At 32.5% G+C, this 72,089-nt stretch overlaps 3 protein-coding genes across 9 annotated transcripts in view; all 3 read left to right on the forward strand.

Moving 5' to 3' along the window:
• Nucleotides 1-29,318: 29,318 nt before the first annotated feature.
• On the forward strand, nt 29,319-33,588 carry LOC115719746 (pentatricopeptide repeat-containing protein At2g16880). Of its 7 annotated transcripts, none has more exons than XR_009686381.1 (4): nt 29,320-29,565; nt 29,702-29,887; nt 30,069-32,545; nt 32,980-33,588. XR_009686381.1 is itself a non-coding variant. In XM_061110813.1 (2 exons), exon 2 carries the CDS (start codon nt 30,107-30,109, stop codon nt 32,423-32,425), a length of 2,319 nt encoding a protein of 772 aa, XP_060966796.1. In that variant the 5' UTR covers nt 29,320-29,565; nt 30,069-30,106; the 3' UTR covers nt 32,426-33,588. The 7 variants fall into 7 exon arrangements, 1 of the variants encoding a protein (XP_060966796.1); XR_009686383.1 differs by lacking the exon at nt 29,702-29,887 and having other exon boundaries at nt 32,980-33,043; nt 33,161-33,588; XR_009686384.1 differs by lacking the exon at nt 29,702-29,887 and having other exon boundaries at nt 29,319-29,565; nt 33,161-33,588.
• Nucleotides 33,589-59,720: 26,132 nt separating this feature from the next.
• Nucleotides 59,721-60,218, forward strand: LOC133034470 (uncharacterized). Its single transcript, XM_061109561.1, has one exon. It carries the CDS (start codon nt 59,721-59,723, stop codon nt 60,216-60,218), a length of 498 nt encoding a protein of 165 aa, XP_060965544.1.
• A 2,122-nt stretch (nt 60,219-62,340) lies between these two features.
• The window catches only part of LOC133034471 (uncharacterized), a 12,873-nt gene continuing 3,124 nt past the window's right edge, over nt 62,341-72,089 (forward strand). Inside the window, exon 1 of the mRNA XM_061109562.1 lies at nt 62,341-62,636. Coding sequence (XP_060965545.1) covers nt 62,341-62,636 — 296 coding nt within the window. The remainder of the gene's footprint in view (nt 62,637-72,089) is intronic.

The raw sequence follows: 72,089 nt of genomic DNA on the forward strand, positions 1-72,089 counted from the left end.
AAGCCTACTTTTAGGTCAGGGTGATACATACTTTTTGGGAACACGGTAGTGCAATTGAGTGGGAGCGCTAGCATAAACATGGAATCTATAGCTTCTATCTGGCAAATAGTAAGCAAAGGATGATTTCCTTCGAGCTTGACCAAACGAAAATAAATGGTGGAGATCTCATTTCACATAAGCTGAAATATCATTTATACGGGGTCAAGTGTTTTAAGGATAAAATACATAGTAGGGTGTTACGGTAATTTAATCCCTTTACTGTGTAGATCATTCATATAGAGGATCATTGATCACTTTAGGATTATAACAATGGATAACTAATGATGTGTCTATATGGTGGAACATATAGAGCATTCTATATACTGAGAGTGCAATTCTAAGATCTATGCGTGGATTCAACGAAGAATTAATAAGTTAGTGAATTTTAGTGCTAAATTCTTGATCTACTTATTGGAAGCTCAGTTATATAGACCCATGGTCCCCCCACTAGTTGAGATAATATTGCTTGTAAGACTCATGTAATTGGTTTTGATTAATCAATTATAATTCACGAATTAGACTATGTCTATTTGTGAAATTTTCACTAAGTAAGGGCGAAATTGTAAAGAAAGAGTTAATAGGGGCATATTTGTTAATTATGATACTTTGTATGGTTCAATTAATAAATATGATAAATGACAATATTATTTAATAATTATTTATACTTATTAAATAGTTGGAATTGGCATTTAAATGATTGAATTAGGAAATTGGAATTTTTGAGAAAATCAGATACAAAAGGTGTTAAAATTGCAAAATTGCAAAAATCAAGGCCCAGTCCACCTAGCCAGGGCCGGCCACCTATTTTATCTTTTTTAATTGATTTTTTCATTATTTTAATGCCATATAATTCAAATCTAACCCTAGTGGAATGCTATAAATAGATAGTGAAGGCTTCAGGAAAATTACACTTTCTGAATCAGAAAAACTAGCCTCCACTCTCTTCTCTAGCCGCCACTCTCTGTCTCTATTCTTCCTCTATATTTCGAACCTCTCTTAGTGATTAGAGTAGTGCCCACACACATCAAGCAATACCTCAATCATAGTGAGGAAGATCGTGAAGAAAGATCATCAGCAAAGGAGATTCAGCATCAAGGATTCAGAGAAGAAGATCCAGGTTCAGATCTTGATAATACTCTGCTACAGAAAGGAATCAAGGGTTAGAGATCTGAACGGAATGAGTCATTTAATTCCGCTGCACCCAATGTAAGGTTTCTTAAACTTTATATGTGTTTAATTTATCGTTTTAGAAAGTTCATATTTAGGATGTTAATAAACATACTTGTGAGTAGATCTAAGATCCTGGTAAAATAATTTCCAACAATATAAAGTTTAGGAAACCTTACATTGGGTGCAGTGAAATTAAATGACTCTTTCCGTTCAGATCTCTAACCCTTGTATCCTTTCTGTAACAGAGTATTATCAAGATCTGAACCTGGATCTCTTTCTCTGAATCTTTGATGCTGAAACTCCTTTTGCTCATGATCTTTCTTCACGATCTTCCTCACTATGATATAGGTATTGCTTGCTGTGTGTGGGCACTACTCTAATCACTAAGGTGTTTCGAAATTATCAAGGAAGAAGAGAGAGAGAGAGGGTGGCGGCCAAGGTAGAGAGAGAGGTTCAGTTTTTCTGAATCAGAAGTGTAATTTTCCTGAAGCCTTCACTACCTATTTATAGCATTCCAGTAGGGTTAGGTTTGAATTATTTGGCATTAAAATAATGAAAATATCAGTTTAAATTGCCTACAAAAGTGGCCGGCCATGGCTTATTGGGTTTGGGCCTTGCTTTTTGTAATTTTGCAGTTTTAACACTTTTGTATCTGATTTTCTCAAAAACGCCAATTTTCTAATTCAACCATTTAAATGTCAATTCTAACTATTTAATAACTATAAATAATTATTAAATAATATTGTCATTTATCATATTTATTAATTGAACCATACAAAGTATCATAATTAACAAATATGTCCCTAACAACTCTTTCTTTACAATTTCGCCCTTACTTAATGAAAATTTCACAAATAGACATAGTATAATTTGAGAATTACAATTGATTAATCAAAACCAATTACATGAGTCTTACAAACAATATTAGCTCAACTAGTACCGGGACCATGGGTCTATATAACCGAGCTTCCAATAAGTAGATCAAGAATTTAGCACTAAAATTCACTAACTTATTAATTCTTCGTTGAATCTACGCATAGAACTTAGAATTGCACTCTCAGTATATAGAATGCTCAATATGTTCCACCATATAGACACATCATTAGTTATCCATTGTTATAATCCTAATTTGATCAATGATCCTCTATATGAATGATCTACACTGTAAAGGGATTAGATTACCGTAACACCCTACTATGTATTTTATCCTTAAAACACTTGACCCCGTATAAATGATATTTCAACTTATGTGAAATGAGTACTCCACCATTTATGTTCGTTTGGTTAAGCTCGAAGGAGATCATCCTTTGCTTACTATTCGCCAGATAGAAGCTATAGATTCCATGTTTATGTTAGCGCTCCCACTCAATTGCACTACCGTGTTCCCAAAATGTACGTATCACCCTGACCTAAAAGTAGGCTTAACTAACAAATCAAAGAACACGAATAGCCTTTCAAGATTGAGCCTAATCATAACAGGATTAAGAACATTTGATCTAGAATAAACTTGGCGATATTGACTTGAACAGATTTTATGGTAAGTTTAATTAAATCTAAGTCAAAGTTCAATATCGGTCCCTTCCGATGCATACTCCATGCATCCAACCTGAGCTTTACTTTAACCAATGTTCTGGATAGAACATAGTATTTCTCCAAATGCAAGTAAACTCTTGTTGTAGATTATCATATCAGCAAAACTCCGTGTCTGATAAATCTAGGAAACTTTATTCACATAGTCATGTTTACTTTCCAATGTGATGACAACACAATAAAGAGGATCAAGTATGTGAAAAGGGTTTCAGAATAATTTATAAATCAAATAGACAAGCAATTGATAAAGTGAACCAAAACATACACAAACAAATGAAAAATACTTCTGTTTCTTTATTGATGTTGAATAAAATAGATTACATTGAAATGGAGTTTTATTTAGGGCATAAAACCCAACAATTTATTATAAATATAAGTTATTTTTTAGAAAATAAATAAACATGTCTTAAAATAAAATCAAATAAATAATAAGCAATTTAACATAATAGAACATACTATTTTTTTATTATAGTATAAATGTTTATTATCACTTTAGTATGATTTATTATAAATATATGTTTATTTTAATAAATATTTAATTAAAATGATAAACAATAATGTATTTTTTTGAGTGTAATAAACAATAATGTATTAGTAATCTATATATATAAATGTGCTTAATTAAAATTAAGAATAAAAATAAATCTACAAATAATTTTACTAGTTATAAATATATTTTATATCTATAATTAATCTATATTTTTCTTTTACCAACATGTATCTTTATTATCTATATATATGGGGCACTCTTAATGGGTATTACTCATGAATGGGTAAAATTAAAAAAAGAAATTGAGTTTTTATGCTTAATTTTTCTATCTAATGAGAAAAATCTCTCATTTTTATATCATATGAGCTGAAATTGTTCCATCGGTTGAAAAAAAAAATTAAAAAAAAATGTTTTTAGCAAAAAAGAATGATAAGTAAAAGTTGAGTTTCACTTAAATATTTTTATATGAACATATTTTTGATGTAGTATAAAAAGAGATATTTTTTTATTTTTTTTTATTAAGTAGTTAAACTAAGTATGAAAATTAAAATTTCTCTTTTATTATTCGTTATTAGATCAAAATTTGATGATTTAATATTTTTAAAATTAATGTTTTATAGTTAAATTTGTTTAGTAACCATTCATAGGTAATACCCATTAAGAAATGATCCATATATATATATAAAAGAGAAGTATGAGCATTGAGTTTGTTGTAGGCAAACTTCATAATTTGATATTGTAATCTGGTCTATTGGAACGAATTAAAGTTACTCAATTAATTGATTCGGAATAAGTGAAGATTCGAGAAGAGGTTTTAGCTGGTCAAGCTAAAGATTTTACGGTGTCAAATAACGGGATGCTGTTGTATAAGACCAGGGTTTGTGTTCCAAGCAGTGTGGAACTTAGAAGTGAGATTCTTGAGGAAGCTCATACCACTCCATATTCACTACATCCTGGCACTACCAAGATGTTGCTAATAAATTAACTAAGTGTTTTTCTAAAATTAACTTTAAAATATTCAATGAAAAATAAATTTCATATATTTTAAAGTTTCTTATGTTGCTAATTCAATTTTAATTAGGTTAGACTAATATAATTAACCTAATACAATTATTCAAATAAGACAAATGGGCCTTCACAATTGGGGTGGTTCATGTGAGGGAGGGCCGGGTTCAGTATGTCGTACCCACTTCTATGGCCCCCTAACTCTCACACAAAGCCCAAAGAAAAGGAATTATTTAACAACTTACTAGCTATATCATTTATGAGTAACTATTTACTAATGAATAACTAATTAGTAATAAAAATATATAAATATGAATGAAAATAAGTAACTAGTTACTATTTAGTAAATTATACATATAAACTTTTAAAAATATTATATACACATACATATATAATAAATAATATCTAACACTAACAAAATTTTAAAAACATCATTTCTAAACTAATTAAAACTTTCAATACAAAATGTATATACACACAATATATATATTATCTAAATAATACACAATATATATATACAATACAAAATATATTCACACAATACACAATGTATACACACAATACAAAATATACATACACACAAATTCCATAAAACATAAAATACATACATATATACTATATATTAAGGTTTAAATATTTACCTTATAAGCGCAATCTGATGAACAATTTTGATAAAAATTTGGCCACCATGAACATACACAACAACATAGTGCTAATAAAATAGAAAAATCCAAAAAATTTACAAAAAAATAAAGCAATGTACATTACAAAAATGAATAGAAATCATATTTATACTTTAATAGGCATTGAGATTCAACATTTTCTCTACTAAAATCAGTGGTCAGAGTTATACCATCAATTTTTTTTAATAGGTTCAGTTTACAATGAAATAGAGGAAAAAATAAAACTTTTTTAGTGTATAGATTTAGGGATCGAAAATAGAAGATTTAAAAACAAAATAAGGTAAAATGGTGTGAAAATGGGGGAGATATGGGTGTTTAGAGTGGTGGCTGGCGAGGGTTTTTTGGTGGTGGGTTTCTGGTTTTGGTGACTAATTTGTTCGTGATGAAGAAGATGAAGTGAGGGATCGTCTGCTGAAAGGGTTTGATAAATACCCTCTATGGAATCGATTTTAATCAAATAACCGACGCCATATGCTGAAAACGTAACACATGTCAGCGTGTCATATGGCATCGATTATTTGATAAAAACTGACGCCATAAAGGGTATTTCTGGGAATATATATTCTAATCCTAAAGCTGACTCTAAATGGTTTGTAAGAAATAATATAGCTATGTTTTTTATTTAAAAATTACCTCTAAATGTCAATTTTGAACCAAGCAGGTATTTTTACACCCCTTAACTTCTTTTTTTTTTTATAAAAAATATTAAAAAAAATAGTATTTAAAGCCCAAATTGTTGTAGTGTATCTCTTTAATCTTTTATTTTATATAAAATGTGGATATAAAAATTTTTAATACTTATTTTTTAACTCAATCAACATATCTAAAAAGATATTTTTTTAGTATTTTTTTTTTTAAACAATAAAATTGAAAAAAAAAATGTTTATGTTTCTCAAAGAATTACCATTGTGGTGTCGTTATCTATTGCGATTATTAAAATATATCTTTTTTATCATTATTTTAAAAAAATAAAAAAAAATGTATGATATTTTTAAAAAATTAAAAGTATTACTATTAAATTAAAATTATAATTTACAATAAATTTTGAATATTATTATATTTTTTTTTATAAATCTAATTTAATTAAATATTTTTTAATAAAAATAATACTGTTTATTGAATAATATAAGAAAAAAAATCATTAATTATACAATTAAAAATATGCATAACCAAATTAAAAAGTAGAAATTGAAAATATAACTAATTAAACAAATACCCATCTACAATCACTATTATTAATTTAGTATGGGTGACTATTTAATGGCTACATTTTTATTGTAACCATCATGGTTATATTTATTTATTTTTTTTGCTTGTAATAGCAGGTTACTAATAGGTCAACATTCTTTTTTTTAGAATTAATTAATTATAATTAACTATTTTCTTAAAATAATTAATTAAATATTTAACAAGATCTCTTTTAGCAATTAATATTTATAAATAATTTTTTTATTTATATTTAAATCCTTACTCTAATTATTTTAATAATTAAGCCATTTAATTATAATATTTACAATAAAATTTATTTTTTTACAAAAATTAAACTTCTTTTTACACAAATTAAAATTCTCTTCTTATAATAAATTGTTAAATAATTAATTATTTTTAAATGATATTTAATTATTTTGTTACAATTAGATGAACTAAGTATGAGACCTCAAGCTAGTTAATCGATAATAAGTGTAGCCATTTTTTTGTTCTAAAAAATTCTTCAACTTATTTTACTTTTTACTTTTTAAATATTTAAATAAAAAAAATTAAATAATAAAGTGTAATAATTTAAAATTAAGATTACAAGTATAATAAAATTTAAATTATGAAATTATATGTGTATAATTTTAAATTATAAAAAGTTTTGCTATAAAATTGTAAATAATTTAAGTGCAAAAAAACAAATTGCTAAAAGATCCTTATATAGTAATAAATTGCAAAAAATTAATTAATAATTATAATTAATTTAATTTTAAAATATAATTAATCTTAATTAAAATTTTATAAAGAAATAAATTATTAGGTTACTTTCATATTACAGGTTATTTTTTATTTATTTTTATTTAATTTTCAAATTAATCACAATCATTTAATAGTAATTCAATGGCTTAAAAAATGTAACTATGATGGTTACAATAAAAAGATAACCATTGAAACCTCTTCCAATTCAGTATATATATATACTAGATAGATGTTACGTGTCAAGTCACGTATGTTAATTTTATTTTAGTTTTTAGTTGTTTTTAATATCATAATTTTAAAATTAATAATATTCAATGATATAGTGATAATCATTGAAATTTGAAAGCATAATAGTGATTTAAATAAAAATAAAAATTACTATTATACTTTGTAATTAAAAAAAAATTATTATTCGTCCTAAATTTATCTTCGGAATTAATGAAAATGCTCATCTAGTTAAACTATCAAAACATTCAAATTTAATTTAAAATAATATTTAAAATTTAACTAATTCTAAATATCAAAATTTGAAAATAATTTTTAATAAAAGAATAAACAATATGAACAAATTTATTATTAATTGTAAAACTTTAGGTGGATTAATTATATTTAGATTTAATTAACTAAATTGATGCTGACTCTTTACGTGGCAACATCTAATAATTTGTTATTTTTTTTATTTAAAAAAAATCACCCAATAATTTCTCACATAAACCAAAAATTATGTTGTATAGCTACATTTTATATAAAATAGATATATATGCTCTCCTTCGAGAGTGATGCTAACCCAAGTTTTGACTTGAATTATATTAAAAGATGGGGTCATGAAAAAATTTATATTATAACTAACTTATAAAATTGAAGTAGTATAGTTGGATTTGGCTTTTAAAATTACAACTTTTTAGAAGTTATTCACATGGTTTATGGTCAACCTATTAGTAAGAGAATTAATTAGCAGCCTATTGAATTATGGAATATTGCTATTGAGTATTATTGGTACTTAGCATAATTTATAGCTGCAATCTTACTATTGATTAGCGATATTTCTTAAAAATTATTTTTTTAAGTTATATGGAATACGTACTTAATTACACTAATAACATTATAATAGTGAGAAAAAATAATATCTTTTAATAGTTTTCTTAATTAAAAGATTAATTATATATAAAACCCACAAATTTACCAAAAGTCAAATTTGAAGGCAATTAATGTTCTTTTCCACCATCCTGAATCTCTGTATCTCTACCCTATGATAATTATTGTTTGGTTTATGAATTATTAAAAAATGATCAAATGTGATTTTTATGGATTTAGAAGATTAGTTTCTAATTATTTTGAAACACTTGCTTGCAAGTATATATAAATATACATAGCTAATGTGAGTAATTAAATTGGTCCCCAATAGCTACTCACTTTTTATGAAAGGGAGAAGAGTCACACAAACATTTACTTGAACACCGTACCCAGGCTGCTGTCCAATGACCTGAGTTAGTTGGTGTGATTGGAATTATTTTTTAGCAATAATATTTCTTTTGACTGCTTGCATATTCTTAGGGGTGTCGCAAATATTTTAAAGAAAGTGTTATAATCTACGGTTTAACTCATAAATTTCATTCGATAATATTATTCTCCTTTTATTTTTAATAGAAGTATTGACAACAATTACTTTTTTTAAAAAAAATCGAAATCATGTTGAAGATGATATCTGTGATGAAAGTGAGTGGTGTGACTATATAATAATAAAAAAAGATATAATTTATTATAGTGAGTTGTGTCATGTGTATAATCTAAAATCAGCTAATGGTTTTTTGTAACATTTGTGGAAATTAGTACTATGGAAAAAGGTCAAATTAAATTAACATGTAGCAATACGCGTTAGTCAAACAAAATAGCTTATGTGTGTTTCAAACTTTTTTCACTACTTTGAAGGTCAAAGTTTGTTGCCTTTTCTTTCCTTACTTGCTCTTGTGCCAAACTTGACAAAATATCATAATTCTATAACTGAAGACATGAATGGTGATATTGTTCAAGTTGATGATTAAAGTACTAATTGTTTTTGTTAATGGAAATAGGAATGAGTTCAATAAGAAAGAACAAAAAAACGTCGACAATAATATACGTTTACAAGATTATTCATAGAAAAGATAAAATTAAAAAAAGTTTGTATCCCTCCAAAAAAATAAATCTATATATTTATAAAACACTTTTCAATACCTCTTATCCATCAATGATTACTATACAAAAAATAACTAATCCACTAAAAATAACTATTTATTTATCTTTATATTTATATAAAGAAAAGTCATGAAAGGGTGACATGAGAGCAATATTTCATATTTTTTTTTATATATTTATGTTATATTAAATATGACTGAGAAAGTATTCTTTTTCTTTTTAGCTAATTAATAATTTTTCTTTGAACTTTGACATGTATTAAATTGTGCCCCTTGAACTTTTTTGGCCGTTAAAAATTTCCTCCAAACTATTGAGATTGTTAAATTTAAGGATTTTTGTCTAATTTCATTCAATTGTACTATTTCAGTGATTGTTTATGTACTAAACCATGCTCAACTTTGACATGTTTGAAAATATTCCATTTAAAGTTAATATTTGAAAAAATATCAACTTAAAAAATATCTAAAGAATCTTAATAACCAATTCCTAAAATTGCTCAACTTAATTTTGAAATTTGAAATTCAAAAGGTATTCAGATTTAAGTTGATCAGTTAGAAATAACTAATTTCAACTTAAATAGGAATATTTAATGAAATAATTTAAATTAAACTTCAGAAAAAATCTAGTTGGTTATAATTCTATATTTAATTAAAACAAGAAAATACATATAGTTTAGCTTTGAATATAATTCATTAAACTATGTTTTTCTTAAATTAATTTCAAAATAAATGAAATTAATTATGTTGCTAATCAATTTTATTAAGTTAAACTAATTTAATTAACCTAGTACAATTATCCAAATTAGGCAAATGGGCATTCACAATTGGGGTAGTTCATGTGAGGGGGAGCTGGGTTCAGTATGTCGTACCCACTTCTATTGGCCCCCAACTCTCATACAAGGCCCAAAAGAGAGGAATTTAACCTTAAAATGAACAACTGTTATTAATTGAATAGGCCCAAAAACTAAATGGGCCTAAATAAAATCTATCAAAAGCTATGACATTTTATTTAGCAACAACAACATATATGCATCTATAACAAAATTAAACATATAGGCTCACACAGGCACACATTTTGATGGATCCTATCATGTTACTAGGTCATACACAGATGAAAGAAGATTGTAAAATTTACCTGTTACAAATTATTTACTTGACCTATTGACAATTGAACCATGGGTTAAAATCAGATCATTGGATCTGTCAACAAGTTAACCATGGCAATTTAGATCAAGCAATAATAGGTTTTATAAAACTTACACACAAGCTAAAACACATACTCATTGCAACAAGATGAATTGGATAGTTGAATGTAGGAATTATTTAATTTTAAATAAAAAATTCGAAAATAATTAAATAATTAAAAAAAAATATTTTCAGTATTTAAATATAAAATAAAATAATAATAAAAAAAATTAAAATTAAACCTACAATTTTTTGAAAAAAATAGGTTTCAACTAACCTAAATATCATTTCAAAAATAATTGCTAACCACCTTTTAAATTTTTAAAAATTATTTTATAAATTAAATATAAAATAAAAAAAAATATTTTCAGATTTTATAATTAAATTTAAATAAAAATAAAAAAATTTAAAAAATTAGCAAAATATCTTACTTCTATTTAAAATTACATGATTATAGTAATCTTATTTTAAATTTAAATAAGGTCAAATAAATTTTTAAAAAAATTAATTTAAAAATATTTAATATCTGACCTTTAAATTTAAAAAATAAGACAAAATAATCAAATTTAAAAATAAGATATAAAATCAAGCAAAAAGATAGATTTTTACTTGTTTTCAAATTCAAATTAAACTAATATCTAAAATTAAATTTAAAAAATTCAAATTAATATATTTCTGATATTAGATTTGAAAATTGAAAAATAAAAATTAAAATACAAAACTACACAAAAAATCGGAAGTTAATTCCATGAAAAAGCATGAAAAAATTGAAAAATTAGAAAAAATTGCATGTGGTACGGACAGTATGCAATGCATACTGTCCGTGCGCACGAAATGGGCATCTTGACCGTGAAACCCCAGCGCAGGAGACTGCATGCAGCCTCTCCACGCGCGCAAGGGGTGATTTCAGACACAAAAACGTGTCTATGCGCGTGTTGTCCGAGGGAAGCCCCTCATGCGCGCGCGTGAGGTAGATGCACCATCCCGATATTTTTTTCGATTTTCAAAAAATCATAACTAATTCAAATAAAATCGAAATTGAGTTCTGTAAAAAAGTAAATTGCTTAATTTTTTCCAAACTATCCAATAAAAATAATTTCAGAAACTGATTTTCAATTATTTTTCACGAAAATTAACAAACATCAATCAATCATCATACAACACACAAAACAACATGATACCATCCAAAACACAAATAAATCGTTTTAAGTCCAAATTTCTTGCAAGCAAATCAATTACCATGGCTCTGAGGCCAGTTGTTGGAAATTATTTTACAAGGATCTTAGATCTACTCACAAGTATGTTGATTAACACCCTAAATATGAACTTCTAAAACGATTATAAAATTAAACACATATAAAGTATGAGAAACCTTACATTGGGTGCAGCGGAATAAAATGTCTCCTTCCGTTCAGATCTCTAACCCTTGTATCTTTTCTATCGCAGAGTATTATCAAGATCTGAACCTGGATCTCTTTCTCTCCTTCCTTTAATGCTGAATCTCTTTCTTGTTGAATGTCTTTCTTCACGATCTTCCTCACTATGATTGAGGTACTACTTGCTGTGTGTGGGCACTACTCTATCACTAAGAGGTTTGAAATTATTCAAGGAAGAAGAAGAGGGTGAAGGTGGCGGCTAGGTATAGAGAGAGAAGGCTCAGGTTTTTCTCTGAAGGAAACAAGATGTGAAAGTCTATTTTTCCTGAAGCCATCACTATCTATTTATAGCATGCCACACGGGGTTAGGTTTGAATTATTTGGCATTAAAATAATAAAAATATCAGATGATAAACCCTACAAAGGTGGCCGGCCATGGCATATTGGATTTGGGCATCACTTTTGTAATTTTGCTATTTTATCATTTCTACATCTCATTTTCTCAAAAAAGCCAATTTTCAAATTCAACTATTTAAATGCTAATTCTAACTATTTAATAACTATAAATAATTATTAAATAATATTTTCATTTATCATATTTATTAATTGGACCATAAAAAGTATCTTAATTAACAAATATGCCCTAAAAATTCTTTCTTTACAATTTCGCCCTTACTTAGTGAAAAATTCACAAATAGACATAGTCTAATTTGAGAATTATAATTGATTAATCAAAACCAATTAAATGAGTCTTACAAGTAATATTTTCTCAACTAATGGGGGGACCATGGGTCTATATAACCGAGCTTCCTATAAGTAGATCAAGAATTTATAACCTAAATTCACTGACTTATTAATTCTTCGTTGAATCCACGCATAGAACTTAGAATTGCACTCTCAGTATATAGAACGCTCTATATGTTCCACCATATAGACACGTCATTAGTTATCTATTGTTATAATCCTAATTTAATCAACGATCATCTATATAGATGATCCACACTGTAAAGGGATTAGATTACCGTGACACCCTACAATGTATTTTATCCTTAAAACACTTAACCCCGTATAAATGATATTTCAGCTATGTGAAATGAGTACTCCACCATTTATTTTTGTTTGGTCAAGCTCGAAGGAAATAATCCTTTACTTTCTATTCGCCAGATAGAAGTTATAGATTCCATATTTATGTTAGCGCTCCCACTCAATTGCACTACCGTGTTCCCAAAATGTACGTATCACCCTGACCCAAAAGTAGGCTTAACTAACAAATCAAAGAACACGAATAACACTCTTGAGATTTAGCCTAATCATATCAGGATTGAGATCATTTGATCTAGGATCAACTAGGCGATATTGACTTGAATAGATATTACGGTAAGTTTGATTAAATCTATGTCAAAGTTCAATATCGGTCCCTTCCGATGCATACTCCATGCACCCAACCCAAGCTTTACTTTAACCAATGCTCTGTTGTAGATTATCATATCAGTAAAACCCCGTGTTCTGATAAATCTAGGAATCTTTATTCACATAGTCATGTTTACTTTCCACTGTGTTGACAACACAATAAACAGGATCAAGTATGTGAAAATGGTTTCAGATGAATTTATAAATCAAATAGACAAGCAATTGATAACATGAACCAGAACATACAAATAAATGAAAAATACTTCTGTTTCTTTATTGATATTGAATAAAATGAATTACATTGAAATAGATTTTTATTTAGGGCATAAAACCCAACAATAGAAACACTCTGCATCATGAACAGGATGAACTGCGCGCTGCAGTAAATCTCGCGTTTGATGAACAAAGGTGTATGTTCGCTGAATGGAGAGATAAAAAGATGGAGGCATTAAGGGCTCACAATGCAGAGATCGAAGATCGCAGTCGGTAAGCTACCGTGCTAATACGAAGAGCCTACCAAAGTGTAGGTCAGCAAACGCCGAACGTCATTCCCCTGGGAGAAACGGAAGATGACACGACGATGAATACTTCCCAGAAAACTAATGGTCAGTCACCCAATCCCCGGTTACGAGTTCCACTCGTGAACCAAGAGGTAGGCGGGCAGACCTTGTCCAGGAATTCATCAAGAGGAGCCATACCTGACAGTTCCAACCAGAATAATAGCATTATTCCACCTGTCAACCAAGCGAATCAATCGCTAAGGCAACCAGGCTCTTCTGTGTTCGATAGGTTGGGAACAACCCATGACCTAAGGAACGATCTAAACAGAAGAAGGGGAACAGACAAGCAGAATATTACAACGATTGTGCAGCTTGGAGCCCATACTCAAATCCCCGCTCAGAAAGACGCTCACGTAATCCAAGTTGACCAAAATGCCGAGCAGGTCAGCCCAACCGTACAGGCCCAGCTTGACGAGTTGAAAAATATGTTTCATGGCATGGCCGGACGGCGTAATAATGATCTTGAGTTAGACCATGCTCGCGGAACTCCCTTCACACCAAAGATCAATCTCCTACCACTGCCTCACAAGTTCAAAATGCCAACGTGGAAGATGTATACTGGAAGAGAAGATCCTCTTTCCCATCTCAAGTACTTTGAGATGCAAATGGATTTAGAAGGAGTACGGGGGGATGTATGCTGTAGAATCTTCCCCGCCACTATGTTGGAAGCCGCACAACAATGGTATTTCAAGTTGGCTCCTGGAAAGTTTAGTTCATGGAAAACCTTTTCTTCAGAATTTCATGCACAATTCTCTTCCTCACGTCAGCTCCCATTGCATCTGGGAGATTTGGTCGAAGTAAAGCAACGAACAGGCGAGCCACTACGGGCGTACATCAACAGATTCATGACGGAAGCGACCAAAGTTTCGCGGGTAACCGAGGATGGAAAGTTATCCGCGATACTGGGGGGCATTGAAGTCCTTGGTGAACTATGGAAGGATATAAGGAAGAACGGGCTGGTAGACTCAATGAGTGATTTCCTTAACCGAGCAGAAGGCTTCATCAAGCTCGAAGAAACCATTCAATGAGCAGAAGGTGAGCAAAAGCCGGGCAAAACGAAGGCTCCTTCCACTGGAACATCCGCCCAACTTCCCCACTATTCCAACAATTCAAGTGGCAAGCGTTCAAGAAACAACCACAAGCAAGGAAACGGGAAGAAAGGAAAGTTCACAGATAAATCCGGTCAGACTCCCCGTGATCATGTCAAACACACTGCATTCACTATTCTAACTGAAGATATAGAGAGTGTGTATATGACAACTCAGTCGTTAATACCGTACAGGAAGCCCGGGCCCATGAAGAAAGATACCAACAAAAGGGACATGACAAAATTTTGTCGGTTCCATGGAGACTACGGCCACGACACCAACGAATGTTATAATCTGAAGCGGGAAATTGAATTTCAAATAAAGAAAAACAATCCGTACCTGCATAAGTATGTCAAGACCAACCAAGGTCAAAACAACCAGGATCTGCTACCTCCACCCGTAGATGGACACTTACAAGTCATTATTGGAGGCCCGCACATCGCTGGAGATTCGGGCAAAGCTCGGGAGAGGTATGCCCAGACAGCTCAGCACGAGCAAGAAGAAGTCATCCTGGCCGTGGAAGAAAGGAAGCCCAAAGTTTCACGAGCAGGAGAGCCAACCATAACTTTCAACGATGAAGATGCTGTCAAGATTAGATTTCCGCACAACGACCCGCTGGTCGTGGAAGTCTAGATAGTAAATAAAATGGTGGCAAGAACCATGATCGATAATGGAGCTTCTTCAAACATTTTGTTCAAGACTGCTTACGAGAAGATGGGGCTCCAACTCAAGGACCTAACTCCATGCCTCCAGCCTATCTATGGTTTCTCCGGTCAAGGAGTTGCACCTCTAGGGCAAATTCGGCTACCCCTCATTGTTGGACAAGCTCCGACGAGCATAAATATCATGGCACAGTTCCTAATATTGGATGTTCCTTCAGCCTTTAACGTAATGCTTGGCCGACCAGCCCTGTATGACTTAAAAGCTGTCACATCAATATTTCACTCGTGCCTAAAATTCCCAACAAAGAATGGGGTAGGGTGTCCTAGAGGAAACCAGCAATCTGCTCGGGAATGTTACAACCTTGCAATGGCCAAGGCTAAGAAGGAAATATCCTCCAGCCAGAGCCCAGACAAGGGAAAAAACATTCCTAAGTAGGAAACTTCCCAAGGCGAGGATGAAGATGTGGATCCTCGACTTGGGGACCCAAGGAGCAATGTTGGACCTGTGGAAGAATTAGAAGAGATCCAGATCGATCCACCTATCCCGGCCAGAAAGCTAAAAATCGGAAAGGGTTTGTTGCTCGAAGTAAAATTAGAGTTGATAAAATTTTTTAGAGCAAACCTAGATGTTTTTGCCTGGTCACATGCAGATATGGTCGGAATCGACCCTTCTATTATTTCACACGTCCTGAATATCGATCCTAACATCAGGCCAGTTCAACAAAAACGAAGACTGCTGGATGAAGAACGAGTAGTAGCCCTGAAAGATGAAGTTGAAAAGCTGCACAACAACAACTTCATAATCGAAGCTTTTTACCCGGCTTGGGTCGCGAATCCTGTACTCGTGCCCAAGCCGAACAAGAAATGGCGAGTCTGTATTGATTTCACAGACCTCAACAAAGCATGCCCTAAAGACTGTTTTCCACTTCCAAGGATCGATCAACTCGTAGACGCAACAGCCGGGCACGAAATTTTAAGCTTCATGGACGCTTATTCAGGCTACAATCAAATCAAAATGCATCTGCCAGACCAAGAACATACAAGTTTCCGAACATATATGAGTCTCTACTGCTACAAAGTCATGCCGTTTGGTCTAAAAAATGCTGGATCTACATACTAAAGATTGGTAAACAAGATGTTTAAAGACCAGATCGGGCGAAATATGGAAGTGTAAGTGGATGACATGCTCGTCAAATCCAGAAAGGCTGGGGGGCACATAGACGACCTGGACGAATGTCCTCAAGAAATACAACATGAAACTAAATCCCTTAAAGTGCTCATTTGGAGTCAGCTCGGGAAAGTTTCTAGGCTTCATCGTCAATGCCCGAGGAATTGAAGCCAATCCAGAAAAAATCCAAGCCCTCCTGGATATGAACTCGCCAACAAAAACCAAAGAGGTGCACCTAACTGGTCGAATCGCCGCACTTAGCATATTCGTGTCAAAATCAACGGACAAATGTATTCCATTCTTCAACATCCTGCGAGGAAACAAAAAGTTCGAGTGGACGGAAGAATGTGAAAGAGCTTTTCAAGATTTAAAGGTGCAACTTGCAAAACCTCCCGTACTTTCTAAACCTCTGGACGGTGAGGAGCTGGGGATATACCTAGCTGTCACGGAGCATGCCGTGAGTGCCGTGCTGATCAGAGAAGAGAACAGCGTACAACACCCAGTCTATTACATTAGTAAGAGACTCATCGAGGCCGAGGGCCGATATCCGTTGACAGAAAAGCTCGCCTACTGCCTTATTCTAGCAACAAGGAAGTTGAGACCTTATTTTCAAGCTCATCCTGTTCGGGTATACACCGACAAACCACTACGACAAATACTTCAAAAGCCAGATGCCTCTAGGCGGTTACTCAAGTGGGCGGTAGAATTGGGTCAGTATGAAATCAACTTCCAACCCCGAACAGCAATCAAGGGCCAAGCCTTGGCCGACTTTATGGTAGAATGCACTAGCAAAAAAGAAGGCATACCAGAAAGCAATCCCGAGCCAATACCACAGCCAAGTAACAATGAAGACAAACTGACCTGGAAACTACATGTGGATGGGTCGGCAACAGATCAACTATCTGGTGCAAGAATTGCCCTCGTCACACCTGGGTGGCAACACCTGCACGCTGCAATCAAGTTCGAATTCAAGGCATCTAACAACGAACCGAATACGAGGCTCTAATCGCTGGACTTAAGCTAGCCTAAGAAACGAAGGCCGAACACATTGAGATCTACAGTGATTCACAGCTGGTGGTAAATCATGTATCCGACGAATACAAGGCTCGGGGAGAAAACATGATAGCATATCTAAGCAAAATACACGACCTGCTCGCACAATTCAAAAGCTACGGTCTCAGAAAAATTCCAAGAGAAGAAAATACAACTGCAGACGCATTAGCTCGATTGGCAAGCAGCAATATAAGTGACAAGGCAAACTTGGTCCCTATTCAGTTCCTTGAAGAGCCTAGAATCACTGGCACAGAAGAAATCGAAATGATCGACACATCCCCAAACTGGATGACACCAATAGCAGCCTACCTCAACTCTGGAGAACTCCCAAATAACCGAAATGAAGCTCAGAAAATGAGAAGGAAGGTAGTATGGTACATCATAATAGAAGGGGTCATGTACAGAAGAGGATTCTCGATGCCATTACTCAGATGGTCACACAAGACGAAGCTGCACAACTCCTATCTGAAGTTCACGACGGATTCTATGGAAATCACGCAGTCGGACAAAGCTTATCAAAGAAAATTCTAAGGCAAGGCTGTTTCTGGCCAACGATGATTGAAGATTCAAGAGCCTATGTTAAGAAGTGCGACAAGTGCCAGAGATTTTCAAAGATACCAAGAGCTCCGCCCAACGAGCTGACACAGATGCAAAGTCCGTGGCCCTTTGCCATTTGGGGAATTGACCTAATCGGGCAGTTACCTAAAGGTAAAGGCGGAGTGCAGTATGCAGTGGTAGCAGTCGACTACTTTACTAAGTGGACTGAAGCCGAACCACTTGCAACCATTACATCAAAGAAAGTTCAAGACTTTATAGTGAAGAACATCATATGCGGGTTCGGACTACCGTACAAAATAGTCTCAGAAAATGGCAAACAGTTCGACAGCCAATCTTTCACTGATTTTTGTGCGAACCATGGTATCATCAAAAGTTTCTCAACACTGGCACATCCTCAAGCAAACGGTCAAGTTGAAGCAGTCAATAAAACCTTGAAGGATACACTAAAGAAGAAACTCGAAGATGCCAAAGGAAACTGGCCAGAAGAACTCCCCGAAGTTCTATGGTCATACTGTACAACGGAAAAACAGCAACCGATCAGACACCATTTGTAATGGCGTACAGTTATGAAGCTATGCTGCCCGTCGAACTCGAGCCACCGTCCCACAGAAGATTGATGTACGATCAAGGTACCAATCGCATACTCCTTGCAGAATCACTTGATGAAATCGAAGAAAAACGAGCAACTGCAAACTTAAAGTTGATAGCTCATCAACAAAAAGTAGCTCGGTATTTCAACAAACAAGTGAAAGCTCGAAAATTCTTCGTGGGAGATATGGTCCTGAGAAGGGTATTCCTAAACATCAAAGACAGCACGTTAGTTGTACTAGGACCTAACTGGGAAGGACCATATCAAGTAGTCGAAGTTCTCGACTCCGGAGCATACAAATTAGGTAAGTATGACGAAAAAATGCAACTCATTCTAGTACCACGGTACTGGAAAGGAGAACATTTAAGGAAATACTACCAATAAAGTACCAAGTTGGGTTGACCATTTTAAGTACACAGGTCGGGTTGACCACTTCAAAGTACTCAGGTCGGGTTGACCATTTTCAAGTACTAAATGAACATTCACTTCTAAGTGAATCGCCTTCTGGGCGGACTACGCGCAAAGGTTTCAGAAACAAAGTACTCAGGTCGGGCTGACCACTTTAAAGTAGAGTTTCTTATGTTTGCAATTTGTTTTATTTCATGTTAAGCTAAAAGATCATATTAGATCAAATAGCTCTGATGTAAGTTACTATGGTAACAAATACACTTTCGATCAATAAATGAATAAAGATAGTATTTCAAAATTCAATTGAGTCAAAAAAATCAGCATGGTTATAATTTACCTAAAGTGCGTACAAAAGGTTTGGTCAAACCCAAAACACCGAACAGATAAGCAATATATTTGCGAAAGACAAGTGACCAAGAGTCATACGTCTGCTCGGTCACTTGGGGGCACCTATACCTGTACAAAGCATTTGGTAAAAATAAAATAATCGTACGACAATTATAAACAGAGAATAAAAATTCATTAAGGATGACAAAAGCACGTAGTACCAGGATTAAAAGCTGCCCCGGTCAGCCCGTTGCCTAAAAAATGAAAAAGAATTCCAAGTTGGCTGGTCGAGATGTCTTAGAAAAGGCCCTGAGGCCGAATAAGATATATATATATAAAAAAAAAACAAAGAGAGATGAAAAGAAGTGTTTGAACAGCTGGAGTCCCAGGCTCTTGGTTCGGTTCTTCTGGGCCAATTGGAGCAGGAGGATCTGTTGTTTGAACAGGAGAAGCATCAGCAGCCTGACCCGAGGTTGAAGCAGCTTGGCCGGAGGTTGAAGCAGCCGCCTCGTTCCCACCATAAGCCACTTGGGCTGCGCAGTACTCAAGCATGTCCTTAGCCTCGCCCAAGTAGTCAAAGTTGGCCCGGGGATTAGCCTTTAAGAAATCAAAGAAGAGCTCGAGACCGGCTGTCTCCAAGGCATTGACCTTCTCCTTCAACCTGTCCACCTCGGCCGTAAGCTCCCCCTCCTTGGCGTCCTTCTCCTCCTTCATCCGAAGAAGAACTGATCGCAGAGAAGTCCTCTCATCCTGAAGATTGTTTACCTCAGTAGATAAGATCTTGATGTTCTCCTCAAAATGGTCAGTAGCCTCGAGATCCTTTGTCAGCACGGAGATCTTCTTCTCAGCATCGAACAGCTTCTTGTTGGCTTTGCCTAACTCCAACCGAACAGCTCCAGCTTCCGCCCTGGCTTCCTCAGCTTCCTTCTTGGCCAAGTCCACCTCTGCCTTCAAGGTGTCGGATAGAGCCGCGCTCTTAGAAGCAACAGACTTAGCCCGGGAGTAAGTGTAGGCCAACTTCAGTCTGGGCTGCACAAAGGAAAAACTTTAGCATATGGAGCTAAGTGTGGAAGGTTAAAGGGAAGTATCAAAAAAGACTTACCCTGGTGAACTCCTTCAGGAGTCCTCCCACCAACACATCCAGAGACGAGTCATTGTCAGCACCAGCCAGTTGCTCACTGACCTCAGGAACCAGCCAGTTCATATAATGGGCCAGCATCTCCTTGCCCTTTTTGGCTTCTGGAAGCACTGGCAAAGGTGGAGTTGGTGCCTGCACCCGCTCAGGATCACTCCTGACCAGTTCAGACCCAGCTGTTAGTGGTCCAGACTCCTTGGACTTGGCAGACTTGGGGATAGAGGGGTTTGCAACAGTCAGCTCCTCGGAAAGATCAATGACCTCTCTAGAAGGTCTCTTTTCCTTTGAAAAGGACCCCTCACCGCCCTTGGACTTCTTGGTCGGTGGAGAGGCGCTAGAGCTTCCGCCCATTCTCTTCCACAGAGCATCGATCATTTGCCGAGACATGTCTACACAGAACAAAAATAGTATGGTTAGAAAACAGCCATCAGAAACACAAGGCATGAAAATCAAGAAGCACAAGAACAAGAGAAAGTAAAATGCAAAGGTGACCGCCCGCACAAGACTCAGAAGTCCATCATCACCTGACATCGATCTTATCTCAGACATGACAGCTTTCCCTTTTCTGGCAAAGGGGGGAGATGGCCAAACAGGTGAAATGGGCTCCCTTATGCGGATTGCATGTTCAACAGGCCTGGGCGAGGCTGAGAGTTTCTTCTTCCTCTTCAGTGGGGTCACCTGCTCGTCCTCAGTCTCATCTTCAGAATTCAAAGGCTCCTGAGCATACTGCTTGGCCCTGGCGCCTCCTTTCAACTTAGCTTCACGCTTCAGTTGAATCAACTCATTCTCCGGATGAGCTCGTTTAGGCTGGCCAACATCAGACTTCCTCTTCTTTCCCGCCACAGACTTAGGAGAAAAGTCCTCGGGATAGAGCCCGTACTTCACAAGATTATCATCGGAGGTCAACTGGATAATACTCCTGTATTCCCCCGGTAACAGGGCAAGTTTCTGAGCTCTATCCCTAAGAGCAAGAGTGAGGGGAGGACAGTGATATGTCGCAATCTGCTGAAACCGAGTCCGGGTAATGCTCGGATCCTTAACCATGAAGTACTCATCAACAAAATGCCTTATTTTGCTGATGGCCTTGGCATCCATGCCGGTCAACCACTTGAAGCTTGGCTGAGAGAAATAAAAGTACCCCGACCTACCTTATTTGGGGGTGGACTTCAAATCAAAGAACCAGGCAACCTCGTGGGGGGAAGGAGTACCCCATCCTTGGGAAGCGTAGAGGACGAAGAGGGCAGACAAATACTTAATGCCCTTAGGAGTGATTTGGGCCAGGTAGAGACCAAAGAAGTCTGCCACATCCTTGAAGTACTTGTGCAAGGGCATTAGTGCCCCTTGCTGGCCATGGGACCCCGACCAGGCGCACATCCCCTTGTCAGGGTTTGTGGCACGATTAGTGTGGGTGGGAATGTAGCAGTCCAGCTGGCCCAGGTACCCAACCTAGTCAAGAGTTCCAATGTGCGCCTCCGTAATCTTGGACGGAGGACTTACCCACCTGGCACCCAAGGCACCTTGCCTCTTATGAGGAACCGCCGCAGCAAGCTCCTCACTGACGTAGTCAACGCCCTCGACCAGGACGTCTCCGTCAGCATCAATTGCCAGCCCAGCCTCATTGTACTCCCCGAAATTTGGGGGTTCAACCTCTTCCTCTCCCTCTACCTCAGAAGGACTGCCCGGACGTGCATCGTCCAGCTCCTCAACCTCGTGGACCTCAGCGTCCCCCTCACGATCCTCCTTCATCGAGACGGCCGAATCCTGTTCGGTGCTGGGTAGAGTGGCAAGCTGAGCCACTTGAGGATTAGTAGCGTCAGCCAGACGCGTGGTTTTCTTTGTACGAGCCATCATCCTATGGCTGGGTACAAGGTCAGAAGAATGTCCTTCACTAGAAGGAGGACTAGAACGAAGACGAGGGTGATCCTCGTGTAGAAGTTGAAACAAATCCTGGTCAATCTGATGCCCGAGTTCCCAAGACTCACCTGAGTTCATCTACAAAAGACAACACACAAGATGAGTGTTGGACGGAATATCAAACGATAAACAAGCAAATATGCCGACCAGGAGTACTCAACAGATTAAAGGACGGCTATGTCCAAAGAAAAGTCAGAACTCAAGAAGTCAAAAAATTTTCTTGAGTTAGGGCAAAAAAGTTCATGAAGCTTAGAATAAGCAAGAATCGCAGAAGTTTCTAACCCTAGGGTTTCCTAAGCATTTTTCTACAGCACAGTAAAAGTTGCATTCGATATGTAAACATGCAAAGATAAGCATAAAGGAAATCAGAAACTTACTCAAGATTAAAATGTCTGGGTTCAAGCTGCGTCAATCCAACCAGCACTTGTAGGAAGGCACTTCGGCAACTTTGAAGCCAGAAAACTTTCTTTTCGCTCTGGAGCTTACTTAGCAAAGAAAGGTGATGAAATGAGTTTATGTGCCAATGCTATGGTTATTTATAGGCAAGTCACGAAAAGAGGTAACTGTCTCAAAGAAACCTCAGACGCCTTCCGCCTCAAAAACAAATACGGGAAATCAAAAGTAATCGAGTGCAACCGTCAGCCGTGGAGAGAGAAAATCGGATTTCAAAATATTAATTGTCAGAGCATTTATTAGCCGAAAACTGAAGGGACGCCCAGTCAGCTTCACATCGAGTCTCGAACAGTCACGCTCGACACGTGTCCCCATCCAAAGGCAGAACCGGCTCAGAAGAAGTCTACACGCAACCTCGGAGGTCCCGTACAGACTTGGGGGGCAAATGTTATCCCAAATTTTGCACTCTGACGTGGCATCACGAGAATGGTGACACGTGGAGTCCACTTGGAACATCTGCTTGGAAGATAGGCCGAGCAGGATGCCTCGCTGGCATGTCCTGAATAAGATATTCAGTGATCCGTACAGAGCAATCAACACTTAGCGAATTCAGCTTTCGCATCATGAGTCATCAGCTCAATCCCTATAACTCAGGGATCATCTTACGTGGATACAGCATACACATGATCCCATTATCAGTGTAATCAGTCTCAATCCCACGATCCTTGCATTCAGCATTGATCCCATGATCATTCTGTTTATGCGGATTGCAACGAGAGAGGAAACTCTTCCTCTTCAAGTTTCCCAGCCCTATAAATAGTGATGTATGTTTACTGGGCAAGGAGATCGAGAGATTAAAAAAGTCAATACACAACTAAACTAAGACTATATTATTATCTGAAAATTATATATTCAGAGATACTGTTGTAAGAGCTATAAGAAAAGGAATCTTCTTCCTTGTTCTTGAGTCAATACAAATAACGAGGATTAGGCTATTACCGAACTACTCGGGGCTGAACCTCTATAAAATTCATGTGTCTTACTATTGCTTTATTATATATTCGTTACGACATATCATTTATCGCTTATAAAAAAGACTCATTGTTGTTGGCTAAAAGCGAAGTCAACAGATAGAATTTTGAATTTGAAGGAATAAGCGAGCATCCTCATGGAGCCCTATTTTCCTTGAATTATCTTTCTCTTTGGGAGGATCGTCAATCAAGTAATCATCTTTTTAATACTCCTCAGATACAGTCGAATTGTCTTACTCCATTCCAAATAATTTGAACCAATCAATTTATGGTCTGTGATTTTAGACATCACGGGAACCACATCAGAAACAACAACTGATTTTGAATCTAATTTTATCTCTACCATAATCTTGAAAGCAAAAATAATTGAAAGAGAAAAAGAAGAAAGCAAACACCAAAAGAATGAACATCCAAACATGAAGAAGGCAAAAGTATCAAACCATAAAATGCCAAGAACTGCCAGAGACTGATGCAAGGAGGACGGGGAAGGGTTGGGAGTGTGACGGGCATTAACGATCACCGTAGAAGATGTCAGACGCGCCCTCATGCACCGATGCGTGGGAATCTGGATAGTGGTAAATAGAGGCGCGTAGGGCCCGCACGTAGTGAATATGGATGCCAGAATTTGGGGTTTTGTAGTTCGACAGCTGGGCAGCCCTTCTATGTGGGCGGTGAAAATAAACTTTCACTCCAAATAGGGTTTTCGAAAAATAACAACCTTAAACTAAAACCCTAATCTTTTTTTTTTATAAACCCTAATTTCAAATTTCGAATTACAATTCTAATTCAAATATGGCTCTGATACCATGTAGAGAATGGTGAATAGAATTGTGTATTATATTCCATTTAATAGTATATATTTATATACAAGGCTATGAGTCTAAGTAGGAAACTACTAAATACAAGTTAGCCTAATTTTTTACAACTAATATTCTATCAATAATAAAAAAATCATACCATCTTGAACACTTTGGTAATCTTCATCACAATCAGAATCAAATACAAGAATTGAGTCGTACCATGCTTCATCAATGCTTCCTGCTAATACCACCACCACATTGCAAAAGCCATTAGTGTGGAAGCCAAAAAAGAAGTTCACTAAGATAATATGAAGATATATATTACGAAGATACCCAACAATATGCAGAATATAAGAAAAAAAATTCTTCGCTGCAGTTCGCTTTGATCAAACAACCAATAACAGTCCAATTATCGTAACAAAAATTTCAATTTTGCATAACCTCCTTCCATTAGGAATAACTGTACATAATGCATATTTCATGATTAACCACCTCAAAAAGTTCAAATTCTATTAGAATAGTAATTATTATTATGAGTCTTATTTCTTACAATTAAAATCCGAAAAAGAAAACTCCAGTACTAGTTACCACCAAAATCTAAAATTAAATTCATTTAAATTATTAATCCTCCAACATTTCTAAGAAATATATAATTAGAATGGAAGGAAACCGAAAGAAAAAAATGTACCTTGGAAAGTTGGGTTGGTGAAGGTGGAGGAGGAATCAAGTACGATAGACCTATTTGCTCTGTCAGATGAGGCCTTAGAAAACTGAGACAAGACTCTTCCCCTCATACCTCTTCTCCTCCTCCGATGACCGTTTGTCTTCTTAGAGGACCTTAATCTCCCTCCAACACATAGCCATGAGGCGTTGAAACACACGCTCCCATATCCCTCTCTCTAAGATATTATCATAGGCTGATCACCCCTGTCACAACATCTCCACTATAATCCTAGAGAGAAAGCCAACAACAGAGAGTTTTAACTTTTTTAAGTTTTAAGTATAAAAATTAAAAGGGGTTTTTACACCACATATTAAATTTTTTAATTTTTTTGCTTTTTTACTGTGGCATAATTTTTTTTTTCAAAAATATTATATTTTTTCAAAATACTGTGTACTGTATTAAATTTTTACTCTAGTTTCACAATTATTTTTAGTTGTTCTACTTCTGTTTTATTGTTTTACAATTGTTTTATAAAAAGATAATTTTATAAGTAAAATTATAAATTTTGTCAAAAATCTAATATTTTTTTAAATACCCCAAAATAAAAAGGGGTTTTTACAGAAATGCTAAATTTTTGGTAAAAATTTATAATTTTACCGTCACACGGATTTTTTTACAAAAATACTGTCTTTTAATAAAACAACCGTAAAACAACAAAATAGAACAATTAAAACAACATGGCTCAAAGCTAATCTTGCTAAATCTCAGGTTTTCTTTGGTGGAATTTCTAGAAGAGACAGGTCTAATTTACTTGGGATTTTACAGATTGAGGAAGGGGTGTTTCCCCTAAAGTATCTCGGGGTTCCAATGAGACCAACAAAGTGGAAAGCGGAGGACTGTGGGATTATTCTCAAGAAGATCAATAACCCATTGCACACTTGGGCTAGTAGGCCCCTTTCTTATGCAGGGAGATGTTAACTAATCAACTCTGTTTTGTTGGGTCTGAGGAATTATTAGATGAACATTTTCTTGTTGCCTCAAAGCGCAATCAAGGAAATAGATAAACTTTGCATGTGGTTTTTGTGGGGAAACAATGGTACAAGAAGTAAGTTTCATCTTACATCTTGGACTAATGTTTGCTTACCAAAGGAGCAAGGAGGCCTTGGTTTTGGTGAAGGTGCTAAGTAGAATAAGGCGATGATTGCGAAGTATGTTTGGGCTATCAATCATCATTGAGAAGCTCTTTGGGTTCGTTGGATCAACCATGTGTATTTAAAAGGGCAAAGTTTTTGGCAGTATCAACTAAAAAAAGATACTAGTTGGTACTGGAAAAAACTTTACAAAATTAGATTGATGTTTTCTCAACAAAAAGCGGAGGATGCCAGGTGTAAGGGTAAATTTTGTGTCAACAAATTATACAAGAGCCTTTGTCATGGTGAGCAATTTGAGTACCAAAGGTTTGTTTGGAATCGGTATGCTATTCCAAAGCATAGATTTATTTGTTGGCAGGTTGTGCGAGATAGCTTACTCACTCGGGATCATCTCTCTAGAATTCTGCATATTGACAGCAGGCTTTGTCCAGTGTGTGGCTGCTGTGATGAAACCACGGTGCACTTGCTCTTCTCCTGCAGGTTTTCTCAATAGGTGTTGAAGGGTGTTAATGGCTGGTTAGGAACTACCTGGTCGGACCGTCTAGAGGACTGGCAGCTTTGGACTACGCAGTTGGGAAATAAAAGGATGAATTTAGTTGCTGCAATGGTTTTTTCAACTACAATGTATTATGTGTGGCAAAATAGATACGATTGTAATTTCAATGGGTATTCTTGTAGTGTTTAAAAGATTGTAGAGATGATAAGAAAAGATACAAAGTATAGGGTAAGCAATTTTATTTTTAAGAAGTTGAAAGATGAAGAGAGGTTATTGATGTTAAACATTACCTCTTTGTAGGGTGGGCTTTTGTTGTGTTGAGTTGTAAGTTGGTTGTTTTGCTTGTTGATTAATGAAGATTAGTTCTTCTTGATCAAAAAAATAATAATAATAGTAAAACAATTAAAAAACAACTGTGAAATAACAATGAAAACTTAATACAATACACAGTATAAAATTTACAAAGTATTTTTGAAAAAAATTCTATCCTATAATAAAAAAAAAAAGTAAAAAAGTTGAAAATTTGAGTAACTGGTTAAAAACCCCAAATAAAAAGAGGAAATTACACTTACTATGGGATTTCAAAAGTTCTTATGATAAATATGGCACATTTAAGTTTGATCAATTTATATGGTATTTTTTTGTTTTTAGGTTTTTTTATGGTATTTGATATGCCATATATATGTAATTAGGTTTTCAAATCCCATATTTAATGTTTTTATTTGTTTAGGAAGTTTTATTTGTTATTGATACCGGAAAAGTCACCGGAGTTTGCCGGTGCCGGAAAAGTCACCGGAGTAGCGGTCGGTGCCGGAAAAGTCACCGGAGTTGCTGTCGGCGCCAGAAATTTCGTCAGAATTGGCATTGTCGCCGAAAAAATCACTGAAAAAATCACCAAGAAACCGGTTTCTTCTTCTTCAAGAAACCGGTTTCTTTTTCTTCAAGAAACCGGTTTCTTTGGTGATTTTTCCGTTGACAATGTCAATTCTGACGACTTTTCTGACGCTAGCCGCTACTCCGGCGACTTTTCCGGCACCGACAGCAAACTTCAGAAAAGTCATCAGAATTGGCATAGTCGCCGGAAAAATTACCAAGAAACTGGTTTCTGGTTTCTTGATGAAGAAACCAGTTTTTTGGTATTTTTCCAGTGATTTCTTTGATGACAATGGCAATTCTCACGACTTTTCTGGCGTTGGTAGCAACTCTGACGACTAATACATCGACAACTACTCCGGTGACTTTTTCAATACCGACAGTAAACTTTGGGAAATTTGCTAGAATTGGCATTGTCACCGGAAAAATTACTGGAAAAATCACCAAGAAACTGGTTTTTTTTCTTCATCAAGAAACCAATTTCTTGATGAAGAAACCAGTTTCTTGGTAATTTTTTTTGTACTTTTTTCCCTATTTGGTTTATTGATGAAACTAGTTCCAATTATTTTCAGTGTATATCATTTTTATTTTGTTTTCATAATCTTTATTATTGTTGTGTAACTAGTTCCTTGATGAAGAAACCACTTTTTTGGTGAAGAAACCGGTTTCTTGATGAGAAAACCACTTTCTTGGTTATTTTCTTAGTAATTTTGCTGGCGACAATACCAATTCTGACGACTTTTTTGACGCCGGCAATAACTCCGACGATTTTTCCGACACCGGAAACTACTTAGGCGAATTTTCCGACACCGACATCAAACTCCAGAATAGTCGTCGGACTTGGCATTGTCACTGGTAAAATTATTGGAAAAATCACCAAGAAACTGGTTTCTTCTTCATCAAGAAACCAGTTTCTTGGTGATTTTTCCAGGGACAATGCTAATTCTGACGACTTTTTTGGCGCCGGCAGCAACTCCGACGACTTTTTCCATGCCGGCAGTAAACTCCAGTGACTTTTCCGGCACGAGTGACAACTTCGGCGATCACTATAATTTTATTTGTTTTATTTTTTTTAAAAAAAATAATTATGAAAGGAATTTTAATATTTTTTATGGTAATTTAATTAAGTTCTTATTTTTTATGAATTTTAAATTCAGATTTTTTTTAAAATGTATAATATAGTGTTTTTCTAAAAAAACCATATTTTTAGTTTGATTGGTTAGATAATGCCATATATAATGGCATTTACTTTTTATGCCATATTTATCATAACCTTAACAACTTTTTCCATATTTTTGAAAATAGCCCAAATAAAAATGCTTCCTAGTTTGGGCTTTAGACACCCAGGCCAGTAGGCCACTCATCAGGCCCCAAACCTAACTAACAGCTAACAACACTCAGCCTCACTCACATCCTCACCTCACGCCGCTTGCTCCTCCCTAATCCCTCTCACTCTACCAAATGAGCTCACGCCTGAAAGTAAAACTGTAAAAACCAGCGATTGATGTTCTAGTTTGAACTTTGAACCGTGACTGGCTGGCAGTGCCTCCCAGGCGGAACCTCCTCTCTCTCTCTCTCTCTGCCACAGGCCGACGCTCGCGGTTCGCTGGTTCGCCCGAGGTACCTCCTTGCTTTTCCTCTCTCTCATCTTTACTGTTGCTGTTCGCATTTCTGAAATTTTGTGAACCACGAACTTGTCTCAGTTGGTCTCTTGAGTCTCACTTTTTTTTTTCCTTTGCTGCTGGACGATTCCCAGGCAAGGCCGGAGGCGCGCACCACTTTGTAGTTTGTTATCATTAAGAACAATTTTATAGTATAAGACTCTTATTTTTAGACATTGGATGACTTTGCTTAATACGTTTGAATTTGATTATGTCTTCAACACACACAAAGGCTCTTTTATACGATTTTGACATTATCATCTATCTCCAGGCTGGGTTAGGTTTGTCCTTTCAAATTTTAAGTTTTCCAGATAGCGAGTCGGCATATTAGTTTGATGGAAAAAAGAAATTGAGGTTTGGCCATGTTTCTGGGTTGTGGGGTTTGTTTGCTTAAATTGTCTAGAATCTAACTAAATTAAACCATATTATTAATTGCATATTTCCAATTTATTACGTTTGAAGGTTTAGGTATTTGGATTGTGGCAACTTGGTGAGGGAACATGAAGACAATGTCAGCGATTACCCAATCCCAGCTCCTCCAAACTATAACAACTATCCTCACCTCCAGCAACACTCCACGGTTCCATGCCCTTAACGCGTACATTCCCCATCTTACAGAGAGCCTGCTGATCTCAATCTTCTCATCCAAATCTCTGAATTCCCAACCAACCACCCTCCTTTCCTTTTTTCAGTGGTCACAAACTCACACTCCCTCCCTCACTCAATCTCCAGCCCTACTCCTCACTCTTGTTCCATCTCTCCTTCGCCACAATAAGTTCTCTGATGTGAAGTCCCTTCTTGTCTCGTTTATTGCCTCTGATAGGCAAAACAAGCTCCACCAAGCCCTCCTCCATCCTGATCACACCCTTCCTAGACCTTCTAGAGCACTTCTTGATACTTCTATTGGTGCATATATTGAGTCCGGGAAACCTCACCTCGCTGTTCAAATTTTCAACAAGATGAAGCGACACCAATTTCGTCCCAATTTGCTTACTTGTAACACACTTCTCAATGCGCTGGTAAGATTCCCTTCTACACATACGATTTCGATGTCTCAGGGAATTTTTAAGGATATGATTAAGTTAGGGGTTAGCCCTAATGTGAATACTTTTAATATTTTGATGCGCGGTTATTGTTTCGAGAACAAGTTCAAGGATGCTTTTGAGCTGTTGAGTAAAATGAGTGAGTTTAATTGTTTGCCTGATAATGTTAGTTACAATACATTATTGGATGCACTGTGTAAGAAGGGACAATTGACAGAGGCTCGAAACTTGTTGTTGGACATGAAAAATAGAAGACTAATGCCGAATAGGAACACATATAATGTCTTAGTTTGTGGGTATTGTAAGTTGGGTTGGTTAAAAGAGGCAGCAAAGATCATTGAGTTGATGACACAAAATAATTTGTTGCCTGATATCTGGACTTACAATATGTTGATTAGTGGGTTTTGTAAGGAAGGCAGAATTGAAGAGGCTTTTAGGCTTCGTGATGAGATGGAACGGTTGAAATTGTTGCCTGATGTGATCACTTATAACACATTGATCAATGGGTGTTTTGACATTGGGAATAGTACAGAGGCATTTAAGTTGATTGATGAAATGAATGAAAAGGGACTGAAACAAAATGAAGTCACTCACAATATATTGGTGAAGTGGTTTTGCAAGGAAGGCAATATGGATGAAGCGTGTGATACTGTACAGAAAATGGAAGAAAGTGGAACTTCTCCTGATTGTGTTACTTACAATACTTTAATTAACGGGTTTTGCAAAGCAGGGAAAATAGATGAAGCATTTAGGATGATGGGTGAGATGAATAGGAAAGGTCTCAAGATGGACACTTTTACTCTCAATACTGTTCTACGTATGCTGTGTGTCGAAAATAAGCTTGATGAGGCATATAAGTTGCTTAACAGTGCGAGTAGGCGAGGTTATATTGTCGATGAGGTCAGTTTTGGAACATTGATGATGGGTTACATCAAGAATGAAAAAGTGGACAGAGCTTTGGAGCTTTGGGATGAAATGAAGGAGAAGCAGGCTATCCCCAGTATTATCACCTATAACAGTATTATAGGAGGTCTATGCCAGTCTAGAAAAACTGATAAAGCAATAGATAAGTTAAATGAATTCTTAGAGAGTGGTCTAGTTCCGGATGAAACAACATACAACACTATCATTCATGGTTACTGCCAGGAGGGCGAAGTGGAGAAAGCATTTCAATTCCACAACAAGATGGTTGAGAAATCATTCAAACCTAATGTGTTTACATGTAATATTCTTCTTAATGGACTTTGTAGAGAGGGTATGCTTGAAAAGGCTTTGAGGCTTTTCAACACGTGGATTTCAAAAGGAAAACATATTGATGTTGTTACTTACAATACATTGATAGCGAGTTTGTGTAAGGAAGGTAGATTTGGCGATGCATTTGATCTTCTTGTAGACATGGAAAAGAAGAAATTAGTGCCTGATCATTATACTTACAATGCAATTCTCAGTGGACTTACTGATGCCGATAGAATTAAGGAGGCTGAAGAGTATTTGTCCAAAATGATAGAGAGTGGAAAATTACCTGAGCATTTCTTACAAATGACTAAGGAACAAGACATTGTGACCCAAGAATTATCTGTGGAGTCTGATTCAATATCTGTTGGTTATACGGAAAAGATCAACCAACTTTGTTCTGAAGGGAAATACAAGGATGCCATGCACGCCTTTGATGAATCTAAAAAGAAAGGAGTTGCTCTAAATAAATCGGTTTATATGAACCTGATCAATGGGCTAATCAAGAGGCGTAAAAGCTTATCTCGGTCTGTCATGTTGTAGTAGACCATGATCGTTTTTTGCAGTGTCATCCACTTTGTTCTACTCAAAATTGTCAGATGGACCATAATAAACATTTGGTGTACTTAAAAGTGGCATCTCGACCATACTCAACAATTCTAGGTACAATCTTTATTTATTTAAAAGAAAAAGGAATTTGAATTGTAACATATGGTTCGGTGGTTGTAACCTGATTGTTTTTTTTTTCCTTCAAAGAATTGTTATGGCACTCGAGGCAAATCAACCTATAATATTTTCTTTTTTTTTTTTTGAAAAATCATGTGTTTAGAATCTATACTGGTAAGCTCTTTGTAAGTTGACTGCTTTTTTTTTTTTTGTGACTATATTGATGCCAACTTCTGTTTACTTCCGTGACAACTTTTGTTTTTGTGACTATGAAAGTAATTAAAGATATATTTCTTGCAGAGAAGATTAGATTACTGATGTTTGTGGCAACGTTATATCTCATAACAAAGTGTCACACTATTCATTCATCTCATCACTTATAGTATTAACTTTTAAACTTTTAACTCCTAGAATATTTGGGGACTTTGCAGGTAATTGGTAGCTAATATCACAGTAATATCAGTCCATTACAGGATCTCCATTTTACCTAATTGGGTATGAGTCGATTTAAATGTCTGAATCTCTTTCATCCAAATTTATTTAGTGTAATGTAGTTTCTATTTCAATGTGAAATACTTTGAGAGCTCCAGATTGTTGAATGCTTTCATGCAGCTGTTGTGGTCCATATTGGTCCATGAATTTGGCATTCTATGCTCCATACCACCCACCCACCATCTTAGTCAGCTGTTAGTGTGCAAATAGAGAGGGACAGGAGGATCAAAATGATGTGGACAGCAACCCTCCTTGCTATTCTCTGGGCTGTTGGCTAGAAAGGAACAACAGTCTTTGAAGATAAAGAAGTGGCTGTAGAAGATATGTGGGAGAAGGTCAAATTTTGGGTGGCAATTTGGGGGATTATCTTTCCTGGATCTCGCCAGAGATTGGGAAAACTTTTCTTGTATTATAAATTTTTAGCTTGTGTTTAATGTTTTGCTTTATGTTTCGTATATAATTCCATCTGGCTACTTCTGAGGTGAGATCATTTTGTATAGGAATAATTGTGCTTATTTTTATTATTTTATTTATTCAATTTTTTTTTTCTTTTTGGAGGAAAGGAAAAAAAATTATTCACAACAATCGCTCAACTGCACACTGTAAACAGCAGCTAAACACTATAAATGTTTTAAAAAATGCTAAAACATCGTTTTCTCTTTTCTGTTCAAATGGCTAAAATGACATACATTTAGAATCAAACACCAGATGAAATAGACTGAAGCAACAACAACTGTAGTAATCATGGGAATCAGGCCCTCTCTTGGTTTAGCAAACCACTCCATCCAGTCTGAGAAATTCAGCTGCCAAGCGCACCGACCCAGCCAACTTTGGACAGCAAGCACAACTCTTTTGGAGTAAACATAGGTGAAAAAAAGATGATGGTCACTCTCTTTGAAAATGCCACACACGGCACAGAGTGGAGTCAATGGGAAAGAATTTCAAAAGATTATCTCTTGTGAGCAGTGGATCGTTGATTGCTTGCCACACATTTAACCTGTGCTGAGGCACATTCAACTGATGCCAAACATGTCTATAATAAGACACTTTGTTTTGAGGGATGAGAGAAAGAATTTACTTACTTTAAACTTCCCATTATCCTCAACTCTAATCTAATAAATAAAAGAGTAATGGATAAGTTAAAAGATTGTAAACGAATATATTTATTATCATTAATTATAATAATTTTTTATGTATATAAAATAAATAAAAATGTAGAATTTTGACAAAAAAGAAGAGGTTGATGAAATGAAATGTAGAGTGCCACTATCTAGCCATCCTAATATTTTCTTTTGTATAGATTACTAGGAAACTATGCCGCGCTTCGCGCGGTCTTTTACTGTAATTTTAATTTTTTCAAGTTGTTAATATTTTTATCAAATTATAGATATAATATAAAATTAGAAAAATTACAAGCTAAAATACTTAAGAAAGAGATTATCTGTAACAAAGAATATAAAAATTAAAATTAATCCAATAATTTTAATAAATAGTATCTTATAACTCTTACTTAAAAATATTTTGAAGCCAATAGATCAATCACATAATAATAAAATAATACTAATATTTGAACAAATACAATAAACAAAAATTTTTATTTTATTTTTATTTAATAGTATTTATGTAGAAGACTCACACACTTTATAAATCATGTGAGATTTTTTTCAAAAGTAAAGTGATTAAGGAATCAAATAACCTTTTTTTATTGGGACAAAATATAAAACTTTTAAAAACAGATCTAAACTCGTTTGCACTTTCTTTAAAGACTATAGAATGGATGCATTTTAATAATTATAACTAATTAATTGAGAAAATAAAAATAACAAAAGAAATAATTTATTTATAATGCATATGTGAAGACTCACAATCCTTTCTAAACAATGTGAGATTATCATAAAAATAAACTTATAAAAGAATCATGTAATTATTTTTTAAGGAGAAAATAATTTAAAATTCACTCTCTCACAAATTTAAGAAATTTAATGAAAAAATTATATACTTTTTATAATAATAATAATAATAATAATAATAATAATAATAATAATAATAATAATAATAATAATAATAATAATAATAATAATAATAATAATAATAATTGTTGACTAAGGTTTTCGGCAACTAAGTTAATAATATATAAGAAAGCTGTAGGAAGTTTAATGCATGAGATTTTTACGTGGTTGGAGCATTAATGAGCCTTAGTCCACGAGTCTTTTGTATTTATGAGAGTATTTATTACAGAGAATGTTCTTGGTAGTTTTTCTCTCTTTGGTTCTTATGAAACCAAGAATTCTCGACCCATGCCTTAATGTTTTTGGGGGGTATTTATAGTATTTTTGTGTGGTGATCCCTAGAACCGAGCTACATGTCTTTCTGTATTTTTTCAGTAGGGGCACACATTCCCGACAAATATAAAATGGGAAATATATGGTTTATACCCTAGGTATCCTAGGGATTAGGTGGATATAATCCTCTATCCCTTCTTGACTGATGTGATCCCTTATACAGTAGTCGTCACTAGGCTTATTAATCATAGCGTAGTAGCTGCAGAAGAGGGGTTACGTCGTCAGACTTAATACTTATGGCAGTTCCAATACGCCTTCTCCCATGCGGCATTAAATGCGAGGTGACTGTTCAGATGGGGTCTGATGCCTCCCGGATGTGCCTTGCTATAGCTCTGCCCTCTGGGAGTACGTGGACTCCTCATACCTTCTCCGGGAGGTATTTTAATGTTGATACTCTTAATCTAAAAGGACTTAGTCAAATTATCTCAAACCATATTCCCTCAAGTCCACGTGTCTCAGTCGCATTGGTCCACGTATTTTGGGAAAAAGTAAGGGTAACAATAATAATAATACAAAACTATAGATTAAATAAATTTTAAAAAAATTATAATTAATTAATTAGGTAAGGCTTATTTAATCAACTATCAAATAATGAGAAAAATATAAATTGTGAGATAGTAAAAAGAAAAATTACATAATTTATTTATAGTATATATGTAAAGATGTACTATACTTTTTAAACAATGTGAGAATTTTAGATTTGCTTAAATAGAATAAAAAAATTATATGCTTTTTATAATAATAATAATAATAATAATAATAATAATAATAATACAAACTATAAATTAAATAAATTTAAAAATTACAACTAATTAATTGGGTAAGACTAATTTAATCAACTACCAAAGAAATAGAAAAATATAAATTTTGGAACAAATAAACAGGCAAATTAAAGGATTTATTTATAGTATATATGTAAAAATCCACTATACTTTCTAAACAATGTGAGATTTTTAAAGAGTAAGCTTTGTAAATAATTTTTATTTTTTATGACATCAATACGAAATTCTTACAAAATTTGACAAATATAAAGAAAAAATATAGAAAGCCACATACTTTGTGTTTACAAAAATACTGGAATTTGGGTTAACTTTTACAAAAATACTGTCACACGAAAATCTTTTCAAAAATACTGTGTTTTAATAAAACACCAGTAGAACACAAAACAGAACAGCTCAAAACAATAGTAGAACAACTAAAAAACACCAGTAGAACAACAGTGAAAACTTAACACAGTATACTACAGTATGAAATTTATAAAAAAAACACAGTAAAAAAGTAAAAAATACCACGTGACAGTATTTCTGTAAAAAAAATGGAAAAAGTTAGTATACAATGTAAATTTTCCTATATAAATTGGAATAAATAAAAATGACAAAAAAAAATATTTATTTATAGTGCATTTGTATAAAAAAAAAATAATAATAATAAATCATGTAAAAATTATATGACATTCTCACAAAATATAAAAATAAATTTTATTTTTTAATATAAATACATAAATGATAAAATATATAATTATACATTATAGATTAGATGATTTTTTTTTTTTTAAAAAAATCTAACTAATAAATTAGATAATTAATTTAATTTAATACATTATAATTCCTTATCTGGAATCGTCTATCATCATCTACAAACAAGCTAGGTAGAGATTTTTCTTTTTTCATTTTTTCTTCATACAACAGATTCTTTCACTCAAAAAAATAATCTCCTTTCGCCGTCGTCGTCGTTGTCCTCTTGTTCTTCTTCAACCTCTTTTCTTTTTTTCTTCTTTGTAATTCTGAGATAACAGATTAAAGGAAGGTTGATCTGGGCGATCCCCCACAATGTAAGCTTCCATCTGATCTCATTTTCAAATTGGATTTGAAAATACAGCTGAATTTCTGGATCAATGAAGCATCAGAATGAAAAAGCAGGAGGAAAATGTATGATCTTGTTTTTCTCTACTCCCATACTCTATTTTAATTAGAATTTTTATAGTTTTGGCTGAGCGTAATACTGAGGGATTTTTATCAATCTCTTTCCATTTCGTATTTCTCCAAAATTTTCTCTTGTTTTGATGTTAAGATGAAATCTAATTTGGGTTCTTATTCAATTTAATAAGAACTTAGTTTTTAAGTTTCCAGTCATTCATTTTCTGTATGACAGAGTTTAAATTTTTCTCTATAATGTGTTAATTTCCTGTTTATATTTCTAGTGTTTGTGTGGTTTTTTTCTTTTAGACTTAGTTTAGGGGACGTTTTACTTTATTTATGTATGTTAGTGTAATTGGTTAAATGATTCTGATTGATCTAGTTTTACGATTGTAATGGAATTTGCTGCGGAAGGTGAAAGGTGGGAAGAGTTTAGTGCCACGGAAAGTGGGATTTCTGTGCCTTTTGTGGTTAAATTGTGCCTTTGTTAGGGTTTCTTTGTGCCATGTTAGGTGGCTTTACTGATATGAAAAGGGATTTCTGTTTTAAGGTATTTTGATGTAATTTGTATCAAGTATCTATTACAATTAAGATTTTTGACCTTTTTGTTATAAATATTAATAATTATGTGGATGTCCAAATCTTTTATTTATTACCATGAATTGTAATCAACATTCCTCTTTTCCTTAGTTTCCCTTTTTCTTAGTTTCTTAATATCTCACTCTTGTATTTGTATAAATAGGGGTTCACCCCATTGGAATAAACAACTCAGAAATTCTCATTCACTTTCTCTTTCTCTCTTCATCTTCTTCTTCTTTCTTCTCATCTATTTTATATTATTTTATATTATTTCATAACACGTTATCAGCACGAGTCTCTGCCCAAGCTTCAAGCACGAGTCTCTGCCCAAGCTTCAAGCACGAGTCTCTGCCCAAGCTTCAAGCATGAGTCTCTACCCAAGTCCCAATGTAAGTATCTTGTTAAAGTTCTTGAATTGTTTCAAAGTCAAAATACACTAAATATATATTTATATATATACTCCTCTGACTGAAACAATTTCAAGAATCATTTGGTTTCTTTTTTCTTTTTATCTATAAATCTATATATTATATATGTATGTATATATTTTTATATATTTATTATTGATTTCATATATATATATAATGGTCTTATCATTCATAATATTTACAATATATGTGTGCCTATGATATGATAGAGAAAATCTATATAAATTATACATATATCAAGAAGATTATGTATCATCGATAAAATATTGCATATATCCTAAAGATTATGCATCATCGATAAAATATTGCATATATCCTAAAGATTATGCATCATCGATAAAATATTGCATATATCCTGAAGATTATGCATCCTCGATAAAATATTGCATACATCCTGATGATTATGCGTCCTCAATAAAATCTTGCATACATCCTGAAGATTATGCAAACGTAATATTCATTATATAGTTGATGAATATATAATGAAAGAGATGAATACATATTTATATATATGTTCTTGTATTCTTTGAGGACAATGAAAAATAATCTAATATCGATATAGATTTTGACAAACATTTTCTGAAGTAAATGTTTTATATTTATCGAAGAAAAAAAAATGATTGTATTTATGTGAATACAACTAAAGAATCATTAAAAATGATTATTATTGATGCAATTTTATAGTGGGTTTTGAATACCCAAAAAGAATGTTAAAAAAAATTGCATTGAAACATTAAAGTATAAGAATAACAATGAGCATGACTAATGTTATTTAAATACATGAGGCAGTATTTATTGTTCATCATTCCCTGCAGAGAATGATACGAATTGAAGTCAATCACTTTTAAAGATTCCTCGTATTAGTCATGTTATTATACATTGTTATTACTTGCAATGTTGGAAATTATTGAATCTGACATATGTTAAAGATTAAATTTTGCATACATCTTGGAGACTATGCAAAAATTGCATTCATATATTCTTTGAAATATCGTAAAAGAAATTGTTGAATAATTTCTCATATTTTTTATGGATGAACAAGTAATAAATTTTTAAGAAATTTATAATAATGTTCTACTTGTTCAACGTCATTCCCCGAAGTGAATGTAATGATTTTAAATAATCAATGACATTATTTACTACTCAAATATTTCCAGAAAAAGTGGAAACAACTAAAAGATGAGATACCACACATAATCAAAGTGCATGAAATTTATATATCATGTGTGGAATTTAATAATAGTGGTCGCGTACCTGTAGTACGGACATACTTATAATCAAGATAAAAGTATACTTGATTATTTAATAGAATGTGAATTGTACAAACTTATTGTACATTTAGAATATTTAAATATCATTACCTAAAGAGAATGAATAGACATAAAATTCTATTTCAAAGAATATAGATTTCACATATATTGGCAATGCCAGAAGTAAATTAATATATACATATTTTATTATTTCTTGAAATCAATAGTTTCAAACTATTGTTGGTGCAGAATATGTGTATATATATAGTTACTATATAATTTAGTTTGCATATTCCCAAAAGTGGATATATAATTTACTAATATTTGTTAGTGATCTAATATAATCAAAGTGATAAAGAATCACAAAATAATTATTTGAAAAGCTTCTTAAAGAAGTCTTACATACAATTGCTACTTAGAGTAGTAAAATATATTTGTATGTACCTAGATGTATAATTTTTATCTAGTTATGAAAGTATAATAAGAAATAACTTATTATATGTACTGGTTGTACATTTAAATGTATAATATATCAAGTCATGATAATTAGACTGATGAATAGTCTATTAATAAATTAGACGACTTGTTAAAAAGATACCAGGAAACATGAATGATATATTATGGTTATATCTATTTGACCATTATAACAACATGATGAAGTTGTCATGTACATTTTATATTATACACATCATTGAATTGATGATAGTGATTCCTGAAGAAATATAAAGTTTGATAAACATAATAGTGACTCCTGAAGAGTGTATATGTTTTGGAGAATAATATAATTATATTATTCGTGTATATAAAATGAAATTTGTAATGATTATGTTGTAATGAATTTACATTACCTTTTGAAAGTTTCATTGAAATACAAATTATAGTGAACCTGAAGTTCATGAATTGAATTTTTTGACATGATCAATCATATGCAATAAATTGTCAAAGAATTTGACTAAATTTTGTTGAAGAACCAGAAGATTCTTCTCATTGTTAATTTATAAGGCTCAAAAGAAGAATGTGCATATATTTGCACATAGAAAATATTTAAATTATATTTCTTTAACAGTCTTGAGCCATTATTAGATTTTTATTGCATAGTTTCTTATCGATGTGATAAGATTATATGATCATGCATTTACAAAATGTGTAAATTTATGTATTTCTAATTATACACGTATGACTCATTCTTAGAAATGAATTAAGTTCATAAGTATTGAACTTGAAACTGAAGTTATTGAACCTGAAGTTCAATGTCATATAATATATATGAGTTTAAATAGATATTGATTCATTGTGATATATTGAAATCCCTACAGGTGTATTAATATTATTAGATATCACAATTTCTTAAAATTCTCTCGATCAGGGGGAGAGAAGCAGTTGGGATCGATGATAATTTTTGAAAAATGATCCTTGCACAAAGTTATAAGAACGATATAGTTCAAAATGATATATACCAACTGCAAATCAATATTACTCAAAGTTGAGATAGAATGAGTTGAAAACGCCTGAAGCGTAAATGAACAATATAGAAATTATTAGTAAATGTTCATTTGATTTGCCCTGAAGTTGTTAAATCTAGAGGTACTCATGGAGATACCTTAATGTTATAAAGTATTAAAATGATAATCGTGATGAAAACGGTACTCGAAGAGACTCCCAAGAGAAGTTAGACATAACACATTTAATCATAATTGAATCCCTAAAGTGATTCGTTATAGGTACCTATAAATGATAAACATATTTGAAAATATGTAATTTAAAGAGATCTCTATAAGTTATGTCAATATGGGAGAAAATTATCATTTATTGAAATTTTTGTCGACAATAAATATTGAATGTGTGCATATGCAATAAACTAACATGAGATAGCAAGGATCATTGTATTAGATTTGTCGAGAATTATCGACATACATTTTGATTTTTGGCCAAAATATTATGACGCAATCCAGGCAAATTTACTCACATAAAGTGAAGTAAGACCTGTAGGGTGTGCAAATAAATATTTCTAATGAGAAATTTGCATATATGTATTTGTACATAATGAATTGTTGTACAAAGTTTGCATAGACATGAGATTGATTGAAGTAAGGCTTAAATATTGAGAAAATATAATCATGATTTGATCATAGCCTGGAATATATTTTATGAGGATTTATAAGCGTCACATAAATGTTGCAACAAAAGGTTATTTATTTGGAGCTCCTAATATAGTGAGAATTTGAAATAAGCCTTATCTAAAAATTCTAGAAGAATTTAATACATGTCTTAAGTGATATAAATTCAAAGTCGCGCGCACTATATGACAAAGATCTTTGTATGAAATAAAGACACGTAAGTAAATTATTATTTGAAAAATACCTATGGTTGTCTATGCAATATAAATACGTAAATTATACGTTGTGATAGACTCTTTAAGAGTTTTTGATTAATTGAAGAACAAACTTTTATTTCTTTTGTATTTCGAGAAATATTAATGTATAAAGTTTGTTCATTAGTATTGAAGTCCTGAAGTACTTCATATGTATCAAGAATTATAGATATATGATCATTTGATATGGAAATTAAGATCATAAAACAAGATGGAATAAATATATGGTCTTGGAGTACCATCATTGTCACAAATGAAAATTTGTAGTACCATTAATGTGTTATGTTCATATCTACTTGAAATTTTAAATTTTCGTATGAACAAAGTTGTGTACACACATGAATGATACAATTAGTTGGATAAAGACTAATGTTCCACGAACCCCTCATCTATAATTTAGAAGTCCATGCATACTCTGGAAGAGTTATAGAAAATATATGATCAAAGATTATATATGGTGATATTTTAAAAGTGATAACTATAATCTTATGAGATATATTATCACCAAAAGAATTATGGATCATATGTGCATGAGGGGGAGACATATTCATGTTGCACTCTTTTTTCTTTAGTTCAGGTTTTGTCCCAATGGGTTTTCCTGGCAAGGTTTTTAACGAGGCAACTTGCAAATAATTATGAATATGAAATATATATTGTACTCTTTTCCCTAGCTCAGATTTTGTCCCACTGGGTTTTTCTGGCAAGATTTTTAACGAGGCAACTATAAATCATGTTAACATACTTGCATTTTATGAAGCAAGTAGAGAATGTGTGTGAGTGAGATCATTGACATAGCATATTCGGGAAACATATGGATTGCACTCAATAAAGAAGTATCAACCCAAGCAATTCTCTATGGATAATACTGCTTGCATCGTTCAACTAAAAGGAGGTACATTGAAGGAGATAGAGTTAGAACACATTTCACGAAATTCTTCTTTATACGCTTCAAGAAAATGCATATTGGTGTTCAACATCTTCAATCAAGTGTCAATCTTACAAACTTATTCACAAAGTTATTACCAACATCAACATTTGAGAAGACGGCAGACAAGATCGAAATTCGTCGATTAGAAGATCTCCACAAATGCCTAAATGAGGGGGAGGGAGTTAGTTTACACTATACTCTTTTTCCTTTGACCAAGTTTTCAGCAAGATTTTTAATAAGGCAGCTATTATGGACATCCAAGGGGGAGTGTTATAAATATTAATAATTATGTGGATGTCCAAATCTTTTATTTATTACCATGAATTGTAATCAACATTCCTCTTTTCCTTAGTTTCCCTTTTTCTTAGTTTCTTAATATCTCACTCTTGTATTTGTATAAATAGGGGTTCACCCCATTGGAATAAACAACTCAGAAATTCTCATTCACTTTGTCTTTCTCTCTTCATCTTCTTCTTCTTTCTTCTCATCTATTTTATATTATTTTATATTATTTCATAACACTTTTAATTTTATTTTAATTTTGTGGTTTTGACTTTATCTAGTAGGATGATTTAATTATATTACTAAATTTCTGGGATTTCAATGGAATTAATTGGTAAGAATGAATTTATGAGGAAATTATATTAAGGCTTTAGTTGGAAAGATTTGTGGAATTTTATTAAATCAGTTTAAATTTCATTATTAGTGATTTGAAGAAAGAAATTTAATTGGTTTTAAGAGAATTGGTAATTATGATTTTGGTAATAATGGATTCGATAGTTATGAATTGGTTTAAATATTTTGATTTTCAAGTTTAAAAGATCCCTAATATATTTATAGAGTGGTTTTTACAATTTAATTAGATTGGTGTCCAATTAGATATTATATAATTATATGTTGGTATGTATTTATATTTATGGTAATAGCGTTAGAAGAGGTAGGTATTTTGTCAAGCTATTTGTGGAAAGTTTGACTTCTTTTAGAGTATGTTATTCTTTAATTTGGAATATCTGTGATATTAGTAGATTTTGAAAAGTGATTTAGAGATTAATTAGAATAAAATGTTATAGGAAAGTTTCTTCTTTGGTTTTAACTTAATGGAATCTGTTTTAATGGTATTGATTGAGTTGCAATTTTGGTACTAAATTATGTAATATACACTTTCTTACTATAATTAAGGCAATAAAATTTAGGAAATTTTAATTTTAATATTGAGAAAATTTTGGATTTGGAATGGCCATGTATGTGCTGAAGGTTGGATCTGTTTTGTTATGGTATAAGTGTGAGTTACTTGTAAGTTTATTGAAATAATTATTTATTAATTATATATTTAATTTAATTTATTACTATTTATTCATAACTTTTTTATTATCCCAAAACTTAATTTATTTAATTAGTATATTTTAGTTGATCGTATAGGATTGTTTTATTAATTCTATTTTATATAAGGAAAAAATAATCAATTTATATTATATATATATATTTTAAAAAAAAAAACCATTATTTTTAAGACCAAGCATGTGATAGAATTAAATGGTGGAGAAAATTTAGCTAAGTAATTACCTTTTATATTTTAATTTATTAAAATTTGTACTCATTTCAAATGATTTTACATTAAATTATTCTTTTGTTATCAATTAGATTTTTTATATTTAGTAATTGACAGGTTGATTTGTGCGTCAATTATGTCTTTGTAATTGTAATTATTTCATTCACTTTTTTAAAATCTTAAATAATTTTAAGTCAATTTTATTATTTATATTTTATTATTTATTTCTTTTAAAATTCTTTATATTATTGACAGCCAATTAGCAATTTTAATTATAATAACAATAATTTAAGTATATAATTTTTTCTAAGTTTGGTTTTTACAAGTTTATAGTTTTGAAAGGTGAATTTTTTTGTGATTTTTGGGTATTTATTTAGAACATTTACACAATTAATTATATTTGTAATTGATTTATTTATGTATATTTTTATATTAATTATTTTTCAATTTATTTATAAATCAATTAATAAATTTAGTTAATATTTTTTTACTTTAATTCATATGAATTTACATTAATTTTTTCTTATGTGCTTTTTATGGCTTGTTCCTATTTGTTTAGAGTAGTTTTGTGGTATGCTCAATTGGCAAGAGAAGTAATTTCTTTTGTACTCATGATTTCTACTTCAACGACCTTTTCACTTTAAACAGCTTATTTTTTGGAGGGCCTACAAGAATAGGGAATTTACTCATAACTTTAATTTTATATATAATTTGTTGATTTTGATTTTCAACAATTTATATTTAGGTGTTAGTATGTTGTTACTAGCCAAAGGGTAATACCTTTGGCTAGTTATTCTTAGTAATTTTATTGTTTTTTATTTTTTAGTATTGTTGAGCTAGTGATATGAGTTGCGTGCTATTTTCTTAGTTTGTATATTTATTTTTAATTTTTTATTTTGAAAATTGTCATTCTAATATAACTGTATTTTGGTTTGGTGTTGCATTATTTTTTAAGTTTCGCTAGCTCTAGAGAAAATTATTAATAATGGGAAGGTGTTTTTTCAATGTGATGTGGTGCTGTTCTGAAGACATAGCTTGATTGTCTAAATTTCCGGAGGCAGTTTTGTCCCAGGTGGTTCGGGATAAGAATTCTACAGCACATGGTTTGGCAAAGCATGCCCTTCGGTTAGACGATGAGCTATCCTGGTTCGAGGAGGTGTCTCCGCCGATTGTGGATTGCTGCTTTGTTTAATCATGTGTGATTTTGATCACCGCGTCAAAAAAAAATAAATAAATAAATAACAAAAGAAAGAATTATTTATTGTGTATGTATAATGTCTCACTTTATTTTATAAATAATGTGAGATTATTTGTAAAAGTAAAATTAGTGACTAATCAACAGTAATAATAATTATTCTATTGCAACAAATAGAAAAATCAAAATTAAAGAAGGCTCCAAGATTCGCTCTGCTAGGGCTCTGTTTGGGCTCTGCTCCGGTTGGTCCCTGGACTCCTCCCTCGACTCCGAAGGGTTCCCGACGTGTCGAGTGGTGTTTCTCACCTTAGCAATGGATGAATTGCTGTCGAAAACTCACAAACTTCAAGTCTCGGATGAAGATGAGTGAGAAGTGGACATGAACCTGTCTCTTACGATTGCAAAATACAATTTGAGGGGATGATTGTGCACGAACGTGGAGCACAACAGGGGATTTCTGAAAAAGGTCCTGGGAGGAATCTGGCAACTGAAAGAGGCGGAGTGGAACATAAAGATCGAAGAAAAATTTGACTCAGGTCTTTTCTTAACTTTTACCTTTGCTTCTGAGTCAATTCAGAGTAGAATCTTATCTAAAATGCCATGGTATTTATCTAACGGATTATTAATCTTGGGAAAAATGGAGAACTCGAATGAATCTTGGAAGCATGACTTGACCTGCTTTCCAATATGGGGTCGAGCGCTAGGGGTGCCAGTTGATTTCTTAACTTCAAAAAACACAGTGCGACTGGCGGCCATGGCTGGGGAGGTTATCACGGTTCATAACTTAGATGTCTCAAGAATGGTGGCGAATGGCTATTTCAGGTTCCAGGTCTGGATGTCAATTAAAAAACCAGTATGTCCGGGATTTCCTCTCCCGTGTTCGGGGAAGAAGAAGTGGATTGCATTTAAGTATGATGAGTTGCCTTTCATGTGTTTCAAGTGTGGAAGAATCGGCCATAGTCTCAAATATTGTCACCAAGAACCAATCACAGTCACTGGGGATGATAATGTCACAGCTTCTGCATATGGGATATGGTTGAAAGTGGAGACTGACACTAGAGATGGATTTCAAGATAGAAGGTTGGGACAGGGGAACCACATTGCACAAGGGAACAGGGCGAATCAGGAGACTCTGGGATTGGCACAAGGAGTCAAAATCTCTAATTCCTTTGCTTCTTTAGATGAGACTACAACAAGTGTGGAGAACCAATTAATAGGAATTTCTTCCAAGACCGAATCATTGAAACAAAATGTAGAAGTGGGACAAAGTTTAATGGCACAAGTTAGTAAAGAAGTTCCAGGAGGTATGGAAAATGAAGTGGATAAAAGAATCGGTGAGGATGGAGGGAGAGGGAAGAAAAGAATGGTGGAAGACCAAGGAATTTTGTGGCAAGGAAAGTTACAAAATACTATCAATCCTTCATCCTTAGAAACTCAGACACACAATCTCTACAACGTTCCAATTGTTGGATATATTTTACCAGGATCTAGATTTACTAACAAGTATGTTTCATTAACATCCTAATATGAATTCTAGAACAATGAAATAAACACATATAAAGTTTAGTAAACCTTACATTGGGTGCAGCAAAATATAATGACTCCTTCCGTTCAGATCTCTAGCCCTTGATTCCTTTCTGTAGCAGAGCATAATCAAGATCTGAACCTGGATCTCTTTCTCTCCTTCTTTGATGCTGATTTTCCATAGTCTTACATACTATGATTGAGGTACCACTTGATGTGTGTGGGCACTACTCTATCACTCAAGGGAATTTCGAAACTTGAGAGAAGAAAAGATAGAGAAAGTGGCGTGTAGGCTTTTTCTGAAAGAAACAAATGTGCAAAGTTATGAGTTTCCTGAAGCCAACACATTCTATTTATAGAATACCTTCTAGGTTTAGGTTAGAATTGTATGGCATTAAAATAATGAAAAAATAAAATGGTAAAGGGCTTTGCATAGTGGGCGGCCAGAATAGGAAATTGGGCCTCACTTTGTAACTTTCCCATTTTGTTATTTTCATTCCCATTTTCTCAAAAATGCCAATTTTCCAATTTAACCATTTAAATGCCAATTCTAATTATTTAATAACTAAAAATAATTATTGAATAATATTGTCATTTAATATATTTATTAATTTAGACATATAAAATATCTTAATTAATAAATAAATCTAGAATCTCTTTTCTTTACAATTTTGCCCTTGCTTAGTGAAAATTCATAAACTAGACATAGTCTAACTTTAGAATTATAATTGATTAATCAAAATCAATTAACTGAGTCTTACAAGCAGTATGGTCTCAACTAGTATGGGGACCATGGGTCTATATATCCGAGCTTCCAATAAGCAGATCAAGAATTTATATCTTAAATTCACTGACTTATTAATTCTTCGTTGAATCCACGCATAGAACTTAGAATTGCACTCTCAGTATATAGAACGCTCTATATGTTCCACGATATAGATACAACATTAGTTATCCATTGTTATAATCCTAATTTGATCAATGATCCTCTATATAGATGATCTACACTGTAAAGGGTTTGGATTACCGTAACACTCTATAATGTATTTTATCCTTAAAACACTTAACCCCGTATAAATGATATTATAGCTAAGTGAAATGAGTACTCCATCATTTACTTTCGTTTGGTCAGGCTCGAAGGAAACCATCCTTTACTTTCTATTGGTCAGATAGAAGCTATAGATTCCATATTTATGTTAGCGCTCCCACTCAATAGCACTATCCTGTTCCCAAAATGTACGTATCACCCTGACCCAAAAGTAGGCTTAACTAACAAATCAAAGAACATGTATAATACTCTTGAGATCGAACCTAAACATATCAGGATTAAGATCATTTGATCTAGGATCAACAGGTGATATTGAATTGAATAGATATTACTGTAAATTTAATATATCTAATCAAAGTTCAATATCGGCCCCTTCCGATGTATACTCCATACATCCGATACTGGTAAACTTTGCCAATGACCTGGAAAGGACATAACACTTATCCAAGGTGTAAGAATACCTATCGCTGATTATCATGTCAGTCTAAATCCAGTGTTCTGACAAATCAGGGAATAAACTTTCGAACATATAATCAAGATTATATTCCACTGTGCTGACAACACTATAATCATTAACAAATTCATATGTTCTGGACTTAAATAGAATTCATACATTATATGTATATATAATCATGAAATAAATCATGTGAACCATTCAACATAAAATGTTATTTCTGATCTTTATTAATTAGTAAATCTGATTATATTGAAATGAGTTTTATTTAGGGCATAAATCCAACAAACTCCCACTTGCACTAATATAAAAAAAATGTGCATTTCAAATAATCTTAACACCTTGATATACAAATCAAGTGTAGTAGTAGTAAACTCCTCGTAATAGGATCTGACAGGTTGAATTAAACACAACCTCATCTCCACCATTACTCTTCCTTAATCACAAAATCCTTGATAATGTGAAATTCCTCTCTATATGTCTACTCTCTTGGGATACTAGATTCTATACTTTTGGCAACTACTTTTGGTTAATCAGGAAATAACACTAGTAGTTAAGACAAGTTGAAACGGTGCCACAAATGTATAGAACTTTCCTTAGACTGAATAAGTACCTTTCCTGCAACTTTAACATTCAATCTCTCTCTGGTAGACCAAGAGACTTCAGATAGGTTTTTACACTTCTCCAAAATCACTAATCCACCCCCAGAGTAATCACCATCTTATTAGCAGACTTTCTAGCACAAAGGCAAGTCTCAAAATCTGATGTGGTGTAGTCTAAGAGTTTTAAACACACCCTTATAGACTAACATATAGTTCCTCTTCTTAATCTTAAGACTTACTTGATTGTCTTCCAATATTCTTCTCCTGGATTAATCTGATACCTACTCATTACTCCCACTCAACAGCAGGTGTCTGGTCTAAGGCATACTAAAGCATATCTGAGACCTCTCACTGTTGATTTAAGAAATTCTTTCATGGCTTTATCTTTTCTGGAATAGTTGAGACTTTTCCTTAGATAAATTAAATCTATGCCTTGAAGTCGAGAAGCTTCTATAGATTTCCATTAGAAAGAAAATGCTTCAGCATCTTACTAAAGTAAGTTGCTTGCATTAGAGTAAGTAATTATCAGGTATACCACTAGCCATAGGTTTAGATAAACTCAAACCTATAATACTAGGAACAGGAAGTTTTGTTAAGTCCATTGAATTAGACTTATTAACGAAATTTCCTTTTATGTCATTGTAATAGAAAACTTTAGGTTATTCCATGTGAATGGATCAAACCATAGTTCTATTGGCTTTTCTTCTTAGTTTCTTATCTTGACAATCCATTACTTGTTTAAACTCACAATGGATTTTAATCACTAGTGTCTTCCATGTCATAAGAAGGTGAGTTCCTAGAAACTCTCTCACTACGACAAGGTACTGTGAATTATGTCTAAGAAAACTAAATGGTATTGACCTCTTCGGTTGTGTCAAGACAACAGAGGCAGTGGGACCATCATATGTCAAATAAGATGATAGAACACTTTTGGTATCAAGAAAAAAAATATCTCCTTTATTTGCTACTTTTCAGACTTAGTCATTTTCTTAGAAAAAGGTATTTGTTTAAACAAACACTTTCTTATCTAATGACTATGGGATGGTCCACCCCTAATCACTTAGAATAGCTAACAAACCATGGTTAACAGTTCTAGCTTTTCTTAAGATTTTGATTAGGTCATCCATGAATCTAGTAATGATTTATACTAAGTACCCAACCATTGCATCATTCTGAAATTGTATTACCATAGAAGGATTTAGGCAACGACTAGTAACTAATCATTAATATGCAAAACGAAATTTCTGGGGAGGTAAGTTTTGATATAATTTTCAAAAATCAAATTAATGATCTTTGAACTGCATATCTACTAACTATTTCTCCACCCCTATCAGTTTGCAAGATCTTTAACCACTTACCTTAATGGTTTTTCACCATTGCTAGAAATTCATGAAATTTTTCAAACATCTCAAATTTCTTTGCATAAGGTATAATCTAGAGTGATCGTTTTAAGAATACAACGAAAAACTCATATCCACCCCTGAATGTGCATCCATCTACGAATGAGATCAATTTACTTTCAGTGGATAGACATATTAACTCTTTGCAGAGAATGATCTTAGCAAAACCACTATGAACAAGATACAAATGCCATAGATTTATAAAATATGGTTGTGTCTTTTGATGACTTAGGTTTAGTTACATTAAAGAGTTCTTAGAATAGTGCAAGTGGATCCTGGTCACAGAATAGTAAACTCATATTCCATACAGTTTGAATCCATTGATTGAAAATGGTTATTAAACACTTGTGAAAGTGAAACTGTATTGTATTAAAAAAATTATTTGGAATCTAAAATTTAAAGTCGAAGACTTAAATTTATACCAAATATATATGAGTAATTCTTTCTCGGACCACCACTACTAATTTAACTCTAAGTCTTATTTGCCCATACAAGTAGGAGATTTCTAAGATTGAGGATTTATATTATTTTGGGATAGAATTTCGGGAATATAATCATATGCGTCATTAAATTTCTTAAGAGAAAATAGAATGACATGAAATGATTTATAGACCATTCATCCAATGATATGTTATTGAGCTAATTCGAAATGAATAAGCTAAGAGGAATTATGATAATTTTGTTGTTTTAAATAAGAATCCAACGATGATTCGATTAACGAGAGTCAAAGTAATCTTATTTATACAATCCTTTTGTTTCATATTGTAAAATACTAGTCTAAGGTGTCATCAATTGATGAACAGCTAGATGTTGCATATACAATATTTATCTTTCGAAATCTAACACTATTATGTATGTCTAATGGTGAAAATCCATTAAGGATTTATCTCATTAGAAAAACAAACCAAGTTAGACCAACAATGAAGATTCGAAATTAAACTACAATTTAATAACAGAAAATAACATGGTTCAATATAAATTCATACACAATTCAGAAATTATTAAACACATAGCAAGTAGGAATGACAAGTGAAATCCTAAATAATTTCCAAGGTCTTCAACAAACTGATATCAGTGTCCCGTTTAGGGGAGAGTCAGTGATACCATCCATTGAATAGAGTTGTCAGCTTATCTAAAATGATAAACATTCTAGCAACCTTTTATTCGATCAAGATTGGAATCCAGCGTTGTCCCGTTTAGGCGAGAGTCAAGGCTATTCTATCTTATGAGCTTCCACCATTGTTTCATATTTTGTAAGTCAAATACAGTCGCCACCATTAGGGTGATCAATACCATATAAAACACTTACAAATATACTTATCTTTCAAGATTAAACGGTGCTAACTTACTAATGAACGTTCCTCCATTAGGGAGGATTACTCACTAAAACAAAAGTTATGTAAAACCAACAATGGAGATCGAATGTCCTAATAATAAAGCTCATTATTTAAAGTGTACTTTCTTTTAATATTTATTTTAATCAATTTATTTTAAATATATATTTATTTAATTAAAATTTCCAATTTAGAATGAAAAATTCTAAATATAAATTTTAATTTAATATTTATAAATTCTACTTAGATGGATATGAAAATAACATGAATTATTTCCATCTTAGTAATAATTTCCAATAAATATTTAGAAAAATATTCAATTTAAGTTGTTTCAAAATTAATTTAAATTAATTTACAACTCAAATTTAATTTTCTATAAATATATATTGCATTTCGAAAAATTGAAGTATTTAAGAATATAATTTTCGAAATTGCTTGTTAAAATAAAATAAAAATAAATCCTGGAAAAAATTATTCTAATTTAATGTTGGCCCAAAATTAATTAATCAAATTAATTTACAACAAAAAATATAATTTTTCCATTTAATTAAATATATAAGAAAAATTTCAAATATTTAAGTATCATGATGAAAATCAACTTAAATATTAATTTTTTATTTAATTAAATACACTAGAAAAATACTTCAAGCAAAACAGATAATATCTATCTAGACTTTCATTGACTAATTAATTCATTTTCTAATTAAATATATTTTACTTCATTTATTTTAATTAATCATTAAATGAAAAAATCATTGATTTAAGTTGGTCCAAAATTAAAATAAATAATTTTCAACTTTAATCTATTTTTCAAATAAAATTCGAAATTTCTGCATTTAAAAAATACAATTTCGAAATTGTGAGAAAAAGATTAATAAAATAAAATAAAATATATTTTGAAAATTATTCAAATTTAAGTTATTAGAAATAAGATTTCAAACTTAAAATAATTTTCAATTTTAATTAAATAACATGAAAATAATAATATTTAAGTATCATGATGAAAATCAACTTAAATATTTAAATTTTCAATTTAATTAAATGTATTAAATTCAAGAAATAAATAATTAAGTATAGAGAAGACTTAATTATTAATTCTAATTTAATACTAGGAAAAATATACTTAACTTAGATTGTACCAAAATTAATTATTAAACAATTAATTTCACAATCTATGATATTTTCTTAATTAAATATTAGAAATATAATTAGTACTAGAAATAACTATCTAGAATAATTTCATTTACTAAGTGTTTTTCTAAAATTAACTTTAAAATATTAAATGAAAAAAAATTAAATGTCATATATTTTAAAAGTTAATTATGTTGCTAATTCAATTTTAATTAGGTTAGACTAATATAATTAACCTAATACAATTATTTAAATAAGGCAAATGGGCCTTCACAATTGGGGTAGTTCATGTGAGGGGGAGCTGGGTTCAGTATGTCGTACCCACTTCTATTGGCCCCCAACTCTCACACAAGGCCCAAAAGAGAGGAATTTAACCTTTAAATAAACAATTGTTATTCATTGAATAAGCCCAAATCTAATTGGGCCTAAATAAATTTACTTATGTCAAAATTTATTTTAGCAACCTAGTCCATTTACTTAGTAAAACTTAAATGGGCTTCCTATATGCATCTAAGCCCAATAGCAAACATATAAGCTCACACAGGTCAAATGATTTGGATGGGCCCTATCCTGTTATTAGGTTTACACAGATGAAAGAAATAGCAAAAATTACATGTTACAAATTATTTATAAGATCTATTGACAATTGGACTATGATTAAAATCAGATCATTGGATCTGTCAACAAGTTAATCATAGCAATTTAGATCAAATAAATAATAGGGTTGTAAAAAAAATGTATATTAATATATATAAACAAACAATACAAACAAATAACTGATCTGGAATATCTGGAAAGTAAATTAAAATATCTCAATTTTAAAATTTAAAAAAAAAATTAAATTTTAAAATAAATATCTTAACTAGAATTCAAATTTAGGTTGTTAGAGAATATTTGAAAAAAATTCAAAATTCAACAAACTCCTAAATTTCTTAAATTTTAACAAAAAATCAAAAATATCTAACCAATTTTTCAAATGTCAAGTTTATTCAAAATTTAAATTTATTTAAAATTTCTAATAAGATAATATAATAAAATATCTTGAATTTTAAATTTAGATATTTCATTATTATATTCTGAGTCTTATAATTTAATAAATTTAAATATTACATAAATAAACTAATTGAAAAATAAGATATTTTATATGGTTAGAGTATTTTAAAAAAAATAATAAAATAATAAGTTTGAAAAATTTATGGTTTGAAACCCTAAAATATCTATTCAAACTAAACTAACCAATTTTTAAAATTTTCATGTTATTTTTGCCAAAATATAATTTTAATAAAAAAAAAAAGTCTAATAATATAAAATGTTAAACCTAACATATTCCTAATCTTATAATTTTAATTAATAAAATATATTTTGAAAATAACAAATTTGAAAAAGATATGATATGGTTAGCAAATTTTGAAATTAGTACAAGATTATTTTCAAAAGATAATATTTTAATATCAAAGTAAGATTATTTAAAATTTAATAAAAAAAATAATATCTGATCTTATAATTAAAATAAATAAAATAATCTAAAATTTCAAAATTAACCATAAGGCTCCTTTCTGAGAAATCAAATTTTTAAAATTCAAAGCCTACTAATATCATAAACTAATTTTAATTAATTTAAAAAATTAATAAAAATTAATTTTATTATGACAATTAGATTTTTGATTGAAAATTTATATTCTACACAAAATTCTACAAAAAATTGGCTTTTGTTTCAATGAAAAACAATTTTTGAATCAAAAATTATGACGAAAACAAGTTTGAGGCACAGGGGTATGCATTGCCTACCGCTGCGCGCGCGGAAGCAAGGACGTGGGCGAGGAAAGAGGCTGCAAGCAGCCTCATTTGACCGAGCATGCTCGGACACGCCTATTGTCTGAAGCGCTTTTGTCCAAGCGAGCCCAAGCACCGTGCGCGCGCGTGAGTGATTCAAATCCTGATATTTTCGTTCAACTTCAAAAAATCATAACTAATTCATAAAACATCCAAATTAGATTCTGTAAAAACCTAAATTTATTAATTTTTTGTCTACTTTCCAGAAAAAATAATTCCAGATCGAAATAAAAATTATTTCAGTAACATATATTGCGATTTCTAAACTGTCATCAAATAAGTACATAAACCACATGAAACCATCCAAATCAACACATAACATCGTTTTAATTCATATTTTATGAAAGTAAATCATTACCATGGCTCTGAGGCCAGTTTTTGGATATATTTTACCAAGATCTAGATTTACTAACAAGTATGTTTTATTAACATCCTAATATGAATTCTAAAACAATAAAATAAACACATATAAAGTTTAGTAAACCTTACATTGGGTGCAGCGGAATATAATGACTCATTCCGTTCAGATCTCTAGCCCTTGATTCCTTTTTGGAGCAGAGCATAATCAAGATCTGAACCTGGATCTCTTTCTCTCTTTCTTTGATGATGATTTTCCATAGTCTTACATACTATGATTGAGGTACCACTTGATGTGTGTGGGCACTACTCTATCACTCAAGGGAATTTCGAAACTTGAGAGAAGAAAAGATAGAGAAAGTGGCGTGTAGGCTTTTTCTGAAAGAAACAAATGTGCAAAGTTATGAGTTTCCTGAAGCCAACACTTTCTATTTATAGAATGCCTTCTAGGTTTAGCTTAGAATTGTATGGCATTAAAATAATGAAAAAATAAAATGGTAAAGGGCTTTGCATAGTGGGCGACCAGAATAGGCAATTGGGCCTCACTTTGCAACTTTCCCATTTTGTTATTTTTCATTCCCATTTTCTCAAAAATGCCAATTTTCTAATTTAACCATTTAAATGCCAATTCTAATTATTTAATAACTAAAAATAATTATTGAATAATATTGTCATTTAATATATTTATTAATTTAGACATATAAAATATCTTAATTAATAAATAAATCTAGAATCTCTTTTCTTTACAATTTTGCCCTTGCTTAGTGAAAATTCATAAACTAGACATAGTCTAACTTTAGAATTATAATTGATTAATTAAAATCAATTAACTGAGTCTTACAAGCAGTATGGTCTCAACTAGTATGGGGACCATGGGTCTATATATCCGAGCTTCCAATAAGCAGATCAAGAATTTATATCTTAAATTCACTGACTTATTAATTCTTCGTTGAATCCACGCATAGAACTTAGAATTGCACTCTCAGTATATAGAACGCTCTATATGTTCCAAGATATAGATACGTCATTAGTTATCCATTGTTATAATCCTAATTTGATCAATGATCCTCTATATAGATGATCTACACTGTAAAGGGTTTGGATTACCGTAACACCCTACAATGTATTTTATCCTTAAAATACTTAACCCCGTATAAATGATATTTCAGCTAAGTGAAATGAGTACTCCATTTACTTTCGTTCGGTCAAGCTCGAAGGAAACCATCCTTTGTTGGAATTTATTTTACCAGGATCTTAGATCTACTCACAAGTATGTTGTTTAACACCCTAAATATGAACTTTCTAAAACGATAAATAAACACATAAAAAGTTAAGAAAACCTTACATTGATGGCAGCGGAATTAATGTCTCCTTCCACTCAGATCTCTAACCCTTGTATTCTTTCTGTTGCACAGTATTATCAAGATCTGAGCCCGAATGTCCTTCTCTTTGTGTGTGTGATCCTTCACAGTCTTCCAATCTATGATTGAGTTCCCACTTGCTGTGTGTGGGCACTTACTCTATCACTAAGGTTCGAAATTTAGAAGAAGAAAAGAGAGAGAGATGATTTCGGCTATAGAGAGAAAAGGGAAGGCTCAGTTTTTCTGAAGAGAGAATTTTCTAACAGAAAGCTTATGAAAACTTATGATTTGACTGAGCCATCACTTTCTATTTATAGGCAACTACTAGGTTTAGGTTAGGAATTATTTGGCATTAAAATAATGAAAATATCAATTTGAAAAACCTATCCAAGTGGCCGACCATGGTGTGTAATGGGCCTTACTTGGATTTTGCAGTTTTCACAAATTTTATTTCTATTTTCTCAAAAACGCCAATTTTCCAATTCTAACCATTTAAATGCCAAAACTAATTATTTAATAACTAAAATAGATTATTAAATAATATTGTCATTTAATTTAATTATTAATTAGACATATAAAGTCTATTAATAAATAAATAAACCTAGAATCTCTTTTCTTTACAATTTCGCCCCTGCTTAGTGAAAATTCACAAATTAGACATTGTCTAACTTTAGAATTATAATTGATTAATCACAAATCAATTATTGAGTCTTACAAGCAGTATAGTCTCAACTAGAATGGGGACCATGGATCTATATGCTGAGCTTCCAATAAGTGAACCGAATTTACTAAGTAAATTCCTACTTATTAATTCTTCGTTGAATCCACTCTTAGAACTTAGAATTGCACTCTTAGACTTATATAGAGCATATTATATGTTCCACGATATAGATATGCTATCTCATTTAACGATTGTTATAATCTTATTGTGATCAAAGATCCTCTATATAGATGATTTACATCGAGATAGGATAATTTTACCGTTCTCACCCCTCAATGTATTTTGCCCCTTAAAACACTTAGCTACCTGTAAATGATGTTTAGTGATCTAAAAATTAGTCACTTAAACAAGAGCTCATCCATTTACTTCTATTTAGCTAAGCTCGAAGGGAATCATCACTTGACTTCTATACACCAGTAGAAGCTATAGATTCCATATTTATGTTCAGCACTCCCACTCAATCATACTATCATGTTCCCAAAATATACGTATCACCCTGACCCAAAAGTAGGCTTAACTAATAAATCAAAGAACATGAATATCACTCCTGAGTTGAGCCTAAGCATAGCAGGATTTAGATTCTTTTAATCTTAAGATCAACTACTGATATTGACTTGGAAAGATATAACGGTAAGTTTATAATATCTTAACTAAGTTGCAATATCGGTCCAGTCCAATGTATACTCCATACATTCGAAACTAGTATACTTTATTAATGTCCTGGAAAGAACATAACACTTACTCCAAGTGTAAGTACACATCATCGCTGATTATCACATTAGTGTAAATCCAAAACACTGATGAAACAGGGACTTAGTCTTTTGATTCATATGATCACAATCACATTCCACTGTGTTGACGATACTGTAATTGTGAATAAACATATGATCTGGACTTAACTGATTTTGTGTGTAAATGTAATAAACATATTAAACCATTAGCATGTAAAATTCATGCAAACATAAATCACTTCAAATTTCTTATATTGATAACTAAACAGATTGTAAAGGGTTTTATTTAGGGCACAAAACCCAACATCCTTTACTTTCTATTTGTCAGATAGAAGCTATATATTCCATGTTTATGTTAGCGCTCCCACTCAATTGCACTATCATGTTCCCAAAATGTACGTATCACCCTGACCCAAAAGTAGGCTTAACTAACAAATCAAAGAACATGTATAATACTCTTGAGATCGAACCTAAACATATCAGGATTAAGATCATTTGATCTAGGATCAACAGGTGATATTGAATTGAGTATATATTACGGTAAATTTAATATATCTAATCAAAGTTCAATATCGGCCCCTTCCGATGTATACTCCATACATCCGATACTGGTAAACTTTGCCAATGCCCCGGAAAGGACATAACACTTATCCAAGGTGTAAGAATACCTATCGCTGATTATCATGTCAGTCTAAATCCAATGTTCTGACAAATCAGGGAATAAACTTTCGAACATATAATCAATATTATATTCCACTGTGCTGACAACACTATAATCATTAATAAATTCATATGTTCTGGACTTAAATAGAATTCATACATTATATGTATATATAATCATGAAATAAATCATGTGAACCATGGAACATAAAATGTTATTTGTGATCTTTATTAATTAGTAAATCTGATTATATTGAAATGAATTTTATTTAGGGCATAAAACCCAACACTAATAACCTACTCCCAAGAGGCTCCACCAATAGAGGGGCCATCTTCATTTGTGTTTGGTTCGATTTCGAAGAATCTATCTAAGGAGAACAGAAGGAAGGTTTCGGTCAAGAAAGATTCAAAAACTAAGAAAGGGAAGAATGGAGGTACAATGGAGAATGTTTCTCAGAAGGAAGATTCAGCAGCCACTACAATCACTGAAGAGGCGAACCCTGCAATTCAGGGTCGCCTACAGCAATGAATATCCTGCTCTGGAACGTCCAAGGGCTGGGGAACCCTTGGACTTTTCGTTCCTTAAACTCCCTGATGATTCGTTACACTCCTCAATTGGTTTTCATTATGGAATCCAACCTTAACAAAGTTCATGCAGAAGCTTTGCGTGTCAAGTTGGGTTTTGGTGGGTGCTTTGTGGTTGAAGCCAAAGGTAAGAGCGGGGGTCTTCTTTTTCTTTGGTCCGAGGAAGTTGAAGCCCATGTTCTCTCTTTCTCTCCTTTCCATATAGATTCTTTCATTAGAATTGAGGAAGGACAGTGGTGGAGGTTTACTGGTTTCTATGGAGATCCGGATCCAAGTCAACGTACTCAATCTTGGAAGCTGTTGAACAGGATTTGCCGTATGTACTCCGGGCCGTGAGCAGTGGGTGAATATTTCAATGAAATTCTGAGCCAAAAAGAAAAAATGGGAGGTCCTCCCAAACCAGGGTACCTTATCAAAAACTTCAGAAAGGCTCTGGACGCTTGTAAACTTTGGGAGATTGTGTTTGAAGGTAGTGATTACACGTGGTGTAATGGGAGGAAGAATAATCTCATTTTCGAAAGACTTGATCGAGTTTGTGGTAACTCGAATTGGTTTGACATGTTTCCCTTTGCTCAAGTGAGTCATTTAGAGCGAACCAACTCGGACCATTGTCCCCTTCTTCTCACGGCAAGTGGATCTTCTCCTATGACAACGAATAAGATTAGATGGGGAACTCAATTTCATTTTGAAAGTGCCTGGGCAGATGATGAAGATTGCACAAGGATAGTCAACTCGGCTTGGCAACACAATAATCCAATTATGACCACTAGGGAACTGAAAGATAAGTTAGGCAGATGTGGGGAGGCTCTTCAAAAGTGGAATAGAGTAAAGTGGAAGGAAATGACAAAGCAGTTGAATGAATATGCAGATAAAATTTAAAAACTCTCTCGAAGTACAGATGTCACGGAATGGCAACAATTGAATGAATTGGAACAAAGACAAAATATCCTTCTTGACAAGGAAGAGAAGTTCTGGAAACAAAGAAGTAGATCTCTTTGGCTGAAAAGGGGGATAAAAACACGAAATTTTTCCATCGGAAAGCGAGCAATAGAAAGGCTAAGAATACCATCAAAGGGCTGATTGATAATAAGTCGAATTGGGTGACAGGGAATAAGCAAATGGGGCAGGTGGCTTGTGAGTACTTTATGAGCTTGTTCACTTCGAATTCGGCCACCCCGGAAGAGCTAGAAGAGTTTCAGCGGATTGTCCCAAACCGCATCTCTAGAGCCACTAATGAGTATATGTTAGAGCCCTTCAAGGTGGAGGAGATTTATAATGCAATGCATGTCATACATCCCCAAAAAGCTCCTGGAAGTGACGGATTGCCTGGGTTATTTTATAGAAAATACTGGCCGACTATTGGTCATGAGGTGTCAAAAGTTTGCTTGGGAATTCTCAATGATGGTATTAAGGTGGAGGAAATCAATGATACCCTTATTTGCTTAATCCCTAAGGTCCCTAAACCGAAGTGTATGGCAGAATTTAGACCCATAAGTCTATGCAATGTTGTATATAAAATAGTGGCTAAATATCTTGCGGGACGGATGAAGACTAGCCTCCATCAAGCCATCTCGGAGGAACAAAGTCCTTTTGTGGGGGGTAGACTAATCCAAGATAATGTTGTGATAGGATTTGAAAGCCTCCATTGCTTGAAGACAAAACGATTCGAAAATGGCAAGAAAATGGCTTTAAAGCTTGATATGTCAAAGGCCTACGATAGAGTGGAGTGGAGTTTCTTGATTACAATGATGAGAGGCCTTGGCTATGAGGAGAAGTGGATTGAGAAGATAATGAGATGTGTGATAAGTGTGTCCTTCTCGGTTCTAATTAATGGGGAGAAAATTGGAAGATTCCAACCTACCCGGGGTCTTAGACAAGGTGACTCGCTATCCCCATATCTCTTTTTGATTTGTTCAGAGGGTCTTTCCTGCCTTATTCCTGAAGCCGAGAGGGCTGGAAGGATTAATGGGGTTCAATTTGGGAGTAATAGAGTCAAGGTCTCGCACTTATTTTTTGTCGATGATAGCTTTGTGTTCCTAGAATCAAGGGAGAACGAATGTGACAATATGAAACTAATTTTGTAACGATACGCCAGGCTGTCGGGTCAGCAAATTAACCTTGAAAAATCGGAGGTGTGTATGGGAAAGAGGATTCCAACTACTCAGGGCCATGCTCTTGCCGCTAGACTCGGGGTGCGTCTTGTTCCTCATCATGCTAAATATCTGGGGCTGCCTAGTTTCGTGGGAAGAAAGAAAAAAGAGGTGTTTGAGATTATTAAAGATAAAGTGTGGAATAAACTAAAGGGGTGGAAGGCCTCGATGTTCTCCCAAGTAGGTCGAGAAATTCTAATCAAAGTCGTGGTCCAAGCAATCCCAAGCTATGTTATGAGCTGCTTCCGTCTTCCTAAGAAACTTATCAAAAACCTCCATACCATGGCAGCTAATTTCTGGGGGGCCGATACAAAAGAAAACAAGAAACTTCATTGGACCTCGTGGGATAAGCTTTGTAAGCCGAAGGAAGATGGAGGGCTTGACTTTCGGAGTTTAACCGAATTTAACCAAGCACTTTTGGCTAAACAAGGGTGGCGTCTCATTCATAATCCCCATTCCTTGTTGGCCCAGGTCTTGAAAAATAGCTATTTCCCACTTCATCTTTCATGGAAGCTAGGTGTCCACCGGGGGCCTCTTGGGTTTGGAAAGGAATTATTTGGGGCCATAAGATTCTCAGCGAAGGGGCAAGGTGGCGTGTTGGTAATGGAAGGAAAATTAGAGTTTGGGAAGACAAATGGTTACCTCGGCCTTCCGGAGCGATTCTCACTCACAAGCCTAGAGTGGAACCGAACACTAAGCTACATACTTTCATAACAGAGGAGGGGACTTGGAAAATGGAGGAAGTTGATCAACATTTTCATAGAGAGGACATCCCATGGATCTGAGGTATTTCGATAGACTTATATACTGAAGACATATTGACTTGGCCTTATACTTCTAATGGGAATTATATGGTCAAAAGTGGGTATAGAGTTGGGAGGGAAATGAATCTTCATCCCACGAGATGCTCAAATATGGGAGAAGTTAATAAATGGTGGAAAATGCTTTGGAGTTTGCAGCTGCCTCCGAGGATGAAGCTATTTGGGTGGCGGGTTTGCCACAATTGGCTGCCAGCAAAGACTAACTTGTGTCATCGACGTATGAATGTCAGCCCTGTTTGTGATCTTTGTGGAAGTCATGCTGAAACCCTCCCTCATGCATTGTGGAATTGTGATAAAGTAAAAGTTGTGTGGAAACTACTTCCTTGGTATAAACAGTGTGGGAAGTTGGGTGTGTTGGATATATTTTACCAGGATCTAGATTTACTAACAAGTATGTTTCATTAACATCATAATATGAATTCTAAAACAATGAAATAAACACATATAAAGTTTAAGAAACCTTACATTGGGTGCAGCGGAATATAATGACTCCTTCCGTTCAGATATCTAGCCCTTGATTCCTTTCTGTACCAGAGCATTATCAATATCTGAACCTGGATCTCTTTCTCTCCTTCCTTTGATGCTGAATCTCCTTCTTGTTGGTTGATATTCCACAGTCTTACACACTATGATTGAGATACCACTTGATGTGTGTGGGCACTCACTCATTCACTCAAGGAATTCGAAATTTAGAGAAGAAAATAAGAGAGAAGGTGATTTCGGCTATAGAGAATAGGAGGCTCAAATTTCATCTGACAAAGTGAAGTGTGAATGAGAGCCATCACTATCTATTTATAGGTAACCACCTAGGTTTAGGTTAGAATTATTTGGCATTAAAATAATGAAAAAATAAATGATAAAAGCCTATAAGTGTGGCCGGCCATGGGCCTTGGATAATGGGCCTTACTTATGCAATTTTGCTGTTTTATCATTTCTACATCTCATTTTCTCAAAAACGCCAATTTTCAAATTCAACCATTTAAATGCCAATTCTAATTATTTAATAACTAAAAATTAATTATTAAATAATATTGTCATTTAATATATTTATTAACTGGACATATAAAGTCTCTTAATTAATAAATAAACCTAAAATCTCTTTTCTTTACAATTTCGCCCTTGCTTAGTGAAAATTCATAAAGTAGACATAGTATAACTTTAGAATTATAATTGATTAATCAAAATCAATTCACTGAGTCTTACAAGCACTATGGTCTCAACTAGTATGGGGACCATGGGTCTATATATCCGAGCTTCCAATAAGCAGATCAAAAATTTATATCTTAAATTCACTGACTTATTAATTCTTCGTTGAATCCACGCATAGAACTTAGAATTGCACTCTCAGTATATAGAACGCTCTATATGTTCCACGATATAGACACGTCATTAGTTATCCATTGTTATAACCCTAATGTGATCAATGATCCTCTATATAGATGATTTACACTGTAAAGGGATTAAATTACCGTAACACCCTACAATGTATTTTATCCTTAAAACACTTAACCCTGTATAAATGATAGTTCAACTAAGTGAAATGAGATCTCCACCATTTATTTTTGTTTGGTTAAGCTCGAAGGTAATCATCCTTTACTTTCTATTCGCCAGATAGAAGCTATAGATTCCATATTTAAGTTAGTGCTCCCACTCAATTGCACTACCGTGTTCCCAAAATGTACGTATTACCCTGACCCAAAAGTAGGCTTAACTAACAAATCAAAGAACACGAATAACACTCTTGAGATTGAACCTAATCATATCAGGATTAAGATCATTTGATCTAGGATCAACATGTGATATTGAATTGAATAGATATCACAGTAAATTCTAATATATCTAATCAAAGTTCAATATCGGTCCCTTCCGATGTATACTCCATACATCCGATGCTGGTAAACTTTGACAATGTCCTGGAAATGACATAACGCTTATCCAAGGTGTAAGAATACCTATCGCTGATTATACCATGTCAGTCTAAATCCAGTGTTCTGACAAATCAGGGAATAAACTTTCGAACATATAATTAAGATTATATTCCACTGTGTTGACAACACTATAATCATTAACAAATTGATATATTCTGGACTTAAATAGAATTCATACATTATGTACATATAATCATGAAATAAATCATGTGAACCATGCAACATTAAATGTTATTTCTGATCTATATTAATAAGTAAATCTGATTATATTGAAATGAGTTTTATTTAGGGCATAAAACCCAACAAACTCCCACTTGCACTAATATAAAACAAAATGTGCATTTCAAATAATCTCAACACCTTGATTTACAAATCAAGTGTAGTAGTAGTAAACTCCTCGTAATAGGATGTGAAAGGTTGAATTAAACACAACCTTTTCTCCACCATTACTCTTCCTTAATCACAAAATCATTAATAATGTGAAATTCCTCTCTATATGTCTACTCTCTTGGGATACTGGATTCTATACCTTTGGCAACTACTTCTTGGTTATTCAGGAAGTAACACTAGTAGTTAAGGCAATTTGGAATGGTGCCACAAATGTATAGAACTTTCCTTAGACTGAGTAAGTACCTTTCCTGCAACTTTTAACATTCAGTCCCTTTCTGGTAGACCTAGAGACTTTCCTTACACTTCTCCAAAATCACTATTCCACCCCCAGAGTAATCACCATCTTATCAGCAGACTTTCTAACACAAAGGCAAGTCTTGAAATCTGATGTGGTGTAGTCTAAGAGTTTTAAACACACCCTTATCGACTAACATATAGTTCCTCTTCTTAATCTTAAGATTTACTTGATTGTCTTCCAATGTTCTTCTCCTGGATTAATTTGATACCTACTCATTACTCCCACTCAACAGCAGGTGTCTGGTCTAAGGCATACAAAAGCATATCTGAGACCTCTCACTGTTGATTTAAGAAATTCTTTCATGGCTTTATCTTATCTGGAATAGTTGAGACTTTTCCTTAGATAAATAAAATCTATGCCTAAGAACTTGTGAAGCTTCTATAGATTGCCATTAGAAAGAAAATGATGTTGGGTTTTATGCCCTAAATAAAATTCATTTCAATATAATCAGATTTATTTATTAATATAGATCAGAAATAACATTTAATGTTGCATGGTTCACATGATTTATTTCATGATTATATGTACATAATGTATAAATTCATCTGAAACCCTTTTCACATACTTGATCCTGTTTATTGTGCCGTCAACACATTGGAAAGTAAACATGACTATGTGAATAAAGTTTCCTAGATTTATCAGACATAGGGTTTACTGATATGATAATCTACAACAGAGTTTACTTGCATTTGGAGAAATGCTATGTTCTTTCCAGAGCATTGGTTAAAGTAAAGCTCAGGTTGGATGCATGGAGTATGCATCGGAAGGTACCGATATTGAACTTTGACTTAGATTTATTAAACTTATCGTAATATCTATTCAAGTCAATATCGCCTAGTTGATCCTAGATCAAATGTTCTTAATCCTGTTATAATTAGGCTCAATCTTGAAAGGTTATTCGTGTTCTTTGATTTGTTAGTTAAGCCTACTTTTAGGTCAGGGTGATACGTACATTTTGGGAACACGGTAGTGCAATTGAGTGGGAGCGCTATCATAAACATGGAATCTATAGCTTCTATCTGGCGAATAGTAAGCAAAGGATGATCTCCTTCGAGCTTGACCAAACGAACATAAATGGTGGAGTACTCATTTCACATAAGCTGAAATATCATTTATACGGGGTCAAGTGTTTTAAGGAATAAATACATTGTAGGGTGTAACGGTAATTTAATCCCTTTACAGTGTAGATCATTCATATAGAGGATCATTGATCACATTAGGATTATAACATTGGATAACTAATGATGTGTCTATATGGTGGAACATATAGAGCATTCTATATACTGAGAGTGCAATTCTAAGTTCTATGCGTGGATTCAACGAAGAATTAATAAGTTAGTTAATTTTAGTGCTAAATTCTTGATCTACTTATTGGAAGCTCGGTTATATAGACCCATGGTCCCCCCACTAGTTGAGATAATATTGCTTGTAAGACTCATGTAATTGGTTTTGATTAATCAATTATAATTCTCAAATTAGACTATGTCTATTTGTGAAATTTTCACTAAGTAAGGGCGAAATTGTAAAGAAAGAGTTTATAGGGGCATATTTGTTAATTATGATACTTTGTATGGTTCAATTAATAAATATGATAAATGACAATATTATTTAATAATTATTTATAGTTATTAAATAGTTAGAATTGACATTTAAATGGTTGAATTAGAAAATTGGCGTTTTTGAGAAAATCAGATGCAAAAAAGGTAAAACTGCAAAATTGCAAAAAGTGAGGCCCAAATCCACTATGTAGTGCCGGCCACTTTTGTAGGGTTTTTCCCTTTGATATTTTCATTATTTTAATGCCAAATAATTCAAACCTAACCCTAGTGGAATGCTATAAATAGATAGTGAAGGCTTCAGAAAAATTACACTTAAATTTTCTATTTTTCCTTCAGAGAAAAACCTGACCCTTCTCTCTCCCTATCTTTGGCCGAACCCACTCTCTCTCTCTTCCTCATTGAGATTTCGAAATCCTTAGTGTATGAGTAGTGCCCACACACAGCAAGCAATACCTCAATCATAGTGAGGAAGATCATGAAGAAAGACATTCAGCAAAAGGAGTTTCAGCATCAAAGAATCAGAGAAAGAGATCCAGGTTCAGATATTGATAATGCTCTGCTACATAAAGGAATCAAGGGCTAGATATCTGAACGGAAGGAGTCATTATATTCCGCTGCAACCAATGTAAGGTTCCTTAACTTTATATGTGTTTATTTCATCGTTTTAGAAAGTTCATATTTAGGGTGTTCAACAACATACTTCTGAGTAGATCTAAGATCCTGGTAAAATAATTTCCAACAAATGCTTCAGCATCTTACTAAGGTAAGTTACTTGCATTAGAGTAAGTAATTACCAAGTATACCATAAACCATAGGTTTAGATAAACTCAAACCTATAATACTAGGAACAGGAAGTTTTGTTAAGTCCATTGAATAGACTTATTAACAAAAGTTTCCTTTTATGTCCTTGTAATAGAAAAATTTAGGTTACTCCATGTGAATGGATTAAACCGTAGTTCTATTGGCTTTTCTTCTTAGTTTCTTATCTTGACAATCCATTACTTGTTTAAACTCACAATGAATTTTAATCACTAATGTCTTCCAAGAAGGTGAGTTCCTAGAAACTCTCCCACTACGACAAGGTACCGTGAATTATGTCTAAGAAAACTAAATGGTATTAACATCTTCGGTTGTGACAAGACAACAGAGGCAGTGGGATCATCATATGTCAAATAAGATGATAGAACACTTTTGGAATCAAGAAAAATATCTCCTTTATTTTCTACTTTATTTTCAGACTTAGTTATTTTCTTAGAAAAGTAGTATTTGTTTAAACAAACACTTTCTTATCTATTGACTATGGGATGGTCCACCCCTAATCACTTAGAATAGCTAACAAACCATGGTTAACAGTTCTAGCTTTTCTTAAGATTTTGATTAGGTCATCCATGAATCTAGTAATGATTTACATTAAGTATACAACCATTGCATCATTCTGAAATTGTATTACCATAGAAGGATTTAGGCAACGACTAGTAACTAATCATCAATATGCAAATCGAAATTTTTGGGGAGGTAAGTTTGGATATAATTCAAAAATCAAATTAATGATCTTTGAACTGCATATCTACTAACTATTTCTCCACCCCTATCAGTTCGCAAGATCTTTAACCACTGACCTTAATGGTTAATCACCATTGCTAGAAATCAAAAATTTTAAACATTTCAAATTTCTTTTGCATAAGGTATAATCTAGAGTGATCGTTTTAAGAATACAACGAAAAATTCATATCCACCCATGCATGTACATCCATCTGCGAATGAGATGAACCTACTTTCAGTGGATATAGGCATATTAACTCTTTGCAGAGATAGATCTTGTCAATACCACTATGATCAAGATACAAATTCCATAGATTAAAAATGTGTGGTTGTGTCTTTTTGATGACTTAGGTTTAGTAACATTAAAGAGTTCTTAGAATAGTGCAAGTGGATCCTGGTCACAGAATACTAAACTCATATTCCATACAGTTTGCATCCATTGATAGAAAATGGTATTAAACACTTGTGAAAGTGTAACTGTATGAATAAGCTAAGAGGAATTAGGATAATTTCGTTTATAAATAAGAATCCAACGATGCTTCAATTAGCGAGAGTCAAAGTAATCTTATTTATACAATCTTCTTGTTTCATATTGTAAAAATACTAGTCTAAGGTGTCATCAATTGATGAGCAGCTAGATGTTGCATATACAATATTTATCTTTCGAGATCTAACACTATTATGTATGTCTAATGGTGAAAATCTATTAGGGATTTATCTCATTAGAAAAACAAACCAAGTTAGACCAACAATGAAGATTCGAAGTTAAACTACAATTTAATAACAGAAAATAACATGGTTCAATATAAATTCATACACAATTCAGAAATTATCAAACATATAGCAAGTAGGAATGACAAGTGAAAATACTAAAACATACAATCCTAAATAATTTCCAAGGTTTCCAACAAACTGATACAGTGTCCCGGTAGGCGAGAGTCACAGTATCATTCATTGAATAGAGTAGTCAGCTCATCTAAAATGCAAACCATTCTAGCAACCTTTTATTCGATCAAAATAAGAATCCAACATTGTACCGGTAGGCGAGAGTCAAGGTTATTCTCATTTTATGAGCTTCCACCATTGTTTCATGTTTTATAAGTTTATCTCTAAGTAGTCATCGTAGGGGAGAGTCTAATAGAGACGAAAACTTACAAAACACTTATCAAATGAGATCTTACGGTGTTAAATGCGTTCAACGAATAACCATCCATAAGGGAGACGAAGTCTAGCGTCTCGAGGTTATATTGAAAACATTTAATTATTGTAAGACCAACAATGGAGATCGAATGTCCTAATAATAATAAAACTCATTATTTAAAGAGAGTTGAATTTTCTTTGATACTTATTTTAATCTATTTATTTTAAATATATATTTATTTAATTAAAATTACCAATTTAGAATGAAAATTCTAAATATAAATTTTAATTTAATATTTATAAATTTTACTTAGATGGATATGAAAATAACATGAATTATTTCCATCTTAGTATTAATTTCCAATAAATATTTAGAAAAATATTCAATTTAAGTTGTTACAAAATTAATTTAAATTAATTTACAACTCAAATTTAATTTTCTATAAATATATATTGCATTTCGAAAAATTAAAGTATTTAAGAATACAATTTTCGAAATTGCATGTTAAAATAAAATAAAAAATAAATCCTAGAAAAATTATTCTAATTTAATGTTGGCTCAAAATTAATTAATAAAATTAATTTACAACAAAAAATATAATTTTCCTATTTAATTAAATATATAAGAAAAATTTCAAATATTTAAGTATGATGATGAAAATCAACTTAAATATTAATTTTCTATTTAATTAAATACACTAGAAAAATACTTCAAGCAAAAACAGATAATATCTATCTAGATTTTCATGGACTAATTAATTCATTTTCTAATTAAATATATTTTACTTCATTTATTTTAATTAATCATTAAATGAAAAAAATCATTGATTTAAGTTGGTCCAAAATTAAAATAAATAATTTACAACTTTAATCTATTTTTCAAATAAAATTCGAAATTAATGCATTTAAGAAATGCAATTTCGAAATTGTGGAAAAAGATTAATAAAATAAAATAAAATATATTTTGAAAATTATTCAAATTTAAGTTATATGAAATAAGATTTCAAACTTAAAATAATTTTCAATTTTAATTAAATAACATGAAAATAATAATATTTAAGTATCATGATGAAAATCAACTTAAATATTTAAATTTTCAATTTAATTAAATGTATTAAATTCAAGAAATAAATAATTACGTATAGAGGAGACTTAATTATTAATTCTAGTTTAATACTAGGAAAAATATACTTTAAATTAGATTGTACCAAAATTAATTATTAAACAATTAATTTCACAATCTATGATCTTTTCCTAATTAAATATTAGAAAAAATAACTAGTTCTAGAAATAACTATCTAGAATAATTTCATTTACTAAATGTTTTTCTACAATTAACTTTAAAATATTAAATGAAAAAATAAATTTCATATATTTTAAAAGTTAATTATGTTGCTAATTCAATTTTAATTAGGTTAGACTAATATAATTAACCTAATACAATTATTTAAATAAGGCAAATGGGCCTTCACAATTGGGGTAGTTCATGTGAGGGGGAGCTGGGTTCAGTATATCATACCCACTTCTATTGGCCCCCAACTCTCACACAAGGCCCAAAAGAGAGGAATTTAACCTTTAAATAAACAATTGTTATTCATTGAATAAGCCCAAATCTAATTGGGCCTAAATAAATTTACTTATGTCAAAATTTATTTTAGCAACTTAGTCCATTTACTTAGTAAAACTTAAATGGGCTTCCTATATGCATCTAAGCCCAATAGCAAACATATAGGCTCACACAGGTCAAAAGATTTAGATGGGCCCTATCATGTTACTAGGTTTACACAGATGAAAGAAATTGTAAAATTTACCTGTTACAAATTATTTATAAGATCTATTGTTAATTGAACTATGATTAAAATCAGATCATTGGATCTGTCAACAAGTTAATCATAGCAATTTAGATCAAATAAACATAGGTTTGTAAGAAAATTTTGATTACATAATAATATAATCAAACATTACAAACAAATAACTGATCTGGAATATCTGGAAAGTAAGCTAAAATATCTCAATTTTAAAATTTAAAATTAAATTAAATTTTAAAATAAATATCTTAACTAGAATTCAAATTTAGGTTGTTAGAGAATATTTGAAAAAATTCAAAATTCAACAAACTCCTAAATTTCTTAAATTCTAACAAAAAAAAAATAAAAAAATATCTAACCAATTTTTCAAATATCAGGTTTATTCAAAATTTAAATTTATTTAAAATTTCTAATAAGATAATATAATATAATAACTTGAATTTTAAATTTAGATATTTTATTATATTCTGAGTCTTATAATTTAATAAATTTAAATATTACATAAATAAACTAATTGAAAAAATAAGATATTTTATATGGTTAGAATAAAAAATAATAAAATAATAAGTTTGAAAAATTTATGGTTTGAAACCCTAAAATATCTATTCAAACTAAACTAACCAATTTTTCAAATCTTCATGTTATTTTTGCCAAAATATAATTTTATTAAAAAATGTCTAATAAGATAAAATGTTAAACCTAACATATTCCTAATTTTATAATTTTAATTAAAAAATATTTTGAAAATAACAAATTTGAAAAAAAGATATGATATGGTTAGCAAATTTTGAAATTAGTACAAGATTATTTTTAAAAGATAATATTTTAATATCAAAGTAAGATCATTTAAAATTTAAAATAATATCTGATCTTATAATTAAAATAAATAAAATAATCTAAAGTTTCAAAATTAACCATAAGGCTCCTTTGTGAGAAATCAAATTTTTAAAATTCAAAGCCTACTAATATCAGAAACTAATTTTAATTAATTAAAAAATTAATAAAAATTAATTTTATTCTGAAAATTAGATTTTTAATTGAAAATTCAGATTCTACACAAAATTCTACCAAAATTTGGCTTTTGTTTCAATGAAAAACGATTTTTGAATCAAAA

Source organism: Cannabis sativa, chromosome 2 (genome assembly GCF_029168945.1).
Source record: "Cannabis sativa cultivar Pink pepper isolate KNU-18-1 chromosome 2, ASM2916894v1, whole genome shotgun sequence".
Classification (NCBI taxonomy): Eukaryota; Viridiplantae; Streptophyta; class Magnoliopsida; order Rosales; family Cannabaceae; genus Cannabis; species Cannabis sativa.

Bases quoted from the DNA above. Each gene is read 5' to 3' on its own strand.
- LOC115719746 (XM_061110813.1), top strand. From the start codon at position 30,107: ATGAAGACAATGTCAGCGATTACCCAATCCCAGCTCCTCCAAACTATA.
- LOC133034470 (XM_061109561.1), top strand. From the start codon at position 59,721: ATGGGAGGTCCTCCCAAACCAGGGTACCTTATCAAAAACTTCAGAAAG.